Consider the following 72,089-nt stretch of genomic DNA (forward strand, 5'->3'; position numbering starts at 1 on the left):
ATCAAAATTCATATTGTTCTACAGTGATTTTCAACTTCGATTTTGATGTTCATCATTCGAAAATTTCGAATACTAATTGCTTGATTTGGTTAATTAATTCTATTTTCTTCTGCAGCAATATTTCAATTAACTTGAATCTGCAATCATCGAGCTCAAAATTAAAGGTAAATGTTTCTAATTAAGTTCAATTAGATTTCTAGGTTATCAAATTTCTTAAGGTTCATCCAGTAATTTGATTTGATCTTCGTTCTCGAATTTATTGTTTTCTTCTACGGTAATTAGATAAGATTTTGTACCATTTTGCAGATTGAATTTCCCGCGAAATTGCTGAAGACAAGGGCAAGCGTTGCGAGTTCCCAAATTGATTTCTAGGTACTTCAATTTCTTCAAGCAAAAAGGATTTTGTAAACTAAAAATGTGCAAAAGTAAACTAAATTGCTCTAAAAGTAAACTAAATAACTTGAAAAATGTTGAAAGATAGATGTTGCAACGGTATGTTATTGTCGCTCTGCTGCCTGCTTCTTCTCTTTTCTGTTCTGAATTGTGTTGTTGTTTGTTGAGATGATTAACAGTCTGTTTTTCTGGATAGTGGAGTGTTCATGCTGATCTGTGATGTGGATACCATAAAAAATTGAATAAAAGTAGATTTAATATCTCTTAAAGTATGTGCATATTTAAGAGATATTGCAAACAAATTATCAAACTTAAGTATTACTGCAATAAATCCATCATAGATATGCATTTTCATAAAGTAAACTAAATATCTATAAATGTAAATTAAACCTCCCTAAAAGTAAACCTTAATCTTTATAATATTAGACGAGCTCTATTTCTTTGTAAGGTTGTATTGGTATTTAGATGTGATTGCTCTCACTCAACTTTCACTGGTAATAGTGTACTCCAGAGGTAATAGTGTGCTGGTGGTTTTAGGTCTCTAGGTGGTGGTGTGCTGTGATAGGTGCTTGCTTATTCTTAAGGTGTTCGGCATGGTGTATGCAGTGTGAAGAAGATGATACCGTGTTCTTCACACTGCATACACCACAATGATACCGTACATGGTGTATGCATTGTGAAGAGGCCCGAGAGCACAAGCACAACACTGCTAAGAGAAACCAAACTTACCATCTGAATGTGGAGCGCAATTTGAGAAAGTTTCAGAAGAGGAGTCTCAGACCAACTGATTTAGTCCAACAGATTAAGGTTATGGTATATCTTGCTTGTAATCAAAAGCAGAAGCTAATTAACAGCCTGCCTTAGCTTCTGTCCTTCCTTTGTTGTGTTGTATGTTGGCTTGTGTTTGGTCTATTGACCTTGTTTTCTTGCTTTGGGGTTTATGTATCATGTTCTTTATTGTTGGTATGAATAAAATCTCTATTTTACCACAAAAAAAAAATTACCTGAATGAGGATATAGGATAATAGGATGAACAACTGAATTATGCCAGAGTTTCACAGTTTGCCTGGGTAGCAGGATATGATCGGCGAAACATAGACGGATGTGAAATGCATGTGGTTTTTTGGACCGAAGAATGGGCTCTGACTGCTTGGGCGTAGTTGGCTGCTCTATTTTGTTATTATAGAAGTGAATAAATTAGCTAGATTTAATTGTGTTAAAGTAAATAAAAATCGAAAAAAAGTAAACTAAATTTCTCTTTAAGCAAAACTAAATCTCTAAGTAAGCACTTTTCTGAAGTTGGAGAAAAGTATAGATAATGAACCTTACTGTATAATCTTTGAGCCTTGCAAACTTTGTTTATTTCAGGCAATGAAAGATGGAGTTGACATCCTGAACTTGTCAGTAGAACCAGATGAACCAAGAGAAGACACAATAACTTCCCTTGATGTATTTGAAATCTCCACACTACTCGCAAGAAGAGCAGGATTTTGTGGTATAAGCAGCAGGGAACAAAGGGCCTGACCCTAGCTCCGTGGTATCCTTCAGTCCTTGGCCTGTTGGAGTCGGTGCTTGCAGCACGGACAGAAGTTACCCTGCTAATCTCTTTCTCGGAAATGGTCAAAAGATTGCAGGAGTTGGGTTATCAGGCAAGTCTGAATCCTTTATAAACATGTATTTACTGTCATTGGAGACATACATGTAAATTCTCTGTTTACATTTCTCAAATGCAAGGCCTACCTTTGGTAATGGGATACTAAAATATAAGCTGATGCAGTCTATGCAGTTGATCTTCAGGTTTGGCTAGCAGTTACTCCGAAAGTAAACTAAATCTCTGCAATAGTAAATAAAATCTCTCTAAAAGTAAACTAAATAACAATGAAATATCAATAATAATTTTCTCTTAAATGTTATATGAAAACCTATTAGCTCAAATAGTAGAGCACTATGCATATGCATATGGGATGTAGGTTCGATTCCTACATAGGTTGTTTTCTAAAGTGAATTAAAAGAACCTCAAAAATAATACTTCTAAGTAAATAAAAGCAACTTAAAAGTAAATCAAAATAAATAAAAAGTAAATCAAACTAAATAAAAAGTATATAAATAACTTAAAGAGTAATTCATGATAAATAAAAAGTAAATCAAAATATTATTAAAATACATGTACAAGTATACATTAAACTAAAAGAAAGAGTTACAAAATTTATTCAAAAGAAAAACATGGAATACAAAAGTAAAGAAAATGATAGTATATAAGTAAATGGAATTGCTCTAAAATTAGATTGAATTGTTCCAAAAGTAAATTGAAACTGTTTACCGGCCACTTTCATTTTCATCGATTTGATTCAAAGGCAAAGAATGTTTATCTCTTTTTCAGGTTCGACATGATTTTCCTTTTGTTTAATTCGGAAGTAAAAAAAAAATCCAACACTTACATAGATAACCTACGTGGGATTCGAACCCACTTTTTTGCGCATTTGCACAATGCTCTACCCATTGAGCTAGTAGGCTAATGTTTTTAAATAAAATAAATGAAAGTAAAGAAAATACCAAAAAAAGTAAATCAAAACAGTTTAAAAGTAAAGGCTTTGATTGTAAAAGTGTGAACAAGCACCAGATTTCGTCAGCAAGAAGTTGCTGCAAATCTGCAAAACCGAGTTAGAAGTTGGGGTGAATCAATTTTCTGTTGGAGCTCATCAAGCTCAGCAAAGGAGAGAATGTAGTACTAGCTGACTTTCACTAATTAACCCCTCCCACATTGACAAAGACCCACATGGGTCACAAATCAAATGGGTGTGCCTGTATCTGTTGCTGTTGCACCCACCCACCCTTCTCCACCCAACCAGATGATTATACCATATGTTCTAACCCTGGGCGGCGGAGCTAAAAAAACATGCAAAGTAAATTAGTAAGACTCAAAAGTAAATAAACAATTAGTAAAAGTAGATTAATTAAATTTAAAAGTAAATATTCTAAATGATATATCTTGGACTTGCAAGAGATGGTTGCTAATTGGATGGATGCATCAATTATGTTTTCTATGCTTTGATCACTTTGCTGCTTTACTGACTTTATAGTTAACTAAGGCCAGGATGAGATACGTGCCTTTGCTCCTGTTTGAAGATATCTGTGAAATGAAAAGCTTAAAGGCAAAAGTAGAAGAAGAACAGGGCCAAAGCAATAGAAAGTGATTCCAAAGAATTTTGAGACGGAAATTCAATGGATCGATGTCAGATTGTCAGTAGTCTCGGTATGTGTTAGATGTGTGAAATTCTTAGTCAATTTTATACTCAACTTTGCAATCTTTCCCACAATTTCGTATGGAAAGACAGGATAGAGAGTACGGAATACCTATTACTCCTATTAGCCTTTATACGATAATTCTATCCATCCTTTTATTTTGACTGGAAACCTTGGTACTCAGTTCAGTTCTCGTTTATTACAAGGACATACCTCCGTTAAACTCTGATCCTTGCACGTGAGGACATAGTCCTACGTTCTGAATCTATTGTCATATGAAGATCAATCAACCTCAGTTTCCGGCTCCTTGGTTTTCTTCTTGCCCTTCCTATTTCTTCCCTGTTCAGATTCTGATTATTTAAATGTAGAAAAGTAACTTGTGATAAATAAGAAGCATAAAATTTACTCACACTATATCAACAAAGAAACACAGCTAAAAATCTACAAATAGAACAACACTAATCAAGCAAAAAAACAAAACAAAATGAGACTACTAATTTACTACTTTAATTAAATATAAAGCACCCTGCAAACAATCACCTATTAGCACACAATCAGCCAGCCCCTCAACTACAATCCTCATGACCCGCCTGCTTGCAATCTTTAGCTTTCCCAACCAACACCTAACGAACACCTAATAAACAAGCAGCAAGGTCAATGTTGTGTTGATTTACCTCGCCTCAACTTGAGCTACGACAGTTTGATGCAACAATGACTAGTTTTAAGAGTAGCACTATGATCAAATGCAGGCAAAACGTCAAGCTAAGGAGAACAAAACTCTCCCTGGCGTTAACCATAATAGGCTTGAGAAACACCACTCAAGAAAATCTAGGAAGCTCTCATTTTCAGAGCATGAAAAAGGAGACTATTCTCAAAATGTTTCTCCTGTTCCATAGGTGCCACAGGCAACCAAAACTCTATTTTCAGGGGAAAATTATGGCTCAAAGTAAAAGCAAATCAATCATTCCAATACAAACACACAAAGGAGGAAGAATTAAAAAACTTGGGCTACTCATGGAAGGTGAAAATGTAGATATAGCAGTACATAATTTGTCGTTCATTTATTTTAGAAGTAGATAAAAATCTCAGAAAAGTAAACAATACAACCTATGAAAGTAAACAATCATAAAATAGGGGAATGTACAAATATCAAGCCAAACTCCATTCTTCTCATCTCACAACCTTGTAAAACTGAAGTAACAAAAACTACCTATTATTTGATCATTCAAATTTTTTACCATAAATCTCCTGTAAAAAAAACAAAAATATGTAAAAAAGAAATAACAGATTAAAACCCTAAAAACTAGAATGCTAAAAAATCAACAAGTGAAAACCCCCAAATTTAGATATTATAATCGCAATCAATGGTACAAATTCGCAAATTTAAAAGCATAAATTAATTCCAATACTTGTTCAATTAAACATTAATTCAACCAAAAAAAACTGATACCCTAAAAAATTGACAAAATTTCGATACAAATCAGAACTTAAATCCAAAAAATCGAACAAATTAATACCTGAAGTTCAATCAATACCTGCGCGACTTGAGAGAGATGAAATCGCAAGAAGGTTAAGCAATTGCAGGAACAACGAAAATTGAAGACATTGAAGAAGATGAAGTCGGTTGAGAGGATTTGCAGGGAGAGAGAAAATTCGAAAGGAAGAGAGAGAAATAAAGAAAGCTGAAAATCGAGAAAGAGGGGTTGTCATTCAAATCGCCAAAATTACCAATCTACCATTATTTTTTGATTTGGTCGGGCGAGATCATGGCCGTTGGATTGAATTGATCAAGGGCTGAGATTAGTTCTCAGTTCTCATCTTAAGGGGTGGTTCTCACCGGATCCCGATTATATATATATATATATATATATATATATATATATATATATATATATATATATATATATATATATATATATATATATATATACTTACACTAAAGACTAACCGCTTTTACATACCGCACAAAACGATAGGTAAACATCGAAAAATAGTTGGTAATTCAATGGTATCATTTGAAACGTTTTATTAGTCTTTCCATTCCGATATTAGTTTTTATATTTTTATTTAAACTCGTGTGGTTCCCGGTTGATTGTTCAAATTTTAAATCTATGAATTTGCATCACAATTCTCCTACAACTAAAGACGCATTTCAACCAACTTTTGTTTAAAAACTTTTTTACAATAATAATCATATGTGTATATAGTACTCCTTCTGTCCCTTAATACTCGACCTGTTTTGACCGGACACGTTTGTCAATGCACAACTTTGACCACTAATTTCTTTAACAACATATTATAAAAATTTATAAAAATATTAATATTTGCAAATATATATTAAGATGAAGCCAACAAAATATTATAAACTAACATTTGTTTTCATATACTATAAATAAAATAGGGTCAAAGTGAATTATGTGAATAGTGCAAAAAGTCAAAATAGGTCGAGTATTAAGGGACGGAGGGAGTAGTACTCTGTATTGAATAATGACTATAATTTTTAAAAAATTATTTTTGAATAGGTAGACATATTAGGATTAGCCCACCCTCTCTTTCCCTAGAATATATAATTCTTATTATATAGGATTTTTTGGTATTTACTACCTTAAAAATACACCACTTTTGTATTTACTACCTTATGAAATTTTTATTATAAATTACTACCTTAAAGTATGATTTTTTTTGCAATCACTACCACTTTACGGTTTTCTCATTTTAAAATTGAGATATCTCATTCGTTTCTTAATCATTTTAAGTGATTCAAAGCCCATTCTTCTCGTTTATGTGTAACGATTCCATAGGGATCTTGCTTTTAACATTTTGTAAAAGGTTAAACATATTAAATATTATTTTTAAAACTTTAAAATATTTATGAATCACCAAACGAATTATTTTGAAATGTCGTTCTCAATTAAATCCTTATAGAAAAAGGAAAATAATGAACTTTGAATCACTTTAAACGGTTAAGAAATGAAAGAAATATCCCAGTTTTAAAATGAGAAAACTGTAAAGTGGTAGTAAATGAAAAAAAATTGGAACTTTAAGGTAGTAATTTAAAATAAAAATTTCATAAGGTAGTAAATACAAAAGTGGTGTATTTTTAAGATAGTAAATACCAAAATTTCCTATTATATATTAAAAAAAAAAAGTTAATTTAGATAAGGAAAATTTGGTTTTATTAATCCCAACTTTGGACCATTTACTTTAAATAATCCTAACTTTAAATTATTCTGGAATAATCCAAACTTTGAGGCGTGTTCTCTTTTAACAGGTCAAATGACCGGTTACCTGTTGAAAATGTTTTTTGTTTTCTTAAATGCCACGTGTCTCTATTTCATTAGTCAAAAAATATAAAAGAAATTAAAAGAAAAAAAAACAATGAATGCAGCTCCCCTCAAACCACCAGCCCCCCTCCCCTGGAAAACACCTCCCACCCCAGCCGGAAAATTGCCCCCACCCCGGAACCCCCTTCCTAGCCTCCCCCGCCGCCGGAAAACACCGAAAAACCCTCCCCCCACCCCGTAAAATGCCCCCTCCCCTAACCCAACCCCTGAAACCACCCCCTCCTTTCCCCCACCCCTAAAACCGCCCACCTAGATCGATTTCAGGGGGGGCGGTTTCGAGGGTTGGGTTATGGGGAATTTTACGGGGTGGGGGAAGGGTGGGGGGAGGGTTTCGAGGGTTTCGAGGGGGAGGGTTGGCCGGTGTAATCCAGCGGTGGGGGGAGGCTGGGAAGGGGCAAGGGTTTCGGGGTGGGGGGCGATTTTCCGGTAGGAGTAGGGGCCTGGTGGTTTGGGGGAGCTGCGTTGGTTTTCTTTTATTTTTTTATTTTGGACCAATCGGGACTTGACACGTGTCAATTGACCTGTTATAATAGGTCATTGACTTTTGTTGACCGGTCATGATCTGATAGAAGAAAACGCCCCCCAAAGTTCGAATTATTCCAAGATAATCGAAAGTTGGGATTAATAAAACCAAATTTTCCTTTAGATATATAATTTTTATTTTTAAAAAAAGTTTAGATAATTCTGTTAAAAGGATTAATAAAATTCATTAAATTTTAATTAGTTTAATTTATTATGATTACTCTGATTCATTTTTTTTAATGATGTGGCGATTGAATTATTTAATTTTACACTACAAGAATTTGTATCTTTAACGACAACCTAATTACGAATGGTCAAAAATCCCGTCGCAAAAGCCTTTTGCGACGGGGCTAACAACCAAACAATGACGGGAATAACCGTCGTAAATGTCTTTTACGACGGATTTACAACGGATTACGACGGGGTTTTCTATTAACGACGGCCCCTTTTATGACGGGTTCGCGACAGGAAATCCCGTCGTTAATCAACGATTATTGGCCTTTCGCGACGGGATTTCCCGTCGTTAATAGTACAATTTCTTGTAGTGTTAAAATAAATCAGATATCACTTTTTTCATTCATCAAAATAATACTTTGCTCTAAAATCTCAAGAAATATGTATGTTTTAGTTACATATGATAGATTCAACTTTTGTGTAATCTTACCGAAAAGATCGTTTTGATTACTAACTAATTGGTTTCATTGCTTAAGTAATTGGTCATATTGCTTAACTAATTAGTTTCATTGTTGTTCCAACTAGTGCTCAATTAATTAGTTCAGTGCTTAACTAATTGGTTACATTGCTTAACTTGTATGACACCAAAGCAGTCTTTTGTGTAAGACCGTCGTATATAAAAGTTTGTATAAATTGTAATTTAAATTTGCACCCCAAAATAACCTTAGTGTACACACTACAAAAAATTGTATAATTAACGACGGGAAATTCCGTCGTTAAGCCAATAATCGTTGATTATATTAATGACGGGATTTTCTGTCCCGAACCCATCATAAAAGAGGGTCGTCCTAAATGAAAAATCTCGTCGTTAACTCATCGTAAAAGACATTTGCGACGGTTGTTCCCATCTTTATTTGGTTGTTAGCCCTGTCGCAAAAGGCTTTTGCGACGGAATTTTTGACCCGTCGTAATTAGGTTGTCGTTAAAGATACAAATTATTATAGTATGTATAAGTTATTTAATCATTACGTGGGCATCTATACCTAGTCTATACCTAGTATTTAAAAAGGAACACCGTAGATTATTAGAAGCCATGTGTCATCTCATTATTAGAAGCCATGTGGTATCTCTCCTTTCATCCATCATTTTATTTTGTTTTTTTTTTTTCAATTTTTCTTTATTGTTTATATGATTTACAACTTCTAATGCCTCTTCCACTCCATTTTCCTTATTCAACATCAAGTTAGTAATAGTCTAATATACTCATTAGTCTCTTCCACTCCACCCCTTTAACATCCAATATTTATTCAACATATAATTTTTATATTTTTCCAACCTTCAAATTACACCTCTATTTAATTCATATATTACCAAAAATCACAAGTACTCACTAATTAAAACTTCAAAACATATCTGAACAACCACTATACAACTGCCCGTTCTATGAACGGGCTCAAAAGCTAGTTTTAAGTTACATATTCTACCCACAATTAATTAAAGGTGAGATTCTCTTTGACGATAACACTTGGCTCGACTTGGTTCAGTTACAACCTTGCTATTAGTTTTGATACTAACTAGTTTTCAGCTCGTTCAAAAAACGGGCAATTATGTAGAGGTTAATAAGCCCTTTTTTGATAATACACAAAAAATATATAAATTAGATTAAGAGCTTATTATTTTAGTGAAAATATATAATTTATATAAATGTGAAATTTAAGAGTTGAACAAATATATAAAGTAGATGTAGAACACAAATTAACTGTTATGAATATTATGTGGATGCCCATTATACCCCTAGTATATTTCCAGAATATTGTAGATCTTAAGGTTTATTGTTCCTCAAGCAAACCATATTCTGTTGTATGTATATATAGCCTGTTGTTCATGGAATAAAACACACAGTTGTTCTCTCCCAATTTCACCTCCCGTTTCAATGTATTTCACAAAACGTTATCAGCACCAAACCCTAGCCGACTGAGTAAACAAGAAACAAAGGAAGTCATATATGTCATTGAGGTAAGTGATATTATATTTGTTTTTTTGAAATTTATGAACATGCAATATATGATAAATGGGCAACTATTTCTTATATGGCCGATCTGATTATATTTATAAACAAAGTTCACGGGGTTTCTTCGTGTTAATACGATTCTATTGCTATTGGAGTACAAGATCAGAAGCAATCAAGTAACACACTTGATCAAGACCAAACTGCAAGCAAAGCTCAGTTGTTCTCTGCACTGCTTAACTGCTTACTGACACTTGAAGACAAAACACAAATTGCTGATCTGTCACTAGCTAACACAGATTGATGACTTGTTAATAGGTTGTTACAGATTGTAAGAGTTAGTTATAACTAACTTACACTGTTGTGTTTCCTCTCCTAGCAAACTAGCACACTAGTATATAAAGACTTATGTACTGCTGCTATTCTTTGTAATGATGATCACTAGAATTCTGTGATTAATTAAAAAAAAGCTTCTTTTCTCTTTCAAATATAGTTCTAAGTTTTAGAACTTTCACAATTGCGATGCAACTTTTATCCTTTTATTGGTGAATATTAGTTTTAATTAATATAGCTTTGACCTATATCATATGTTTCGATTAATACCCATACTTGTCCTATAGAATCTGTAATGTCCTATAGATTTCAACTTTCAAGGGAAAGGTTGATTACGGCATCATTCTATTTGATCTTATGAAAGCCTAATTTTTAATTTTTCGGTTGGCTTTATATTAAATTACTCTTTGATAGTTTTATGTTGGACATGATTCGAGTATATGTATAGTGATTTTAAGAATACTACTTTTCTGACTTAAATTCTTCTAATCGCTACTTTATGATTTCGTTAAACTACGATATTTAATTACTATTTGATCAATATATATATATATATCATAACTAGTGTAAAGGTGTACATTATTCAATGTTTTTTTTAGTGATAAATGCATCTATGTTTTTAAAACATGGTCGAGTACAAAATTACTAATGATATTTTTGCATAATAGATTATTGAATAATTTATTTTTATACATGATCAAAGACGGTAAATTCTAATGTGGTTATTTACTTTGCTAACATGTGTCTTGAATTTTAAATAATGACATTGTTTTGATCAATATATAAGTTTAGCATTGTGACTTGCTACACAATGTATAAGGATTGATCGAGTTGATTGATTCCATATTTTGTACACATGTCATGGTTTGTGATATAAATATATTTGATTACAGTTTTGTTATGAAATTTGTTGTTTGGGTTTTATTATTAAAAGTTAGGTCAAACTTGATTTGGTATTTATAAGTGAGATATATACTTAATAATTTTTGAACATAAATATATATAGATGTTGTAGCGCATTGTTATTTTAGTCCACCTTGGTTAATTGTTAACACGGTATATATTTATACATGAGCATGACTATGCTTATTATATTCCTTGGATCATACGGTTGGTTCATGCATATAGAGTATTTGATCGATTAGATCGTTGTGATATGTGAAATAAGTTGTGAATTGGTATTTGAGACATTCGATTATTCAAGTAACTACTAATTATTCTGGTAGAAGGTCTATATAATACTGCGTGAATTATTTATTAATCCATTTATTATCATCATCCCCGCTAGAAATGATCAATATCTTTTCTTGCATCTTGTATAGTATTATGAGATGGTGAACCAAATCTATTATTAAGTTAATTTATTTGAAAGGGTGAAAGTTCCATGTGGAATTTATATTTACTACATTATAAATATTTGTCAATTGATATTTTTGTGATCCACTTGATTTTGTACTATAAAATCTAGAAAAACACGAATTTGTGGGTGTTATTTTTTTGAAAAATGTCGTATTTATCAATGGTCTTAGATGCTAAAATACACATATCAACATATGTGCTTCGAGTTTTTGTGAAGTCATTAAAATAGAAAATAAGACAACAAGTCAAAGAGGTGCATGACTTAAGTCTGAATATTGACTATTATAGACCCGCAAATCCTCTTATATAGTCCAAGGGAAATATGACACATAAATTGTAGTAGTTTCGAAAGTGTGTTGCCAATATGCTCTATTCTTCATGGAACTAGTATTGTCTTGTAGACACGATAATTATGAGAAAGTTTTAAGAAATTTTTTAAATAGTTCATATATTTTCTTTTGGTGGATGAACAAAATAACGAACTCTTGAAAAAAAAATATGATGACATTCAACTATGTCAACCATTCCCATAAGTGAATGAGAATTGTATGAATAAAATGGTAAATATCATGCCAGTAGTCATGAGACTCATGACCGACAATGTAAAAGTAAATACGACATAGTCATGGCGGAATAAATAAGTATGAGTGTAATGTTAAAATACACACATATACACCAGAAGTGGGATTGTAAGTGATGAAAAATATGTAAAAGTTAATGATGAGAAAACTCAAATTTTATATTTTTTGGGTTGGTTGCGGAGAAAAAAAAATATTGGGCCCATTACACCAAAATATCTCGTTGAGCTTTATTAACACTCATCAAAAGGGAATAAATTATAGATAAACATGGTGTATGGAGATAATGAAAACATATGTCTAATAGACATTGTAGCACGCCCTCCAAATCAAATTTATATACATGCAAGGATAAGGGGGTGATATATCTCAACATAATAAAATTAGTAGTATATGATCAGGATTATAATACAATATGTTAAACTTGGTACAAATATTTGATCATGTCTTGTTGAGTTGTATGTCAATCGAATAGTTATAATGAATCGATTGAGAAAATAAATACAAGAGATATTAATGATTATGAAAAATTGTATAATGATAGGTGATTTAAAGTTCACCATGATAGTAAGTGACCCGAAGTTCACCAGAATGGTAGTAGGTGACTTGAAGATCACCAATAACTTTACAAGTGTTTTTGTGATTGATTTAAGAATCATAAATAAGCATCATAAATCTCTTGATTGGGGCAATCATACGTCAGCATGAAAAGAGAAAATATGAAGAAAACAACTGCATATTATATCTACTCCCCATAATCAATGTTGATCTTCAGAAGAGAACAAAAGTATGTAATATTTATCAAAATATACGTTGAAAAGTGTATTATTTAGTTGGTGAAATTTTTTATGCCCCATAACATATTGAAAATATTTTCCCAACTTAGGGGGAGACGAGCAAAAATAAGTTGGCAAAATTGAAAGATAATAAATGAAGGAAATAATGCCCTTGGTCCAAGTATGCATTCTATGTTAAGTCTAATAAATGCGGTTCAGTATTAATTAACAAGTTAATAATTCAGTGAGATCAAGTGAGCTGAATGCCTAGCTAGAGGCCGCTTCAGTTCAAGTGGAATTAATGATATTAATCCACAGCTTACTCTTGACTGAACCCGTAGGGTCACACAAATAGTACGTAAACGGATCAAGTATTTAATGGCATTAAATACTCCATCTATGAATATTCGGAACCGACGGATCTTGGTTTCAGTGGGAGCTAAGATCGTCACAGGCAAGAAATGAATACTCCGGAAACGATGATATTGCCGGAAACGGAAATATGGATCGTATCGGAAATATGAATATTATCCAAGTCGTAGATGTTGCCGGAAACGGAAACATGGTACGTATCGGAAAATATTGTTGGAAATGGAAATATTACCAGAATCGGAAATATTGCCGGAAACGGAAATATTGTCAGAATCGGAAATATTACCGGAATCGGAAAATAATTCCGGAAACGGAAATATTAAATATTTGTTCGAAACGGAAATTAATTCCGGAATCGGAAATATTAAATATTATTCGTATCGGAAATAGATTCCGGAAATGGAAATTTAATCGGAAGCGTATCGTACGAATTAGCATCGGACGAGGCCTGCCGGACGAAGGCCCAGCACGAAGCCAGGCCATCGCCCAGCAAGCACGCACGCCACAGCCCAGCGCGCACAAGGCCGCGCATGCGTGGGCCGCGCTGCGTGGGCTGCTGCTCGCATGCATGGGCAGCCCTTGTGGCTGCCGTGTGTGTGTGAGTTTCAGCTCATGCGAGATTCCTGAATCTGCAAGAGTCAGTGTATGATTAAATGTCTATTCCTATTGGATAAATTGATTAAGTAGAATTCATGTAGAATTCTAATTCCAATTAATTCGCATCCTACTAGGATTACGATTCCTTTTCCATAACTCTATAAATAAAGGCCTAGGGGTCATAATTTATACACAAGTTTCAAAGTATTCAAAAGTGAGTTTTTTGAGAGAAAATCAAACACACATCTTGCCCAAAAGTGCCGAATTTTCTGAGTACCTTAAGGGCGATTCTAGTTGGTCAATCTTAAGGCGGATCCGGACGTGCTGTGGACTTTCTACGGAGGGACGACACTTGGAGTCCTAAAAGACTTGTTCTTGTTCGGTTCGGGCGCAGCTAGGGAAGGCACGCAACAAAGAGTATGCATCTAATTATGCTATATGATTATGTGTAAATAATATGTTTCCTGGGTTAATGGTTGTTTCCGCATGATTTATGTAAATGTCATATGTATCATAACCTAACAGTGGTATCAGAGCCCCTTATTATTTTCATAATCTAAATTGCATGAACATGGTTAAATATTACAAATTTGCAAGAATTAAAAGGGGTGATTAATTTTCGTAATTGTTAATTAATTGCAAATTGCGTTTATTTAATTATATGTACGCAGTTTTTCGGCAGTTTCTTCATTACTCATCCGAATTGAGTGATTTTTGTGTCAATTCCGCATGTAAAAGGCATTCTAAAATTTTGACAAAAATAGTATTTTTCTGCCGAACCCAGAATTCTCAAATTCGAAGCCTAACTATGACTTTTCGAAGGTTTTAGTTTTTCGGATGCAAAATTTCGTAAATTTAAGATGTTAAATTAAATATTTGCGATTCCTGTTGATAAATCTTGAATTTTTGATTGACCTACTGCATATGTTTAACAAGTTTGAATGCCTAGTCTTGTTAATTATGCAATCTAATTTGTAATTATGATTAATTTGTTGAAAATTAGAATAATTTAGAATTAATTTGATTTTCATAATTAATTGTAATTTAATTAGAAACCTATGATTAAAAACCACCATAAAAATTGTAAATTTACGATAAATTTTAAATTTTTATGACCTAGACTTGAATCCATATCAATCGGAAATCAATTGGATAATAAATTTTCGATTTTTTCGCCCTAAAATTATGAAATTAATATTATTTATTAATTTGTCATTAATTTTGAATATAAATTTTAAATTTTTATGCGATTCGTTCAAATAACTTGCACGCACGAAGCAATGGACGCTTCGTGTTACCCTTAAGGGGTGTTGTATAATGCGGGCATGCGACGACGAGCAAGGGAGCTCGTCGCCCGTGCGGCACGAATGCAATGAGCAAGGGCGTAGTGCACGAGCACAAGGCAGCAGCCCTGCCTTGTGTCGTGTGCCACGAGCAATGAACGGATGGGCATGGGCGAGAGGCGAGCCAAGGCAGTCGCGTGTGGGCAGCAAGCGAGCTGCGCCACAGCGCGCGCTGCCTCGCACAACAGCGCGCAACCTCGTGCGCAGCGAGCGCAAGCTCGCGTGCCACGAGCGCTGCGCACAGCATCACTCGCGCGCACAGCGCGCGACGTCGCCCGCCCAGCGAGCGATGTCGCGCACCAGCGAGCGATGGCTCGCGCGCGCGCAGCGAGCGATCTCGCGCGCCAGCGAGCGATGGCTCGCGCGCACCAGCGAGCGATGCAGCGCCCCAGCGAGCGATAGCTCGCGCGCACCAGCGAGCGATCTCGCGCACCAGCGAGCGCGGTAACGCGCGCGCGCTGCGAGCGATAGCTCGCGTGCGGTGGGCGCTGTGCGGAGGCTTGCGTATGGGACAGCAGCAGCTATGCAACGAGCGCATGGGCTGCGCGCACATGGCCAGCAATGGCTGTGTGCGTACAGCCCATGGGCGTGCAACGCGTAGGGTGTTTGCGTTTCGATTAGATCGTTTTGAATGTTTAATTTGAAAATTTCAGATCACGTAATTTTTAATTGATTTTAAAATTAATAATTTGAATTAATTTCTTGGATTTTAATTTTGAATATTATAATTATAATAAATGGCATTTATTCTAATTATTTTACTAAAATTAAAATCATAAATTAATTTAAATGTGACTGAAATTAAAATTAAATTTTTGGATTCAATTATAAATTTATATGAGCTTTAAATTTTAATTAAATTTGTATGTTTCCGGTTAGACTAGAAATACAATTTTATGTTTAAAATTAGTAAAGCATATGAATTTATTGGTTTGAGTGGGAGTGCTTTTAGTCATAAACTCTTGATTAGGTCTACAAATCCTTAAGGTTAAAACAACTCGATTAGAATTAATAAGGACTGAATAATTGGTAGATTATTGGTGCCCTTGATTAATTGCTGCAAATGTTTACGTGATGCATAATGTGTTTAACTAACCAGCTATGTGGGCCATTCATGATAATGAATGGGTGAATGGTATATATTGTATATGTACTGTTTTGCAGGTTATGAAGTGACTAGTATGGCCCAAATAGGATAGAAAATATGGTCTGCGTACCATTAATTTGAATGTAATTGGTCTAAAGTACCAAAGTTGTTTTTTAATTCAAATATGGTCTGCGTACCATCAAATAGTTGTAATTAGTTATAACTTATCCTATTTGAAGAAAATGGTGCCTCCCACGGAGATTTTCAAGACGGACTTTGAAGTCAAAGCTTCAAGATGAAGTCGGGCCATACTAGATCACAAATATCTTATGCATGTTTTAAGTTATTTATTGCTTTAAATATGTCTTAAAATGCATGAGATCAAAAGCTTGATTATGTTGCATGATTAAGGATTTTAGTTCACTTAAAATCTAACCAACATAGTAAGAGCCTTAAGTTCCAAACTTAAAAATTGAGTTAAAAGGTGCCATGCCAAAATATACACTTGCTTGGATATCCTTTACATCAATCTAGTAATAGTTTTCGCTCAGCGAGGTGTTACTTATTGGTCCTAAAGGGGCAAGGTACACAAATAATTGTGAGTACATGTTAGTTTTGGTGAAACTCAACGATATAAGTAAGGAGTCCTTTTATGTCGTGGCAAATTCGATAGGTTTACCTAATAAGTTCTTAGACGTACCTATCAACCAAGAATAGTTTCTAGACTATTAGCAAAAGACTTTTGCTTACCTAAGATGTTCTAGGATTAAGTCGACAAACTGTGCTTAGTTCTTCAATGATTTTAGGATCTTGGAATCATTTTATTCACACCTGCCGGAACACATAACTTGAATAAAATGCTTAATAAACATTGAATTATGCATGTATGCTAGAATTTAAGTTTATTAAGAGAAACTGTGAATGGTTATTTATTTGTTTATTCTTTTCAATTGTAGTTTTTAATATGGCAAACAACAATTCATTCAACATTCGATCAATTCTCGAAAAAGAGAAGTTGAACGGGAAAAACTTCCTTGACTGGCAAAGGAACTTGCAAATAGTTCTTATGCAGGAAGAAAAGGAGTATGTCCTAGATGAGGCGATGCCCGAAGCTCCAGGCGACGGGATCACTCAGGCAGCCCTCAATCGTTGGATTGATGCCAACAAGGATGTGAAATGTCTAATGCTCGCCACTATGAGTGCGGATCTGCAGAAAACGTTCATCAACTCAGATGCTTACACAATCATCAGTGAGTTGAAGAACATGTTCCAAGATCTGGCTCGAGTCGAAAGATTCGAGACTCATAGGCAAATTCTTGAGACCAAGCTTAAGAAAGGCGAGCCCGTAAGTCCACATGTTCTCAAAATGATTGGACTCATTGAGAATATGAGTCGGCTGGATCAGCAATTTTCTCAGGAAATGGGTATAGACACCATCCTCCATTCTCTTCATAGCGGGTATGATCAGTTTAAACTGAACTACAGTATGAATAGTCTGGACAAAACGCTCACTGAGCTTCACGGTATGCTGAAGACCGCTGAAAAGACGCTCAAAAGTGATAAGCAGGATGTGCTTATGGTGCGTGGGGGCAAGTTCAAGAAATCTGGAAAGAAGAGGAATGCTAAGAAAGGTGGCAACAAGGCCAGCCCAACTAAGCAAACTGGCGCCAAATCTGCAAAGAGGAAGGTCAGTCAACCCACTTCTGAATCCGAATGCTTCTACTGCAAGAAGAAGGGGCATTGGAAGAGAGATTGCTTGAAGCTAAAGGAAGATCAGAAGAACGGAACAGTCGTTCCATCTTCAGGTATTTTCGTTATAGACTGTATACTTGCTAATTCAACTTCTTGGGTATTAGATACTGGTTGTGGCTCACACTTATGTTCCAATCCACAGGGACTAAGAAGAAGTAGAAAGTTAAGCAAGGGTGAAGTCGACCTACGAGTGGGAAATGGAGCACGGATTGCTGCATTAGCTGTAGGAACTTACTATTTGTCGTTGCCCTCCGGGCTAGTTTTGGAACTGGAAGAATGTTTCCATGTTCCAAGTCTTACTAAAAACATCATTTCAGTTTCTTGCTTAGATGCTAAGGGATTTTCCTTTATAATAAAAGACAACAGTTGTTCGTTTTATTTTAAAGAGATGTTTTATGGATCTGCTAGATTAGTCAATGGACTTTATTTATTAGATCACGACAAACAAGTATATAACATAAATACCAAAAAGGCCAAAAAGGATGATTCAGATCTCACCTATCTGTGGCATTGTCGATTAGGCCATATAAACTTGAAACGCTTAGAAAGACTTCAAAGGGAAGGAATTCTAGAACCATTTGACTTAGAGGATTATGGTAAATGCGAATCATGTTTACTTGGCAAAATGACAAAGCAACCTTTCTCTAAAGTTGGAGAAAGAGCAAATGAACTATTGGGTTTAATCCATACAGATGTATGTGGACCAATGAGTACAAATGCTAGAGGTGGTTTCAGCTACTTTATCACTTTCACTGATGACTTCAGTAGGTATGGTTATGTCTACCTAATGAAGCATAAGTCTGAATCCTTTGACAAATTCAAGGAATTTCAGAGTGAAGTAGAGAATCAATTAGGCAAGAAGATCAAGGCACTGCGGTCTGATAGAGGCGGTGAATATCTGAGCTATGAATTTGATGACCATCTGAAAGAATGTGGAATTCTATCAGAATTGACTCCTCCTGGAACACCACAATGGAACGGTGTGTCAGAACGGAGGAACAGAACCTTGCTAGACATGGTCAGGTCAATGATGGGTCAGGCCGAACTTCCATTAGAATTTTGGGGACATGCACTAAATACAGCTGCACTCACTATAAATAGAGCTCCGTCTAAAGCTGTCGAAAAGACTCCATACGAATTATGGTTTGGAAAGCCTCCAAATGTGTCTTTTCTTAAGATTTGGGGATGTGAAGTATACGTCAAACGATTAATTTCAGACAAACTTCATCCAAAATCTGACAAATGTATCCTTGTGGGCTATCCAAAGGAAACAAAGGGGTATTACTTCTACAATACATCTGAGAACAAAGTGTTTGTTGCTCGAGATGGTGTCTTTTTGGAGAAAGATCACATTTCCAAAATGACAAGTGGGAGAAAAGTAGACCTCGAAGAAATTCGAGTCGAACAACAAACTCTAGAGAATGCTCAAGATGACATTCAGGATGAAACTCAGAGATCTTTAGAAGAATCTGGTGAGAATCATGGTCAATCTAGAAATGTTACCCCGCGTAGATCGCAAAGATATAGATCTCAACCGGAAAGGTACTTAGGTATTTTGACGAACGAGAGCTATGACGTTCTATTACTTGAAAGTGATGAACCTGCGACTTACAAGCAAGCTATGACGAGCCCTAGCTCCAAGCAGTGGCAAGAAGCCATGCAATCTGAATTAGACTCCATGTCTGAAAACCAAGTATGGGATTTGGTCGATTTGCCAGATGGCTACCAAGCCATTGGAAGCAAATGGGTTTTCAAACTGAAAAAGGACAAGGATGGGAAACTTGAAGTTTTCAAAGCTAGATTGGTTGCAAAAGGTTACAGGCAAGTCCACGGTGTGGATTACGATGAAACCTTTTCACCAGTTGCAATGCTAAAGTCTATTCGAATAATGTTAGCAATCGCTGCATATTACGATTACGAAATATGGCAGATGGATGTCAAAACTGCTTTCTTAAACGGCGTTTTAACAGAAACTGTGTTTATGACACAGCCTGAAGGTTTTGAGGATCCAAAGAATGCTAAAAAGGTATGCAAGCTAAAGAAATCAATCTACGGATTGAAGCAGGCATCCAGGAGCTGGAATATACGTTTTGATGAAGCGGTCAGTGACTTTGGTTTCATCAAGAACGCAGACGAATCTTGTGTATACAAGAAGGTCAGTGGGAGCAAAATTGCTTTCCTAGTATTATATGTCGACGACATATTGCTTATCGGAAATGACATTCCTATGTTGAACTCTGTCAAGATTTGGCTTGGGAAATGTTTTTCGATGAAGGATCTAGGAGAAGCACAGTACATATTGGGCATCAAGATTTACAGAGATAGATCTAAAAGGATGATTGGACTTAGTCAAAGCACTTATATCAATAAGGTGCTTGATAGGTTCAAGATGGCGGACTCCAAGCGAGGCTACCTACCCATGTCTCATGGAATGACTCTAAGCAAGACTCAGTGCCCAAAAACACTTGATGAGCGTAGACGAATGAATGGGATTCCATATGCATCATTGATTGGTTCAATAATGTATGCTATGATATGTACACGCCCGGATGTTGCGTACGCACTCAGTGCTACGAGCAGATACCAGTCAGACCCAGGAGAGGCGCATTGGACTGCTGCCAAGAACATTCTGAAGTACCTGAAAAGGCACAAAGATGACTTCCTGGTCTATGGTGGAGATGATGAATTAATTGTTAAAGGCTATACGGACGCAAGTTTCCAAACCGACAAAGATGATTTCAGATCACAGTCTGGGTTTGTCTTCTGCCTCAACGGAGGAGCAGTAAGCTGGAAAAGTGCTAAGCAAAGCACCATTGCGGATTCTACAACTGAAGCGGAGTACATTGCTGCACATGAAGCAGCAAAGGAAGCTATATGGCTAAGGAAGTTCATAGGTGAACTTGGTGTAGTCCCCTCCATTAAAGGACCAATAGCCCTGTATTGTGATAATAACGGAGCTATTGCACAGGCAAAAGAGCCTAGACACCACCAGAGAGTCAAGCATGTACTTCGTAGATTTCACCTTCTACGAGAGTTCGTTGAAAGAAAAGAAGTCGAGATAAGCAAAATTGGAACTGATGACAACATATCAGATCCATTAACTAAACCTCTGCCGCAAGCGAAGCACAACTCGCACACTGCAGCTATGGGAATCAAGCATATTGGAGAATGGCTTTGATGTCTCTGTTTAATGTTTTAAAGTTTTAGAGTTTAAATCTTTGTAAAACATTATTGGTTAATCATTCACAATAAATGAAAGGAATTCATTTTTCCATTTAATTCGTGGTTTATTAAATGATGAGTCCCTTCAACTTGACGATATATTCAAGATAGACTGTCAGGACCAGTCCTGTGACTAAGAAATGTCTATCAAGTGAACTTGAATGTCAAAGGTTGAAAATGGTCCCTAATCGGAGTTTTCTATAAAATTGGACGCATAGAAAACGTTAGACGATTAGAATGCAAGATGACTAGTAGTTCTGTTTCTTGAACTATGTGGACATGGCAATGTCATAATCATTTGCATAGATGCTTACTTTGGGAAGACTAGTATCGGACAAGACCTATGAAACTTTACTGTAAGAGATGAAAGTCTGTCATAAGTAAATTTCATTAAATTATTAGACACTAAATCCTCAATACCTGAGTGATTTGAGATTACTTGTTTGAGAACTGGTTGCTTTGACGTTGACCAACCGTCGCACCGTAAAAGGAGGCTATAAAGGCAACGCTCAGGTAATCACCTATCAAACGAAGTCTAATCTCAAGATCGCAAGATTGGGATTGTCCTCCCATAAATCGGGATGAGATGCTTAAAAGTTGTACAAGGCCACTCGGAGAGCTAGAAACTGTGAAATGCATGGCCGTGCTCGGATGAATCATAGGCTATGATTATCTGTTTATTTGATCAGTTGAACTCTGAAACCGAGGAACACCTCTGGACATAATAAGGATGACAACTCTTACCTTATGTTCAAGAGCAAGCATCGAGCGACAAAGGAATTAGGAAATGCACACTTGTCCCTAAGGACAAGTGGGAGACTGAAGGAAATAATGCCCTTGGTCCAAGTATGCATTCTATGTTAAGTCTAATAAATGCGGTTCAGTATTAATTAACAAGTTAATAATTCAGTGAGATCAAGTGAGCTGAATGCCTAGCTAGAGGCCGCTTCAGTTCAAGTGGAATTAATGATATTAATCCACAGCTTACTCTTGACTGAACCCGTAGGGTCACACAAATAGTACGTAAACGGATCAAGTATTTAATGGCATTAAATACTCCATCTATGAATATTCGGAACCGACGGATCTTGGTTTCAGTGGGAGCTAAGATCGTCACAGGCAAGAAATGAATACTCCGGAAACGATGATATTGCCGGAAACGGAAATATGGATCGTATCGGAAATATGAATATTATCCAAGTCGTAGATGTTGCCGGAAACGGAAACATGGTACGTATCGGAAAATATTGTTGGAAATGGAAATATTACCAGAATCGGAAATATTGCCGGAAACGGAAATATTGTCAGAATCGGAAATATTACCGGAATCGGAAAATAATTCCGGAAACGGAAATATTAAATATTTGTTCGAAACGGAAATTAATTCCGGAATCGGAAATATTAAATATTATTCGTATCGGAAATAGATTCCGGAAATGGAAATTTAATCGGAAGCGTATCGTACGAATTAGCATCGGACGAGGCCTGCCGGACGAAGGCCCAGCACGAAGCCAGGCCATCGCCCAGCAAGCACGCACGCCACAGCCCAGCGCGCACAAGGCCGCGCATGCGTGGGCCGCGCTGCGTGGGCTGCTGCTCGCATGCATGGGCAGCCCTTGTGGCTGCCGTGTGTGTGTGAGTTTCAGCTCATGCGAGATTCCTGAATCTGCAAGAGTCAGTGTATGATTAAATGTCTATTCCTATTGGATAAATTGATTAAGTAGAATTCATGTAGAATTCTAATTCCAATTAATTCGCATCCTACTAGGATTACGATTCCTTTTCCATAACTCTATAAATAAAGGCCTAGGGGTCATAATTTATACACAAGTTTCAAAGTATTCAAAAGTGAGTTTTTTGAGAGAAAATCAAACACACATCTTGCCCAAAAGTGCCGAATTTTCTGAGTACCTTAAGGGCGATTCTAGTTGGTCAATCTTAAGGCGGATCCGGACGTGCTGTGGACTTTCTACGGAGGGACGACACTTGGAGTCCTAAAAGACTTGTTCTTGTTCGGTTCGGGCGCAGCTAGGGAAGGCACGCAACAAAGAGTATGCATCTAATTATGCTATATGATTATGTGTAAATAATATGTTTCCTGGGTTAATGGTTGTTTCCGCATGATTTATGTAAATGTCATATGTATCATAACCTAACAATAAATTGATCCCTATATGAGAAAGTGTACATGCCAACTTTATGTCCTCGAAGTATGTTTGGACATAAATGTCTATGACTTAATTATGTTAAGTTTTACAATGTCTAGAGACATAAAGGTATATTATAGTCATAGTGCTCGATGTTACATATATTAAGTGTTGAGAATTATATATCTTGTCAATATTTATTTAAATATATACACCTGAAGTGTAGATTATATATACGGTTTCAACATAGTGATTATATGAAAAGGATGGCAAGATAATGCAGTTGATGATATTTTTGAAAATAAAGAAAACACTATTAATTATATAGTGTATGAAATACCCTTGAAGTGGTATAGATATCTGAACAATAATAGATGACCCGTGAAGGAAAATGAATGGTACCTATAAGTATTCAGATATAATTGATGAATAGCATGCAAAATATATGTTGAAGAATTTTGATGATACTGGTAGATGATGAAACCGAAATATAATGCATATGCGAGAAATAATGGATTTTGAATAGGGGATCGTAAATCTATGTCTGTTTCGATGTAGACATAACTATAATGATCAAATGAGCTCATGGACCTGAAGTCCAACAAGTTATGGATTTGAAATATCCACACTGTACAGTGTTTTGCATTTGAGTCTTACATTCTACATGTGTAGTTAATAGGTAAATGCATAATTCATCATACATTTAGATTGTTTTATGTTTTATCATGGTATGATGTAGAATTATCTAGTTATAATCTCATATAACATGTTTCAAAACTATTATGATGTCGTATAAGAAATATGAATCCAAAGAATGGTAAGACGGATTTGCAACTTTGTGGAAATTTATAAGATGAGATTCTTGCTTCATTGGAGATTCTTGCTTCATTGGGCTATTAGTTGCAAAAGAAATATAATATTTCGTATTGATTTCATACTATGTTATGAATCCTGCAAATAAGAAAAGTTTCTGAAGAACTTATACATGATGTTCTTAAACATCTAACCCTGTGAGTTTTGCATATGAATATCACAACATTGATAAGATATTATCAAAACTTTAAAAGAGTGTTTTTGAAATGACAATTCAACCTGGAGTTTGAGTACGTAAGAGTTATGAAATACACATACTCAATTATTCAAAGAAGAATTCTTGTACAAATATGAATCATCTTAAAATATAAGATAAAAGTATGTAATGTCCTTATGATAAATTTTATTTTATGGTCCAGAAGAGCCATAGTATAAATAACATTATTAGTTATATTATACCTCCAAGTTGAGACGATGATATTGTTATTTATCATGTATTTTCATGACCAAAGAAAGTTTGATCTTTATTGATTGAAAACTACCATTTATGACCTCCGGAAGAAGGTTTATATATCCAATATGTATGGATAAGTTTCGTCCAAGAAAATATATCTATTTAAGGTGAAGGTAAAGTATTGTGCATCGAGAAACTCGAAAACAAACGTATCGAATGAGATAGAGAAAAGCAAATGATCTTACAGGTATTATTTTCAAGGCATTGGTAATAAAGATATTCACTTCATTTGTTCAAGTGGATAATTGGAGATTCAAGTTAAACTTTGGAGAATAAATTTTCAAGGAACTCCATGCTGCTACATTTGAGAAACTACTCAACAAAATTGGATCGATTGCACCAGAAAATTTCAAATGATGTATTCATCAGGGGGAGAAATACGCGTCGCACTCTTTTTCCCTTAACCAAGGTTTTGTCCCACTGGGTTTTCCTGGTAAGGTTTTTAATGAGGCAACATCTCAAGCGTATTATGAAGAATGATGTACTCTTTTTCCCTTCACTAGGTTTTTATCCCACGGGATTTTCCTAGTAAGGTTTTAACGAGGCATAACCTTCAATATAGGACATCCAAGGGGGAGTGTTATGAATATTATGTGGATGCCCATTATACCCCTAGTATATTTCCAGAATATTCTAGATAGATCTTAGGGTTTATTGTTCCTCAAGCAAACCCTATTCTGTTGTATGTATATATAACCTGTTGTTCATGAAATAAAACACACATTTGTTCTCTCTAGGGATGGAAATGGGTGGGATTTGGATCGGGTGGAGCATCACCCGCATCCATCACCCGCTTTCATCCGCTCCACCCGGTCCATCCGTCACCCGCTTTACTCATCACCCGCATTCCGTCCATCCATCACCCGCGGGTGAACTGGGTGGATCGGGTGATATTCGGGTGAAAACTATTAACCACTAAAAATTCACCACCTTAGAATATGTGTAATATTAACCAAAAAAATCTTATATACAACATTTACTACCGAAACATATAATTGTTTCTCATCTTTCATAACTTAGTAACCCAAAAAAATTAAACAAACACTAACTTTAATAAATAATGGATTTACTAACACATTTTTATGTTTAAAACAAAAATAAAAATAATATATATAAAATAAATGGGTGATGGATCGGGTGATATACGGGTGGTGGTTCGGGTGATGGATGAAAAAACATCACCCGCATCCATCACCCGCTTCACCCATCACCCGCTTTTCATCCATTTATTTCGGGTTTTCATCCGTTTAATTAGAGCGGGTGACCGGGTTATTGGATCATCCATTGGATATTTCCATCCCTAGTTCTCTCCCAATTTCACCTCCCATTTCAATGTATTTCACAAAATTAACAATATACTCCGTATGCCATCATCAATAATTAAATAAAAACCGCTGCTGTTGGAATAATTTTGTTTTAAAATTCTTTTTGCCGCCCCAGGTTGGTTGTGGCATATATATAGGCAAGGATGCAGGGTGGTCGTGAGATAGGCTTATCCACTCTAAAGCTTATGCAGGGTGGTTCTTTGTGTCTCTTGATTAGTTGATTCCCCTTAAATATATAAGTCTTTTGCTTGAATTGTTAAAACAACTCCTTGATTATGGTTGTTACAACCTTTCAATCAAATAGTTATGTTCAATTTATTATTCTATGCAATCAAATAGTTATACCTTCTAATCAATTAGTTATTTGTGACCCGACACACCCAACCGAATCATGACTCGAGACCCGGGATGACCCAACCCGGACCCTACCCGAGTAGCCGTTTTGATAGCCCTTGTTTCGCTGTGGACTGAGGAAACGTCCTGGGTGGGTTTGGTCATGTCAAGCAGAACAAACGTGAGCTAACCTCGGGGGTGTAACCGAGGATACCCTTCCGATGCTTAAGTCAGCAGGTGAAGTAATAACTATAGAGAGAAAGTAGAGCGAGTTAAGAATTGCACTTGTATTGAACGTGTCCCCAAATGAATGTGGAGGGAGGTATTTATAGGCGTATTATTCAGTACTTTGGCCTATTAAGATGCCGCCGCGTGTACGCTGGCGATGTACTTTGCTAAAGGACTCGTCTTGATGTCGACTCGCTCTGCTACGACCAGATGGTCTGGTAGGTTGTGTATACCCCCGTACAGCCCTAGTTACAAGGGTAGTAATTTTGGTACTCATTACAATCTCAAGGAGTCAAGGATGCTAAAGGCCATGAGATCGGCAATGGGTTTGTGGCGTGGGACTTCCACTCAGTTACCCATTGGTTTAACAGACGAACATGATTTTGCTACCGAGCACTATACGATGTTCAAGAATGCAGTACAAGCTAAATTGAAGGTTATTTTTACCTTCAATGATGATTCTGCTGTTGGTCGAGATCGTGGAAGGAATCCGTGCAAAAATTACAGAATCTGAAGAACATTGGGTAAATAACAGAAGGGCAGTGTCAAAGACTAATTTTGCTCGTATAACACACATTAAATTATACAACAGGTACAATTACATAAATACAACACCATAAAACACACACACAAATACAACACATTCCAAGTCCTTGCCAATCGCCAATCGCCAATCGCATACTTATTTCAATATATTAGGGTATTGTATTCTCTATACCACCGGGCGGGTAGGTGTACCAAAAGAGCTCACCAGAAGTGGCATGATTTTCTCCTTCCCTGGTTCATGCCACTCCATATTTACACCTAAAGGGAGACACCATGATAAATGACTGAGACAAGGTGCAGTTGGGCTAAACATTGATGGCCTGTTGTTGAACAGAATTTACAGGAGGTCCATCTGACTTAGGTTTATCCTTGATTGGCTTTCGTGTTCCAGGATTTCTTTTAATAGCAGTTTTAGCAAGCGTCTTGGCTGTTTGTGCCCCTTGATTTCCTGTTAGCAACACACATTTCATGTCAGTGTGTAACTAAAGAATAAAGACCAATCTGTATCTACGACAATTATAGGCAAAGACAAACGCTTTTGAGAAAACGTACCGTTATTAGGCAAAGACAAACGCTTTAGAGACTTTGGGTCCTGTCCTATCAGACAAACTCTTTCTTTTGGGTTACTGCGGGACCGGGAGCCAGCGGCAGGTCTTGAGTTGGCTTCTTCAATGGGAACTTGTTTGGACTTAAGCTTGACTGACACTGAATTGGATGCATCTTGGGTGCTTGCAGACTTGTTGGTTGAAGATTCGTCAGAGTTAGATTTTTGTGCTGACAGGGGCTTCCTCCCAGAAGATTTTGGCTGTGTTTTAGTCTCACTGGTAACTTCAGCATCTTCACTACCAAGTATCTTCACACCATCCTTGAGATTGATGTCAAGGAATCTGTTTTCCCATGGACGTACAGCCATCCATCGCTCCAGCCAATTCCAACCCCAGCTATTTTTGTCTGGCTCAAACCCAGAACAAGTAGCAGCTACCTGCCTTGATCCTGCTTGCCACTATATCAGACACCAATGTCAGATCCAAACCCAAAGGTTAAGCACCTAGGAACATGTATCACTAGAGTTATACCTGATGAGCCAGGGCATACGCCATAGCTCTCTCACGCTTAGCAGCAGCTTCCTGCCTTTTCAGCAACTTAGATTGTATTTGTTCTACAGAACCAACACTGTCACACCATCCTTCCTGAACAGATAAACATACAGTAAGCAAAACACTTGATGCTTTACCAAAATCCAAGCACTGATTTAAGATGTCATATTATCTACTAGCCAAATTCAGAACCAGGGTAATGAAGGAATATACAAAAAATTGTCATGAATTTGTGAGCTACTGCTTCTTCACTTCTAATGCAGCATTTATTGAAAGATGGAGATGAACTAACCATGCTAAGGATAAGCTGTACATGGCCAGAACTTTCTGAAACTTCACTTAGCAACTGAGCTCTAAGAAGGGCTCTCAAAACAGAGATTTCTTAAATTGTTTTTAAATTTCAAATGTCGGATAATTTATATACGGAGTACTATAATATCATGTTTGAAAACCTTATACTATCAAATCACAAAATGAAATCCAAGGTTACAACGGTCTCTGAATAGGAAGAAAAACTAACAAAGGTCTGAATAAGAAGAATTTCAGATTAACAGAGCCAGTGTCCCAACCAAAGCAACAAAAGAGATAATAATCATCGACAATTGAACAAGTAATCACCTCTATTTCTCGAACACGTGCCTCCTGTAGAAGTTGTTGGTGAGCTTTCTGCTGTTCTGTTTCACCTTCTAATGCCAAACGCACACGCCTAGCTCGTACCCGAGCTTGAACTCTCACTAAAGCTTGCATACACCGAAGTGTTATTGCAGCTTGCTTTCTCACAGCATGCCCTCTGACAAGTGCTTGCAGTCTAACCAATCCTTTCAATGCTCTTAAAGCTCTCTTAGCCTGACATAAGAACAAAAGCTTACAGTTAACCACTAAAACTAAGTTGAGGCATTAAAACACTGGGAAGCTGAATCCGGAAACATAAAGCACTGCTTCTTTTAGTAAGGATTCTCTTAAACAGCGATAATCCTTTTCATTATTGAATAGCATCTGCAATTTGAAGATTCTTTTTTATTTAATCCACAGTGAGCATGAATTCAAATCTCTTGCAATGAATACTCATTGTACATTTCTGGTATTAGTTTGATTACTCACATCTTATCTGAAATCCAACCGTGGTTAGACAAGAAGCTTTAAGTTCTAAAATTCCATGAAGATCCTTGTACAAGCCACTTGTTCCAACAAAACTACTCCTAAATCTGTACCTTGACATTGACCAAGCAACAACATTTGTGAATACTCATTCTTAACCTAACCTACTTGTCCATAAGACCATAATACTGCTAAGTGATAACCACATAACACATCTAGATGATACATTTTCTGGAATAGCATCCTATCAAGGATAAGTTAGTTCAACAACCTGCTACATGAAAATTTAAAGTTCCCAAACTAGGATCCTTGAGCAATCTCGCTAGAGCAATAACTTCTAACTGAGAGGAAAGCTAATTTCCCTCATACCTCTATGCACAAACACCAGCCTTCTTAATGCAATTTTTCAGAGATCAACATCATCATCTATTTGTATATCAGCTACTTCGTATTTGAACTACATTACCAGCAATCTAGGACTACTACAACATCCGTGGTAGAGAAATAAGGGAGGAAGGGTGCATCAGAAAGTCATAGCCCTTTCAAAAATTTGAACTCGAGACTATGTTGGCCCTAAAAAGAACAAGTATTCAGAAATATGCAAGCGCAGATGGTGCCACGATCAGCATGTATCCTGCTGCAAAGTACCAAGACAATGACCACCACACTACATCATCTTAATTCTTAAGAAATAAGAATACTGACTCTTTACTTTGTAATGGAAAGGGGAGGGGGGGGGGGGTGTCAATTTTAGTTCTGGTACATGCGTACATCGGAATGCAAGCATATAGATCATAAAGGAAGCATAGCTATAGTGTACCAGAAATCCACGAAAAGCAGTTTGAATGTATGTGGCCGCCCATTCTTCTCTCCTTCTCTGCTGTTCTTCAGCTTCATACGGTATTTGGGTAGAAGTAGAGGGGGAGGCAGCAGTGTCAGAAACTAGCGTGACATTCGCATTCCCAGAAGGGTCATTATTTTGACATTGTTCTTCTTGAAGTGCGTTATTATCTATCTGGATGGAATGATTTCTGCGATGGCGAGATTTACCAACTGCTCTTGCTCTCTGCAATACCAGTGTCTCATTAGATAAAAATAAGAGATGTCATACTCCAAAGCTTATCAATTAGACCATACTCTAAGTACTAACTACAGTACTCTCAGAAGTCATAACTCGCAATTGAGTTTCACACACCCACTTTGCTATATTGCCAGATTTATTAATTGAACAGAAAGTAAATATCAACTTAAAAAATTTGCAACCAAAAAACCACGATGTTCCTGCTTTTCCAAGTTAAATTTATTTCACTATTTTGCAAATAAGGCAGGTCACAGCTGCACAGACTAGCTATATGATTTGTTATCGAATAGGTTGATCACAGAAATCAAAATCAAATGCAGACTGCAGAGAATAACTAGCAGCTGAGCGCCTCCAGAATCAGCTAAAAGGCCTTTGTTGCCAAATGCAGAGATTATACTTCTTTTACTCACTCTCATTCCTATATTCTGCACATTTAAGTTTCTGGTACAAATACTACAGAAAACAAATATACGTTGTTAAAGGCTTAAAGAATAAGCCTGCGTTATTCGCCTGAATTACACTTATGTAAAGAATTTTGAGCTCTTCCAAACTGTCCAGACTTACCTGAACTTCTGCAAGCTTTTACATTGATATTTTCTGACCTAATTTGAAACAAGTTAGAGTTAAGAGAATTGGTCATTAACGAGAGAAAAATCTTATGCTCTTCATCTTTTTCTTTGAAGCTAGGAAAGAAAGTAAACACTCACACTCATACAAGAACAGTCTTCTCTCACATATAATTCCAATTTTCATTTAAAGATACCTAAATACATGCAGGTTTACCCCGACAAAATAGAGAGGCTATGGCCAGAAATGAGAACAAGAGTTGAAGTAAAAGAAAACCCACATTTTCAACATTCTCCGAGGACGGAGACTTTTCAGATTTCTTAAGACCAACCAGCGCTTTAATCCATTTCCCAGGTACACCCATGCCACGAGCTAGAAATTTAGTCTTTCCTCACCTGCAAAATCAAAACTACAAACATTAAGCTTCTTCGCACATAATGGATTCATGTGTTACGCAACAAAGATGAATCGCCTTTTGGGGGTTAAATTCATCTACAGATAATCTAGGAAAATTGTTCAGGAACCTCCATGAATTTATATTAGTGTAAGCTTGAGAAACCACCACAATGTCTTACACTGCATCACTACATCGAGTGATTCTCACCTTCGCTGATTCAAAGAATAAAGAGAGCTAATTCTTACAATTACAAATGGCATATGCAGCAACACTTATTATTCCAAATACTCTCGGGAAAAATAAGTTAGAAGAAACATCGTCAGTGGGAAAACCCATAAATGGTAAACTGCTAATTATAAAAATAAATTATCACGAGCGGCGCCAAGAATGCAGAACGCTCCAGTGAAAAGGCATCGGTTGAGGTCGAGTAATGGAAAGAATCAGACCTCCAAATGCAACTCTTATTCACATTAACAATTACTACAAAGTGGCAATCTCAACTCAAAACAAGTTTCAACTCAACATCAAATTCTTACACAAGTCAAATGCTAACTATCTGCTGCTCCATGAATCTACTCTCTAGCGAGGCACACAATTCGACATTTCACACAAACAAAAAACTCATTTTCAAACATAATCAAGTAATCATAAAATACCCATTTCCAAACGGCAATCAAATTAACAAATAAGTAAGTAATCCCAAATCAACAAAACAAACCAAAAACAATACATAAGTTCATGATTTAACACATAGATCGATAGATCACAGAGCAAAAATTAAATTAAATTAAAAAGAAAAACTCACCAAAATAAAAGGGGTGGACTTTCCTGCAAAATAAAACAGTAGGACAAAGTAGACAAGAGAGTACAGAGTACGGAAATTCTCTATCTTTCATTCATTCTCTTTGATGGTTTTCTCTCTCCTCGCCTGGGATTTTTGAGTAGAGGGTTTCTGACACTTTAATTAACATTCAATTCAACATTAAATTAATTAATAAAACAAAAGAAAGCGGAACAAAAAAGGGGTGGCAACTGGCAGCAGAAGAAGCGGCTAACAGAGAAGAGAGAGAAGAAGAAGAAGGATGAAATGCGACGTCGTTTGGTGGTGGGGATGGTGGGGTTTGGTTAAAGAAGATGACAAGTCGTTTTCAAATGCAAGGAAGGCAATGAGTTAATCACGGGATTCCATTAAACAATTTCTCCACCATTTTCAATTTACAGGAGTGATGAATATGATGGTACATAAGTGGGAATTGGGAAATTAGTTACCTTGCCAACATAGAACACCAACGAATTTACCAAATTTAACTGGCTACGTTCTCAACCTTCTGTAATCATTTATGACATCATTAATGTTATCTCTTATTCAACGGAGTTATCGAGATATGAAGTACGGAGTACGGAGTAGAACGTGATTTTTACGAAATACGGTGAGGATGTACTTCGTATTTGAACTTGTTTTCACTATAAAAAACAAATTTTTGAAATGTGAATTGATTAGCATAATAAATCCTTGGTCCCTAAAAGATTGTCCCAATTTTTATGTTCACTTTAATAAGAAGTGGGTGTATTCAAAAGAAAATGATAGGTAATTTATCTTTTAGTTTGGTTAAATAATGTTGTACTAGGAGAAATATGTGGGGACCACAAACCAAATAGCAATTTTTTAAGGTACGAAGGGAGTAGTAGCTTAGGTTTAAAAGTAAAGGTCAACAAGTAAAATAAATTTAGTTAAAGAAAAAATTTGAAATAATATGGTCTGACCTATTTTTTTTATAAATGTAAAATCGATTCATAAATAAAAAGTCATACGACATCGACAATAGAAACTGAATTTAACCACTATGACAAAGTAGAATAAAAAAGAAGTACTCCTTCATCAAAGTACGATAGTTGGAAAGAAGTGACTTAAATGTTTATGTGGTTTGATTTATAAAAATCTTGACCTTTTTAAGTTGCATAAAGTATTGAACCATCTAATTATTATATTTTAATGAAGAACTTAGTTCCATTGTAATTACATATATATATCAGGTGTGATTGTCTGGTCGAGAATTTCATTTTGATAGATGTATCTAAAGACCTAACTAAATATGCAATACTTGCTACGGAGTATTAGTTTATAACCTGTCTCAATTCAATTACTCTTCAGGTGCAGCTTGAATTCAGATACTCTCCAGGTTCGGCTTTTGGAATTTCTTACTGCGGACTAGGCTCCAGATTTGTGTTTTTTTAAAGTTGTTGCTCTTGTGTGCCTTCTGCTCGTGTGTCTTCTGGTTTGCGTCAGGTCAGAACTCTTTGCCTTTTACTATCTCAAGATTAATTTAATTTCCTCATTTGTGTTTTTCTTTGATTTATCTTGTGTGATATTTTATGTTGCTGCTTTTTACTACAATGATTTTTTTTCTTTTATTCCTTCTTAATAATTTCTCTTGAATTGTCATTTATATTTCAATGAAGAAATCACTTTATAATTTCTATAGCGTGTATTATTGTCTCACTTCCCTTTTTTATGGCACTTCATATATATAGATACTTATAGTTTATCCCCACTTAAGGTTTACTTAATGAGTATTTAGGTTGTTACGTTTTTTTTCCTTTACAGCTCATTTAGGTCCTCTATCCGTTTTTGTTTTTTTCACTTTTTGAAAATGACTTCTAGTCAGGATTGGATGGCGATTGAATACTACGTTAATAAACCATCATTTGAAGTAGAGTTAATAGTTTTTTAAACTATGCATTTCAAAAGTTGGGAATTAATAATATTCGGTGTCCTTGTTACGAATGTGTGAATGTTGAGTTTAGGGATCGAGAAAAAGTGAGACAAAATCTTTTAGTTTATGGAAATTTCAAAAGGAACACCTTTTGGTTTCATCACGGGGAAAGGTTGGAGCAAGAGCCTCAACATGTGTCTGATAGGGATGACGACGGGGATGATAATATTTGCGGAATAAAATGAAAACGAGTCTGATGAAATGCTTGGAATTATTCAGGTTTTATATCCTGGATGCATTAACGTCGGTTCTTCCTCGAATGATGGTAATGTTGAGGAACCAAATACAGACATCAAAAGGTTTTAGAACTTGTTGAGGGATTCTCAAGATCCTGTTTATGAAAGTTGCAAGAGTTCTAGAATGTCTTCCCTTTTAAAACTTCTTCATATTAAGACTCTTGGTCGTTGGACTAACGAGTCATTTAGCATGCTCCTAGATTTCTTAAAGGGTGATCTTCTTCCAAAGGAATCAAAATTTTCCTATTCTTATAACGAGTCTAAGAAGGTAATGAAAGACCTTGGTTTGTCGTATCAGAAAATTGATGCACGTGTCAATGTCTGCATGCTTTATTAGAAGGATGATGAGAACTTGGATGCTTGCAACATATGTGGTGCATCAAGATGGGAAGAGTAACAAATTAATTGGGGAAGAAAAGTCTAAAATGAATGGTAAGAGAATACCCCATAAGATACTACGATACTTCCCATTAAAACTGAGGTTGTAAAGACTATTTATGTGCTCCAAGGCTACTTCTTTAATGACATGGCATCATGGGAAAAAGAACAAAGATGGTACAATGAGACATGCAGTTGATGGAACGGCTTGTGAGTCATTTGACAAAGAGCATCCTAATTTTGCATTTGACCCTCGAAATGTCAGGCTCGGGCTTGCTAATAATGGTTGTAAATTCGAAAACACCATATAGCATATGGCCAATGATCCTTATTCCGTCTAGGTTTACTACGTAGTATGTGTAAACGTTTTAATTATTAAACACATTGTAGTGTTGTTTAACATCAAGGCTTAACTTATATGAGTAGCCTTTTAAATTTTACGGGTTTCAACCTTGAGAACTCAACTCAACTCAACAAAAATATTCTATTTTTTTTTAATGGAATCGTATAAAATTATTAAATGTTACTTATTTACAACAATTTTCTAAGTTTGATTAATTTTATATTTAACTTTTGGCATAGTACCATCCAACTTATTATACTTCCTTCGTCTTTTAATACTCGCAACGTTTGGACTTTTGCCACTATTCATATAATCTACTTTGACTATTCTTAGTGTTTTTTATACAAGATAAAACATAGTCACGTGAGATCTTGTTAGATTCGTCTCAATGTGTATTTTCAAAATATCAACTTTTTATAATTTTTGCATAAAGAGAATTTAAGATATAAATGATCAAAGTTGTGAATTGGCATGCGTGAAACTAACAAACATTGCGAGTATTAAAAGACGGAGGAAGTATGAATTGTACACCCTCAGAACCTAAATGTTATTCCCGTTTGTCATTTTACGCGGTTATTAAGGAAAAAGAAACATTATAAGATTAACTATTATTAATGTAGTTTTATGGGGAATTATTGATTTTTGATTCCATTTTCACAAGAAAACAAAATAGTTGAACCAATAGAATTTAAGGAATAAAAATGTCAACTCATTAATCCATCCAAACTTAAACCAACCAATGAGACTACAAAGTTTTTTATTGATAAACCAATAGAATTACAAAGTTAAAATTACAAGGAAGAGATTAATAAGGAAATAAAAGAAATGAGAATATTATTTTGGGACACTAAAAAAGAAAACGGGAATAACATTTAGATTCAGAGGGAGTAGATAATACTTGGTTTGATAAAAATCGGGAGTAATAACTTTTTAACAAAAATCCGTGCATCGCACAGATTTCAAAACCAATATTGTTTTTAAAAGGGGAGAAATAGCTTAGTGGACGAAAGAGTCAAATTGCTAATCCGTTATAAGAGTTATTTGTATGATAAATTAATAAAACATGCACTTTTTTTATTTTTTATTTGAGGTTGGAAGGGGGAGCAGCTGAAGGTGAGGTGGAAAAGGGAAAGAAAACCCGAAGAAGCAAATAAAATTGGAATTTTGTAAGAGTAGACCTAGACTTGTATAGAACAATCTAGAATCCAATTCCTAACAAAAATACAAAATAAATAATAAAAAAGAAAAGAAAAGGAGCAATTCTAGACCCTTCCTTTTTTTCTCTGAAATCACCAAGATCATGGCAGCATCAACGACCCCAAAACCTTCCTTCCCTCCCTCCTTTTCAATCATCACCGTCCAAAAACACTGGAATATAAAAAAAATCCCTAAAAAATCTCCTATATATAAAATTCTAAATTTACAGGTTCTCTGCAAAATTGTGCACTCGTTCGTTCTCCCCCGAAAGTCGTAATCTTTCTTAACAAAGGAATCAAAATCGAAGATGTTTGGAAGAGCGCCAAAAAAGAGTGATAACAGCAGATACTACGAGATCTTGGGTGTTCCTAAAGATGCTGCACCCGAAGATTTGAAGAAGGCTTACAAAAAAGCCGCCATCAAAAACCATCCTGATAAAGGTGGTGATCCTGAGAAGGTATGTTGATTTTTATCGATTGATTAATTCGTTTGATTTTAAATTGTGAGTTTTGTTTGAATTTCGGGAATTTGGATAACTTTGATCGGTTGGATGAAATGGATTCCAGTTTTGCTTGTTTTGGATTATGATTTGAGATTGTAACCCTAAACCGTATTGAGATGCATAATGCGAAGCTGACTTCTGCTTAATTTACGTAATTTCTGAATAGTTTCTGTTTTTGAGTAGTAATTGAATTGTAGGACTTGTTGATCGAAATATCAATGTTTCCCTTTAATTCGTTGTTGGTAATGAAGGGATTTTAAGTATGGCTTTTCAATAAAATTTCTGATATATATCCTAAGTCTGTAGCGTAGCGTATATTGTTGTTTAAATTCTGGAAGTAGTCTAATTTGGAGGATAGAAGAAGGTTGTTATAAGCTATGAAAATTGGTCTGTATTGGTGAGAAAAAGGGTTGCATAAGTCGATGAAAAGCTTTGAAGACCGATTTCTGGTTGGATTAATAGTTCGACAGTAAGGTTTTAGATGGAAGCTGTTGAAATGCAATTTGATTATCAACTATACATTAGAATTTTCTGAATCAGCTGTAAGGTTCATATAAGTTGGAATATTGTGAGGAAATCCCAGAATAGAGTAATAGCAGGCTTGTTATGAAGGTGTGATAGGAAAAGGGTGTAGTGGTGATCTTTTTAGTAGGATTATGTGTTGAATTGGTGAAGTTTTATATTAATTTTGGGCATGATTTGTGTGGTGTGCAGTTTAAAGAGCTAGCTCATGCATACGAGGTTTTGAGTGATCCTGAAAAGCGTGAGATTTATGACCAATATGGTGAGGATGCACTTAAGGAAGGAATGGGTGGAGGTGGCGGTATGCATGATCCGTTCGACATCTTCCAGTCATTCTTTGGAGGAAGTCCTTTTGGTAAGTCTTTTGAATGGGTTTGGTGTTAAGCTGTGCCTGGTTCTAAAGTTTGGGTTGCTAACCCTATACAAGTAAGTATACATGTAGCAACTGTTGATTAAGGAGTTTTGTGATTGTTGATTAGGTGGTGGTGGTGGCGGCAGTGGCAGAGGAAGAAGGCAAAGGAGAGGAGAAGATGTAGTTCATCCTCTTAAAGTGTCACTTGAAGATCTCTATACTGGTATTACTAAGAAGCTCTCCCTCTCTCGCAATGTGATATGTTCCAAGTGTACTGGGTGAGTAGTTGCATTGGTTTGTTTTCAGTGTATGAGTTCTGATCTTTATTCATTTACTTACTTGATGGTTTCTACTTGCTTGTGACAGCAAAGGATCAAAATCTGGAGCTTCAATGACGTGTTCTGGATGTCAAGGTACTGGTATGAAGGTGTCAATCAGACATCTTGGTCCCTCAATGATCCAACAGATGCAGCACCCTTGTAATGAATGTAAGGGTACTGGAGAGACGATCAATGACAAAGATCGGTGCCCTCAATGCAAAGGTGAGAAGGTTGTGCAAGAGAAGAAGGTGTTAGAGGTTGTTGTGGAGAAGGGCATGCAACATGGACAGAAAATTACTTTTCCTGGAGAGGCTGATGAAGCAGTATGTTATCAACTTGTTTATTCCGGTGATTGTAATGCAATGGATTGTTGATTGTTTACTTACACTTCAAACATGTTTATTTCTCTGCAGCCTGATACTGTGACCGGAGATATCGTCTTTGTCCTGCAGCAGAAAGAGCATCCTAAATTCAAGCGAAAGGGTGAAGATCTCTTCCATGAGCATACTTTGAGCCTCACTGAAGCTCTTTGTGGCTTCAGATTTGTGCTGACCCACCTTGATGGGAGGCAACTTCTTATCAAATCACACCCAGGAGAAGTTATAAAGCCTGGTTAGTATTTATGACATACTTGGCTTTTTAATTCAGCATTTTCAATATCAGTATACTCGTTGAGTTTGTAATATAAACGTGCATCCTATTGGAATTCATGAGCAGATCAATTCAAGGCAATTGATGATGAGGGTATGCCGATCTACCAGAGGCCGTTCATGAAGGGGAAGATGTACATCCATTTCACAGTGGAGTTTCCTGATACTTTGAACCTTGATCAGGTCAAGGCATTGGAAGATATCCTCCCACCAAAGCCATCAATGACACTCACAGATATGGAATTGGATGAGTGTGAAGAGACAACTTTACATAATGTTAACATTGAAGAAGAGATGAAGAGAAAGCAAACCCAGGCACAACAAGAGGCATACGATGAAGATGAAGAACCTGGGGCTCAGAGGGTGCAATGTGCTCAACAGTGATTTTCTTAATCTGATGACTATTGTATCACTTTGAAATGTAGCTCATTTTAGTGTTGTGCACGGATAATTTTGTTTTTATCTTGTTGTTACCTATGTATTATCTTGTGGGTTTATGAGTAGATGTTGACAACATGTGTACTTTAGAGTATTAGATAAACAGTTCAAATCAGAAATTAAAGCTATATTTATATTACTCCAATCACGATTACATATTTATGTTATTCTATGGGAGACTAGTAACTAGCATTACCAAACTTGTTTTGAAGATACCAACAGATGTGTGAAATAGTGAAGGCCTGTGTGTTGTCGACTTTTATGCACAACCTTGCTACACTTAGAAGGTCCCTTAACTCTTTGAAACTGTAACTATTTCCGAGGTCTGGATCAATTATATTATGCATGGATAAGTTTGACTGCAGTTCACATATCCACTGAAGTACATCAGCGCTCTCTTTTGGTGAAGATTCACCAGTTATCAGCTCAAGTAGTAATGCACCAAATTGAGGTATTACATCTGCCTTCTCTGCACCAGAACCGAACAAGACAATAAAATTGACATAATGTTATCAAGAGGATAATTCACCATAGAACATTTCCTTTCGGGTACAGCAGGAATTCTCACCTTCTGAGCAGAGACAGCCAATATTTGAAAGCTGTTACAAGAAAATGAATCATGTTTGAGATAGTCTAAGTACGCACTCTGATCAAAGCAATAATTTTCAGCATTTTCACCTTAGGAATCAACTTCTCATCCAAGATAATGTTGCTCGAATTGATAGAGATGTGATTTACTGGTGGCTCACAGAAGAATTGTAGATACTCCTGTAATGTGCAAGATTGATATAACCTTTAGGTACTGACAATCCTAATAGTGTAAGTATTGGGAAATTGTTATAGGCTAAAAAAGCTCAACAAGTTTGTGTACTGAAAGCATAATTCTGAGTTCACCTAACTCACCAGCGCAGCAGCTACACCGATGGCTAGCTGTACTCTGGTCTTCCAGCTTAGAGGAGTCCTTAGGGGATCTGTTATGTTTGAATTTCAGAAATCTTAACAGAGAGATATCATATATGACTCCAACATGCAAAAAGTCGTACAGGTATTACCATTCAGGTGGTCCTTCAAACTTCCCTTTGCAGTGCACTCGAAAACCAGGAAACTAAAAAGAGAGGTTGAGGAAAATTACAGAAAGAACAAATTTATCCGAGTCTCAAATGATATTCAGAACATTTTGTCATCTGAAAAGTGTAAAACTGCTCAACAATCAACATCATCTATTGTCAGTAACACTTGTGGATTTAGTTTTGAAATGCTTCAAATTTACTACAATTTATAAATTCATATATTCTTGTTCTAATACTTGCAATGTGAAAAGTAAACAAGAATTGGGATCAGACCTTCTACGACCAACAGCATAACCTCTAAGTGCTACAACATGTCGGTGATGCAAACGTCCTAGAAGATGCAATTCCTTGTGGAATACCTCATTTCCTTGACCAACACTTTTTACTTCTTTCACAACAGAAACAGAACCATCTTGAAATTTAGCTTCATAGGTTATGCTTTGAGAGTCACAAGTAATGATTCTTCGGAAACCATCTGTCGCCTTATCTAACTCCTTGTATGAGACGCGCTTCAGTAAATTTACTTGACCTGTAATGTAACCAAAAGTGAGCAACATGTATGTATTCTCAACTTTCAAGGTCTGAGAACTAATATGTGGAACTTTAGTATTGACTCATTGTGTTCTACATTTCTCAGAATTATCAAGTAGTCTACATGATCACTGAGTCATCAACTTAAGTTTCACTTTGCAACATTAATTACTGAAAAATAATGTAGCTCAATGTCTGCTAAAGATCATTGGCTTAACAACTGTAATTTCAAAAAAATATAAATGGAAAAACAGAATTGAAAATTCGCAAAATTGTTTAGAACGTACCAGAATGACCGTGGTGAATCAAGGCAAGGAATTTGCAAAAATTGCTGCTTCTTCTTCTTCTTCTTCTTCTTCTAGAACTGAAAGAAGCTTGAGTTTTCGGCATTATTGTCATTGGTAGTGACCTCAGGTATGTAGTCCTGTTGTTCTTGATTCATTTGTAGCTATCATTTTCTGGCTTTTATTTTTTTTTACTTTTTCTAGGACAAGGCTTAAAGAAATTAGAGCTTTAACTTTTTTTTCTTTTTTTCTTTTTTTTGGCATTGAAATGCAATGATTTTGGTTCAACGTGATAAAAGAGAATTCTCCTTGTCTGTAGGTGTGAAAAAGGCGGTATTTGTGGTCCTTTTTGTATTGCCTTTGATCAACTAATTTCATTCCCTAAAAAATTGCCGTAAATTTAGATCATAGATACATCATACATGTCCATCATTTTCATTTTTCCCACGGCCTTTAAGTCAAGACACACATTTGATTATAAGACCCGTACGTAATATTTGATTATAAACATTTATTAACCTAGCATTAAAATATAATATTGTAAATTAGGTATCTTACTGAGTGTTAATTATAGGTAATTAGGTGTAGCAATCTTTGAAAGGTTGGTTAGCAGAAGCATGTTATGCGCTATAATGTTCCCAGCTGGAGATCGAATTATTGATTGCATGGCTGCCAAAGTGCCAATTAAGACATCCCCCTTCTCTTCTCCCTTTTTAATCCACACCTTAATTTCAATATTGATGACTATGTGACTATTGTTTACAAAGACGGAACCGGAAACCTTATTTTTGCATCTTTAGTAATTAAGAAAATTTGTCTATTTTTAAAATTTTCAATTTGACAAATTAACCTTTACATTCATAACACTCGTATATGTTTCCGTCATTTATTATTACCTCTACGTATATGTTTCCGTTATTTATTAATTATTACCTCTACGTATATGTTTCCGTTATTTATTAATTATTACCTCTATGTATATGTTTCCGTCATTTATTATTACCTCTATCAAACAGGGTTTAGTAAAAAAAAATGGCCGGAGAATGCATGAATTGAGTGTATTTAAGAAAAAGTTGTTTCTATTTTAATTAGCATTATAAATATTTCCTCTGTTCTTTTTTAAATGACACGATTATTTAGGCACGATTTCAAACATTAATATGTTCAGTTATGGATAAGAAAAAATTATAAAAAGTTGATATTAAAAAAAATATTTATTGAGATGAATCTAATAAGACCTCACAAGACTATGTTTTATCTTAAGTATAAATCACAAATGGAAGTCAAAGGAGATTGTGTGAATAGTACGTGTTGAAAATCTTATTGTGTCATATAATTAAGAACGGTGGAAGTATAAGTTAATCCCTATTCCCTACAGTTGGATGGTGTGCAGGATACAAACAAGAGTAAAAACACAGTGATTACAAATATATGATGACAAATCATTTCATGAGTCTGCTTTTATTTTTATAAAGAAAGTACTAGTTAGTAGTTACTAGAATCATAATAATAAGTCTGAATTAATTTCCTTTCCTTATATTTTTCAATCCATATCTTCACTTACAATCTAAGCCTCACTTGAGTTGCCATATATTTATAAATTATAATTGTATAAAAAACATATATAGTTATTATATATGATGCCCTAAGATCGATTGATGATATCAAAGACAGCGTGCTAGAGAGAAAAAGAGAAAGAGAAAGAGAAAGAATGAGCTCAGTTTGCATATCAAGTTGCATAGAGGATGCAAGGGTACCAACAGCAAGAGTAAGAGCAAGCTATGTGAATCTTTACAAGTGGCCAGAATCTGATGCTGAGTTTGTAAGATCAGTAAGCTTTCGAGGTCCCGGTCACCCGAGGCCGAAAGTGGTGGAGAGTATATCATGTAGGCAGATATACTTAAGAAGCTACACTTTTACAAGGAAACAGAGTGTGAATGAAAAGACAAAAAAGTGTATTGGGAGAGTCAAACAAAGAGTTGTTAATGGTGGTGGTAAGAAGAGACAACAACAACAGCAACATCATAAGCGCGACAAATCAGTCAGAAATGTTAAGGAAGTTTCTTGTTCTGCTCTTAAATCTGTTTTTAGAAAGTTGCTTTTTTGTTCTGCTAGTGTAGATGTTGTTGATTGTTGATGGCCTTGAATCATACATGCACTTCTATTGTAACATCAACTTAATTCCCTTCCCTTCCCTTCCCCTTAATTATTTACCTATATTCTATTTATCTATTTATCTAGAAGAATATGAATGTTTTATTTGTTTTTCTTGTCGTTGTCTTTTATGTAGATACATACGGAGTACATAGTAAATTAGTAGTACCTAGTATATGTATAATTATTCTACATATGATGCAAATCTACCTTCGATTTTTTTTGTACCCAGGAAATTGCATTATTATTTGTGTCTTTGTAAAACGAATTTGTCATAATTTGATGTATTGCAATCCCTTCGTTTTAAAATGTGTTTCGCACTTCAACATTCGTAGATGGAAGTTCATCGACTTTAAAGTCTTGTTAAATTCATTTCAATTAGCGTTTTTGTATATATAAACTAGTTTTGATAGCCCACTGCATATATTTGATCAATGACAACATTCCAATTCACGGAATTTCACAATATTTATTATGGTATCACAACTTAAGGTTTAGATCTAGCTTCCACAAATTTTTTTCCGATCCTCGTGGATTTGGCACGCACCACCCTTACTTCGCTTCCGTCTTATTTTTGTTGCGCAAAATATAATTATTAGCGTACAATAAATCTTCCAGAGTTCCGGTAGTTACATAGTAGTCTTATATGCACGCGATACAGACGAGAGTATATATATACATACATCTCTATTATATAAGTGAAGAGCTGAGATTAATTTAGCTAGTAAAACTACTTTTGGTGTCCCCTTGGAATAGACGACATTACCCTCACCCCTAATTATATTTAAACCCCAACCTCCATTCCAAACCCTGGACATTTCCTCTCTTTGAGCGGGCACTCTCTTTCTCAACTCCACCGCCCTTTATCTCACCTCGTAGAACCTCAGCAGCAACCATGGTAATTCTTCATCCTCTCCCTTTCTCTCTCCTCTCACATTTGAATCTTCTGTAAATTTAATAATTTTTTAACAGGCAGATGTTAATGGAGATGTTGCAGCAGCCACTGCGCCGAAAAAGAGGACGTGCAGGAAGTTTAGCTACCGTGTAATCGACCTTGATGCACTGCTTAACCTCTCTACTAGTGAGCTTGACTATTTTATTAACAAGCAGGGAGATATGGAGAAACAAGAGGAAATCAACTCGAATCTGTTTCTTTCCCAACTCAAAACCCTAGATTCTTTAATCAAATAAAAAATGTTCTTATTTACAACTAATTTAGGTCATCAATTTTCAAAATTTTGAATACAAGGGAAACTGAATCATCATTGTATGTCAAATGTTAATTAGGGCATCAATCATTCTAATCTTGAATGAATGATCATTGTTTATTGAAATGCTAATTGAAAGTGTATCATCATTGTATGTTCAACTTAATTTATCTGTTTGATGTTGATTAATTCATCTTCTGTATTTTCGTTAGCTCAGTCTACTGTTGTTTGAATCCATTTGCAGGAACATCTCTCTGCTTTAGCTGCAGAATATCAATCTGGGAGTTCTATCTTACTTGAAAAGATTAAGGTCTTTATAATCACTTTTTTTTTATATAGTAATAATGTGTTTCATCTTCAACGCGTTATAACTCTCTTATATGTGGAGCAGCTTCTAGATGAAAAATATTGTGCAATTCGACGAACTCGAGGAGATGGACATTTCTTTTTAGAAGTTTCATGTTCTCATACCTTTTTTATAAGCAAATATTAGTATATATTATATATATGCATCATACATTTATAAGTTTAGTATTCAAGTGGACAAGCCCCACTGAAACCACAAAACAGGCATAACAGCCTTAGACTACCCTTCGAAAAGGGCTATGCACTAGCTATGATCTCTAGAGCTTAGCGCTTTAGCCAAAATTGAACTTAGTCTAGTATGAACATTCTATTTTATAAGACTGCACACTCTATCAACACTTCTAATTTGACTGTTCCACAAAGCATTATTCCTCTCACTCCAAATATGGTAGATTGTACACCAAACAAAGGTGAAAACCACGTCTTTTCTGAACTTTGTGAGCTTCCTTCTATGTACCCATCTAACTAGATCAGGTAAGCTACGAAGGGAGATACCATTGCCTAACCAAGAAGCAACCTGATGCCGGCATCTAGAGCTGTACTAACAACCAAAAAACAGATGCTTGTGATCCTCCAACTCAAGCCCACACATCATGCACAAGTTGTCTGCAGTGACACCAAACTTCATCAATATGTCTTTAGTATTTAGCCTACCTAGCATAGCCAGCCAAGTGATAAATCTATGCTTAGGCTGAGCTAAACGACCCCATACTGCATTAGTCCAGTGTACCCTAGCAGTAGCAGGCACTAGCTCACAATAATCCTTCTTAATATAGTATTTTGGGAGAGCCATCAGTTGACGCTCTGATAAGTAAGTTTTAATCATCTCCTTAACCTGGAATATTTCTCTCCAATACCAGCTATCACCTGTTTTAGAGGAATATCCCCACCAGTTATGGTTTTTAAGATATACAGAGTGAATCCACCTCACCCACACATTATCTTTTTTGGTAGCAATCATCCAGACATGTTTCCCCATCGCTGTTATGTTACACATTTTTAAGTTAATGAGCTCTAAGCCCCCCTCATTCTTTGGTTTACAGACCTAATTCCAAGCCACTTTTCAAGGGCCACAAGATTCAGCAACACCATTCCACAAAAAGCTCATGCAGATGCTATTGACAGTTTTAAAAACACTTTTTGGCAACACCATGATCTGAGCTTAGTAAGTCTGTAGAGACATTAATACATAATTGACAAGAGTTAATCTTCCAGCAAAGACATATTCCTAGAACTCTAGACCTTGATTCTAGCACACATTTTCTCCAATTTTCTCACAATCAGCCACACTGATCCTTTTGGAACAAATTGTAATGCCAAGGTATCTGAAAGGAACGCATCCCTTAGCAAAGCCTGTCTTATCAAGTATCCTTTGCAATGCACCTTCATTCATACCAGAACAGTAAATAGAGGTTTTGGAAGGTCTGGCTTTCATGCACTGACTTAAAATCTCCTTTACAGCACAGAATAATGTCATCTGCAAACATAGGTGATTCAATTTTGAATCAGAACCCCTTGGGTGAAACTTGAAACCTTCATTTTCACCTACCAACATCGGAATCCTAGATAAGTATTCAACACATAACACAAACAACAAAGGTGACAGGGGATCACCCTATTTAATGTTAGGTTATGATACATATGACAAAACATAAATCATGCGGAAAACCTTAATGCCAGGAAACATATTATTTACACATAATCATTTAGCATAATTTAGGTGCATACACTTTGTAGCGTGCCCTCCCTAGTCGCGCCCGAACCGAACGAGAACAAGTCTTTAGGACTCCAAGTGTCGTCCCTCCGTAGATAGTCCACAGCACGTCCGGATCCGCCTTAAGCTTGACCAACTAGAATCGCCCTTAAGGTACTACGAAATTTCGGCTAATAGGCTACAAGTGTTTGGCTGATTTTGTTCCAAAATCTTACCTTTGAATACTTCAATCCTCGATGTAAATATGTGACCCTAGGCACCTATTTATAGAGTTTATGGAAAGGAATTATAATCCTATTAGGATACTAATTAGTTTAATTAGAATTTCATTAAAACTCTTTTAAACTAATTCTATCTTTATTAGGATTAGGATTTAATCAATGAACGAATTCCATCAGCTTTAGGATTCGTATCGAACACAAACGTTGCACGACCACGAGCGTACCGCACAGCCCGCGCAGGCCTTGCGGCCCACACGAGCAGGCGCTGCTCGCAGCCCACGAGCGTCAGCCCGCGCGCGCGCCTTATCCTTGCTGGGCCTGGCCTTGTGCTGGGCCTAGCGTGGCCTTGGCTGCGTTGTGTTGGGCGCTTGGCTTGCTGGACGCGGGCCTGGCTTCGTGCTGGGCCTTCGTCTAGCAAGTCTCGTCCGATGCTAATTCGTACGATGCGCTTCCGATTAAATTCTCGATTCCGGAATTCATTTCCGATACGAACAATATTTAATATTTCCGATTCCGGAATTAATTTCCGTTTCGAACAAATATTTAATATTTCCGTTTCCGGAATTATTTTCCGATTCCGATGATATTTCCGATTCTGACAATATTTCCGTTTCTGGCAATATTTCCGATTCCGGCAATATTTCCATTTCCAATAATACTTTCCGATACGTACCATATTTCCGTTTCCGGCAATATCATCGTTCCCGGAGTATTCACTTGCTTGCCTTTGACGATCTCAGCTCCCACTGAAACCAAGATCCGTCGATTCCGAATATCCATAGATGGAGTATTTAATGCCATTAAATACTTGATCCGTTTACGTACTATTTGTGTGACCCTACGGGTTCAGTCAAGAGTAAGCTGTGGATTAATATCATTAATTCCACTTGAACTGAAGCGGCCTCTAGCTAGGCATTCAGCTCACTTGATCTCACTGAATTTATTAACTTGTTAATTAATACTGAACCGCATTTATTAGACTTAACATTATATGCATACTTGGACTAAGGGCATCATTTCCTTCAGTCTCCCACTTGTCCTTAGGGACAAGTGTGCATTTCCTAATTCCTTTGTCGCTCGATGCTTGCTCTTGAACATAAGGTAAGAGTTGTCATCCTTATTATGTCCAGAGGTGTTTCTCGGTTTCAGAGTTCAACTGATCAAATAAACAGATAATCATAGCCTATGATTCATCCGAGCACGACCATGCATTTTACAGTTTCTAGCTCTCCGAGTGGCCTTGTACAACTTTCAGCATCTCATCCCGATTTATGGGAGGACAATCCCAATCTTGCGATCTTGAGATTAGACTTTGTTTGATAGGTGATTACCTGAGCGTTGCCTTTATAGCCTCCTTTTACGGTGCGACGGTTGGTCAACGTCAAAGTAAGCAGTTCTCAAACAAGTAATCTCAAATCACTCAGGTATTGAGGATTAGTGTCTAATAATTTTAATGAAATTTACTTATGACAGATTTTCATGTCCGATAATAGTCTTGCCAAAGTAAGTATCTATGCAAATGATTATGACATTGCCATGTCCACATAGTTCAAGAAACAGAACTACTAGTCATCTTGCATTTTAGTCGTCTAACATTTTCTATGTGTCCATCTTTATAGAAAACTCCGACCAGGGACCATCTTCAACTTTTGACATTCAAGTTCACTTGATAGACATTTCTTAGTCACAGGACTGGTCCTGACATTCTATCTTGAATATATCATCAAATTGAAGGGACTCATCATTTAATACTAAACCAAGATTAAATGGAATATGAAAATACATTTCATATATGATAAATGTTCAACCACAATGTTTTACAACTTGGGTATAGAACATCAAACAATAGAATATCAATAGCCACTTGAAAGTCCTTTGAATATTCCGTTCTCCTTGAAGCACTTGCAAAGTCTTCTAAGAGATGTCTATTCTTTAAAGCCACTTCTAAAATCCTTAAAGAATACGTGTTTGGATTTTCTAAAGAACTTCGAAAAGCCTCCGGAATGTCCGTTTATGTTTGTTGGTCGCCTCGAAGACTTTCGAGGTCTATTTTCTCCCACTTGTCATTTTGGAAACGAATTTCCAAAAGGACATTATTTCGAGCAAACAAACATTATGTTCTAAAAAATTCGTGGTAGGAACAATACCCTTGTGTCTCATTTGAATAAATCACAATGAAACGTATATCTATACTTGGGCCTTAGTTTGTTGAATAACAAACACTAAGCTCCCACTGAGTTTAAGAACTCTTTAGATATATTATGAAAAGATATTCTGAAATTACTTTTCAATAGCTTTGACGAATTTTGGTTTAGTTTGGTGGTAGTTGAGCATTTTGTTTTAGAAATTATAGGAAAAGTCTTTATGATCCATCATTGATCGAATCAAGTAGTAATTGACTTCGATCATTCCAACTTAGATATGCCATATCTTATGGAGCTAGATCGTGAATACACAATCATTGATGATGATTTTTGGTCTCAAGTAATCATCAACATGATCTATCCTAGATCTTTATGATTTCTTACCAAGTGGGATTTATACTTCTGAATCTTTGAACTAGCCAAACAGATTCAAACTTATATCACATTGAGTAAATAAACCTATATTAACTCAAATATGTGTGAAATAATTAAGTCATAAAACCTTTCTTTAGCTTTGAACTCTATCGTCTAGGCGTTCTAACAATAGTTCATATCTTTTGTTACTTTCAACAAGTAAGACTAGTTGTCTTGAATTGATCTAGAAATCAATAAACTTTCAAAAGTCCATCAAAATAGAGCTTATGAATGTTAACTTGTTGATATGGTCTAAGCAACAATGCCAAAGATTAGTGGAACTCAAATCAAGAGATTGATTTGAACCTAGTAAAGTTCTTATTGTTAAAGATTTGTTTGTTTTAATTAAGCATATTGACTCAACCCGTAAATGACCATTTCATTCAAATAAACAAATAAACAAGCATTGTTTTTGTTCTTCTGAATGTGAGTCTTTTTGTGTTTGAAGCAGAAATTTAGGTATGCTGATTATGGAACAAAATAGCCATTAAGTTCCAGCCTTTGAAAGGACTTAAAACAAACTAGATGACCCTACAACTAATGTAGCATTTCCATGCTTCATTTCCCACTTGTAGGCCATTAGTGTAGCCTAGCTTCCATTGTTTGAGTTATTACCGAAGTAAGAACTTCAAGCGGTATATGATACCAAGGAAGTTTGATTGCTAGGTCACTTCTCTTTAAACATTAAATTTTAGGTAGAAACGGAATCGTAAATTCCTTTCCTTTGTTCCTTGTTTTCCTATTTCTTGTACCCTTTCTTATAGTCTTAAGAATTGAATTCTTTAGTGTTGACTTTTATACTTCGTTAGACATGTCCGATGTCATTCCAACATAGTTCTCACCATTTTATTTATGTTAAATATTCTGTTTCAACTAGATGATCTTACCAGAAGCTTCTAAAGTTCTCTAAGCATCGATCTATTCGAATGTCTAGGGACTAGACTCATTCGAGAAATAAATGGACGAAGATATTAGGTTGTTAACCATTGGTAAAGCTGAGCGTTTAAACTCAATGCTTTATGATCTCAATACTACATTGTATTTTGAATTCACAAGCACCAATCGGTTTGCCATTCGACTTTGATATTCGAAAACAACCATAAAAGTCGCTAAAAGAAACATACATTTTAAATTGCTCATTTTCTCTCATTTCTGTGAATCGTTCTTGGATTCACTACCAATCGAAGAAATTTACTGTTACCTTTCTAAAAGGGTTTACTGCAGTGCAAGATATTTAATTATAAACAATAATTAAAATCTACATTGAAGCATGCAAAGTCTAAAAATTTATCATGAGTAATGACTTGAAAATTAAAGCAATCATGCAATTTAAACAAGTCATTAGCATTTTATTCAATTTTATTGTTCCGGCAGGTGTGAATAAAATGATTCCAAGATCCTAAAACCCATTGAAGAATTAAGCACATTATGTATTTAGACTCAATTCTAAAATCTTTTAGGTAGGCAAAAGCCTTTTGCTAATAGTCTAGAAACTACTCTTGGTTGATAGGTACGTCTAAGAACTTATTAGGTAAACCTATCGATTTTGCCACGACATAAAATGACTCCTTGCTTATATCGTTGAGTTTCACCAAAACTAACATGTACTCATAATTATTTGTGTACCTTACCCCTTTAGTATCGATAAGTAACACCTCGCTATGGCGGAAACCTATTACTAAGATCGATGTAAAGGATATCCAAGTAAGTGTTATTTTGGCATGGCACCTTTTAACTCAATTTTTAAGTTTGGAACTTAAGGCTCTTACTATGTTGGTTAGATTTTAAGTGAACTAAAATCCTTAATCATGCAACATAATCAAGCTTCAATCTCATGCATATTTAAGACATATTTAAAAGCAATAAATAACTTAAAGCATGCATAAGATAAATGTGATCTAGTATGGTCCGACTTCATCTTGAAGCTTCAACTTCAAAGTCCGTCTTGAAAATGGTTGGAAACTTCGTCTTGAATTTCACCGTGGGAGGCGCCATTTTCTTCAAACAGGATCAACTATAATTAAACTAATTACAACTATTTGATGGTACGCAGACCATATTTGAATTGAAAAAACAAACTTTGGTGCATTTGACCAATTACATTCAAATTAATGGTACGCAGACCATATTTTCTATCCTATTTGGGCCATACTAGTCACTTCATAACCTGCAAAACAGTACATATACAATATATACCATACACCCATTCATTATCATGAATGGCCCATTCTATAGGGATCTTGCTTTTAACATTTTGTTTATGTGTAACGATTCCATAGGGATCTTGCTTTTAACATTTTGTAAAAGGTTAAACATATTAAATATTATCTTTAAAACTTTAAAATATTTATGAATCACCAAACGAATTATTTTGAAATGTCGTTCTCAATTAAATCCTTATAGAAAAAGGAAAATAATGAACTTTGAATCACTTTAAACGGTTAAGAAACGAAAGAAATATCCCAGTTTTAAAATGAGAAAACTGTAAAGTGGTAGTAAATGAAAAAAATTTGGAACTTTAAGGTAGTAATTTAAAATAAAAATTTCATAAGGTAGTAAATACAAAAGTGGTGTATTTTTAAGGTAGTAAATACCAAAATTTTCTAATTTTAAACATAAAAATGTATTTCTAGTCTAACCGGAAACATGCAAGTTTAATTAAAATTTAAAGCTCATATAAAATTATAACCGAATCCATTTATTTAATTTATTTTTCTGTTGAATTAAATGAATTTAAATTAATTCAAGGTTTAATTTTAGTAAAATAATTAGTATAAATTAAAATTTATAATAATTATAATATTCAAAATTAAAATCCGAGAAAACAATTTAAATTATTAATTTTAAAATTAAATATAATTATTTCCGAACTGAAAATTTCAAATTAAAATTCAAAGCGACTCAATCGTAACACGACGAGCACTTGGGCTTGCGCCCAAGCCCCATCGTGTGCATGACCGATCGCACGCCCATGGCACATCGCAGCAGCTGCCACGCGCAAACGCAGCAAGCCAACCCACGCTTGCGCGCAGCCTGCTCGCCCGCATGCACGCAGCAGCTACCGAAGGAGTGCTCGCTCGCTAGGCGCAAGCAAGCCCTCGTGGCGAGGCAGCGCTCGTTGGTACGCAGAGCAGCGATCGCTGGGCGACCCAGCTCTCGCCCTCGCGCGCGCGCCTTGTCATGTGCCACGCCCATCGCCCATAGCACACAGCACACACGCCTAGGCTCCCTTGCCTCGTGCGCGCGCCATGCCTTGGTTGCTCGCTGCATTCGTACCGCACGGGCGACGAGCTCCCTTGCTCGTCGTTGCGTGCCCGCACTATGCAACACCCCTTAAGGGTAACACGTAGCATCCTTTGCTTTGTGCGTGCAACGTTTATGAGCGAATTTTATAAAAAAAATTAAAATTTTTAATTTAAAATCTATGACAAATTAATAAATCATATTAATTTCATAATTTTAGGGCGAAAAATCGAAAATTTATTAATCAATTAATTTCCGATTAACATGTATTCAAATCTAGGTCATAAAAATTTAAAATTTATCATAAATTAACAATTTTTATGGTGGATTTTAATCCTGGATACCTAATTAAATTATTAATTAATTATGAAAAACAAATCAATTCTAAATTATTCGAATTTCAACAAATTAATCATATTTACAAATTAGGTTGTATAATTAACAAGTCTAGGCATTCAAATTTGTTAAACATATACTGTAGGTCAATCAAAAACTCAAGATTTATCAACAAGAATCGAAAATATTCAATTTAACATCTTAAATTTACAAACTTTTGCGTTCGAAAAACTAAAACCTGCGAAAAGTCATAGTTAGGCTTCGAATTTGGGAATTCTGGGTTCGACCGAAAAAAAATCTTTTTGTCAAAATTTTAAAATGCCTTTTACATGCGGAATTCACACAAAAATCACTCGATTTGGATGAGTAACGAATAAACTGCCGAAAAACTGCGTACATATAATTAAATAAACGCAATTTGCAATTAATTCACAATTACGAAAATTAATCACCCCTTTTAATTCTTTGCAAATTTGTAAAATTTAACCATGTCATGCAATTTTAGATTATGTAAATAATAAGAGGCTCGTGATACCACTGTTAGGTTATGATACATATGACAAAACATAAATCATGCGGAAAACCTTAATGCCAGGAAACATATTATTTACACATAATCATTTAGCATAATTTAGGTGCATACACTTTGTAGCGTGCCCTCCCTAGCTGCGCCCGAACCGAACAAGAACAAGTCTTTAGGACTCCAAGTGTCGTCCCTCCGTAGATAGTCCACAGCACGTCCGGATCCGCCTTAAGCTTGACCAACTAGAATCGCCCTTAAGGTACTAGGAAATTTCGGATAATAGGCTACAAGTGTTTGGCTGATTTTGTTCCAAAATCTTACCTTTGAATACTTCAATCCTCGATGTAAATATGTGACCCTATGTACCTATTTATAGAGTTTATGGAAAGGAATTATAATCCTATTAGGATACTAATTAGTTTAATTAGAATTTCATTAAAACTCTTTTAAACTAATTCTATCTTTATTAGGATTAGGATTTAATCAATGAACGAATTCCATCAGCTTTAGGATTCGTATCGAACACAAACATTGCACGACCACGAGCGTACCGCACAGCCCACGCAGGCCTTGCGGCCCACACGAGCAGGCGCTGCTCGCAGCCCACGAGCGTCAGCCCGCGCGCACGCCTTGGCCTTGCTGGGCCTGGCCTTGCGCTGGGCGTGGCGTGGCCTTGGCTGCGTTATGTTGGGCGCTTGGCTTGCTGGACGCGGGCCTGGCTTCGTGCTGGGCCTTCATCTAGCAAGTCTCGTCCGATGCTAATTGGTACGATGCGCTTCCGATTAAATTCTCGATTCCGGAATTCATTTCCGATACGAACAATATTTAATATTTCCGATTCCGGAATTAATTTCCGTTTCGAACAAATATTTAATATTTCCGTTTCCGGAATTATTTTCCGATTCCGATGATATTTCCGATTCTGACAATATTTCCGTTTCCGGCAATATTTCCGATTCCGGCAATATTTCCATTTCCAATAATACTTTCCGATACGTACCATGTTTCCGTTTCCGGCAACATCTACGACTTGGATAATATTTATATTTCCGATACGATCCATATTTCCGTTTCCGGCAATATCATCGTTTCCGGGGTATTCACTTGCTTGCCTTTGACGATCTCAGCTCCCACTGAAACCAAGATCCGTCGATTCCGAATATCCATAGATGGAGTATTTAATGCCATTAAATACTTGATCCGTTTACGTACTATTTTTGTGACCCTACGGGTTCATTCAAGAGTAAGTTGTGGATTAATATCATTAATTCCACTTGAACTGAAGCGGCCTCTAGCTAGGCATTCAGCTCACTTGATCTCATTGAATTTATTAACTTGTTAATTAATACTGAACCGCATTTATTAGACTTAACATTATATGCATACTTGGACCAAGGGCATCATTTCCTTCATTTAAGACCTCTTTTGCCTTAAAAAAAACCCATGAAGAGACCCATTTATGGATAGTGAGAATCTTGGAGACCTCACACATTGCATAATGAGATGAGTGAAGTGATTAGGGAACTTGAGGGACACCAACATTTCTTCTACAAAATTTCATTCCACAATGTCACATGCTTTCTGTAAATCCAGTTTAATAAGGCATCCTGCAGCATTGTTCTTCCTCTCATACCCTTTGGCAAGGTCTTGGAAGACCATGATGTTGTGAGAAATGTTCTCATACTTGGTACCCTCTAGCTATTGACTTATAAGTTGGATATTTGGATGCGTATCCGCAGGACGAAATGATGTTGCACAAGATGGATTTGATCGATGTTTCAAGGAGACCGTGATGGTTGGATATAACTGGGAATTGTTAGGGATGTTACTAGGTAATGGACCCAAGGATAGAGTGTGACAAAGCAATGAAACTTCTTGGTGACTTTTGAGTTGGCAATGACTAGCTTATTGACTTTATGCTTGAATTGGTTTATGATAAGCTTCCAAGTGACTATGGAGTACGAAATACTTTTCCACTTATAGGCATGTTGTAAATTTTATTGGTGGATGTTGGAGTGAATTATCGCTTCTTTTCTCTTCACTCTCAATTAATATGTTCTTAATCTTTTTTGAAAGCCATTTTTGTTTTATTTCAGCAAAATATCCGCAAATTGTGTCATAAAATTGTTATTTCTTTAATGATTAGGTCATAAGGAAGTTCACAGACGGTTCTTCACATATTACTCAGAGTATGTATTTTTACCTTTTAAAATTCCTTTAAGATAAAACAAAATAATTATAAAACTTTGTGTTATTTGTTAATATTGATTATTTGATCTTGATTTTACAGTATGTTTTCTTAAGGGGATCAAAATTTTTTTATATATTCGCATGCATCGCGTGCATATAAGACTAGTAGCCATGTAAACCAACGATCAATATTAAATGTGAATTTCTTTATTTCTTTTATCTTTTCTTCTTCGGTCTTCTTCCCAATTTCCAGCTTCTATTAGCTCAATTTTCTCTGTCCTCTTGGAGCATTCAACCACGGAATTCAACATCCTCAACCTAGAAGGGTCAAACGAGAGAAACGGTCATGTACGAACGTAGAAATGTCGTCCAACAAGTAGACCTTGAGGTACTCGTCTGGCAATATGGCCTCGTCGACAACGATTATGACATCATGGTCGATCTCGCTGGGAATGTGAGCAACATCCTTGTCACAAGAGATTTGGTAGCTCTTGATGCGAACCGGAGAGAGACCAACGACGGTCCTGAACTCCTACACTCTGTCATCTCCGAGAAATCGACGGAGAAAATCACCGAGACAAGGCTCTCTTGAACATTTTGAGGCTTTGTGCTATGTATGGAATTCATTTAATTGATATTATTCCTTATTTTTTTGAGTCAATAAAAACCACTACATATTAATCAAATATATATTTCGTAATATCTATGAAAATATGCATGCATCACAAGTATATTGTCTACTAACTTAGCAACGCACAAATATTTTTTTGACGGAATATTATTAATTACTCGTAAACAATAATTTATATTTGAGAAATATTTTTATTGAAATAAAAAAATTATTTGTATTTGTTATTGTGGTTGACAAAATATGAGATACAAATTAAAAATTTTAATTTGTGTAAAACATAATTATATTAAATTGGTCAATATTAATTAAACCCATATGAGTCTCTACAAGGGTAAGGATTGTTGGTTTGTTAACTCGGATAATCTCCCGTAGTGCAGTTAGAAATTATTTGCTGCCTGCTCCTAACACATTCCATACCATACACGTGATGGGTGGGAGGTTAATATTTAGATTATGTGTGCTATTCATAAGACCAGATGAAGAGGGGAAGGCTGGCATGTTGGAGTTTGACATGAATCTCAAAGCTTCAATAATATCATATGGTAACTTCAACGTTACCATCATTTCTGGATTGTTAATGTGAAAATAACATGTGTAGGAAGGGGGGAAAAGATGGAGAAATCAAATGTGATGCTAGTTATAATTGGAGGGATGATGTTGATATTTAATTATAATGGGAGGATATGTGTAAATGATTGATTAAAGGATATTTAATTTTGGTTTTGTAAAGGATTGAATTTGGGTGAAAGATGAAGAAGGGAGAAGAAAGAAGTAGGAAGCATCGTGGAAAAATAGAGGAAAAATAAAAGAAAATGTAAAAGTGGGGCGACTAACGAAATACTTAACAACTTCCGTTCAGTGGTGTTAATTTTGAAGGTTTGTAATTTCATAAGTGATAATTTGTAACTAAAATTTTATAAGGTGTTAACTATTAAGTTTGAAAATGTGAACTTTATAATATGGTAATTGTTAGAATAATGCCTTGAATCAGTCAAGCCCCTTATTGCAACGCCCCAGCACGAGGATCTCGCTGCTATTCTGGACTAGGGTTATCTGTTTTGGGACTATTTTCTGGGCTTTTCCGCATCTGTCTAGAGAGTAATATATAAATTTTTTAGGTCATAACCTAGTCGCATTCTGTAATCTGTACTCCTCAAGATAAATAAAACTTTCCTCCCCTCTGCATGTGGACGTAGCTAACACATTGTTAGTGAACCACGTTAAATCTCTGCCTACTTTATTTATGTTATTTAATCTTTCTTTGCATCCATTATAACAAACTAGTATCAGAGACGGATCTGTTCTAGGGTCTGAAAGTTCGTTGAGAAAGATGACCGGTATTAACGTGAAGATCGAGAAATTTATCGGGAGTAATAGTTTCAGTTTATGGCAAATCAAGATGCGAGCCTTGTTGAAATAATCAACAAGGGTTGTGGACTCCGCTTGCTAGGAAGGCGGAACATCCAATCAGCGATGAGATGACCGTTCTGGAGGAGAAGGCACACTCAACGATTATGTTGTGTCTTGCTGACGATAGCGTCACCGAGGTCGCGGAGGAGGAAACCGCGCAAGGTCTCCGTGTTAAGCTCGAGGGTCTGTATATGACAAAGTCCTTAACCAATAAGTTGCTTCTCAAGAAACGGATGTTCAGTCTGCGAATGCGGGAAGGTATGCCTCTACGAGATCACTTAGATCAATTAAACACAATTTTATTAGAATTGCGTAATATTGATGTTAAAATTGAAGATGAAGATGCTGCTTTAATTCTGTTATTTTCTTTACCATTTTCGTATGAAAATTTCGTGCAATTGTTTATTGTTGGTAGAGATACTATTTCACTACAGGAGGTTATATTGTCCCTCCATACTAGAGAGATGTGCCATAAGGCGACTGGCACAGGTACAGATAATCAGGATGTTGGGTTAGCAGCCAGTGGGAGTTATGGACATGGAAATTTGGGGAAGAAGAAATTCAAGAAACCAGTTTCTAAGGGTCCTAAACCTAATGATTTCTGTAATTACTGTAAGGAAAAGGGAACTGGAAATCTGATTGTCCCAAGAACAAGAGGCAACATGATAAATTGTCAGGTACTGCTACAGTAGCTGATACCAATTCTGAAGAGGATATTGCTCTAGTTACTGATGAGCACACGCATCACAGTGATGTGTGGATCCTTGATTCTGGAGCGTCTTACCATATATGTTCGCGCATGGAGTGGTTTACAACCTAGGAGCAAGTAGACAGTGAAGGAAATAATGCCCTTGGTCCAAGTATGCATATAATGTTAAGTCTAATAAATGCGGTTCAGTATTAATTAACAAGTTAATAATTCAGTAAGATCAAGTGAGCTGAATGCCTAGCTAGAGGCCGCTTCAGTTCAAGTGGAATTAATGATATTAATCCACAGCTTACTCTTGACTGAACCCGTAGGGTCACACAAATAGTACGTAAACGGATCAAGTATTTAATGGCATTAAATACTCCATCTATGGATATTCGGAATCGACGGATCTTGGTTTCAGTGGGAGCTGAGATCGTCAAAGGCAAGCAAGTGAATACTCCGGAAACAATGATATTGCCGGAAACGGAAATATGGATCGTATTGGAAATATAAATATTATCCAAGTCGTAGATGTTGCCGGAAACGGAAACATGGTACGTATCGGAAAATATTATTGGAAATGGAAATATTATCGGAATCGGAAATATTGCCGGAATCGGAAATATTATCGAAATCGGAAAATAATTCCGGAAACGGAAATATTAAATATTTGTTCGAAACGGAAATTAATTCCGGAATCGGAAATATTAAATATTGTTCGTATCGGAAATAAATTCCGGAATCGAGAATTTAATCGGGAGCGTATCGTACGAATTAGCATCGGACGAGGCCTGCCAGACGAAGGCCCAGCACGAAGTCGGGCCATCGCCCAGCAAGAAAACACGCAACAAACACACGCCAAGCTCGACCAGGCCCAGCCAAGCCTTGGCGCGCGCGCATAATGGTCTGCGGGGTAGTGCGCCGTGCGTGGGCCGCAAGGCTTGCGCATGGGCGTGCGGCTCGTGCGTGCGTGAGTGTTTGTGAATCCTAAAGCTATCGGGATTCTACATATGATTAAATCCTAATCCTAAAAGATAAATTAATTGATTTAGAGTTCTACTAGGATTTTAAGTTAATTAATTCGTATCCTAGTAAGATTATAATTCCTTTCCATAAACTCTATAAATAGGTGCCTATGGTCACATATTTACATCGAGAATTGAAGTATTCAAAGGTAAGATTTTCAAGAAAAATCAGTCACTCTCTTGCCCCATAATAGCCGAATTTCATACTACCTTAAGGGCGATTCTAGTTGGTCAAGCTTAAGGCAGATCCGGACGTGTTGTGGACTATCTACGGAGGGACGACACTTGGAGTCCTAAAGACTTGTTCTTGTTCGGTTCGGGCGCACCTAGGGAGGGCACGCTACAAAGTGTATGCATCTGAATTATGCTAAATGATTATGTGTTAATAATATGTTTCCTGGCTTTATGGTTTTTCCGCATGATTTATGTTTATTCATATGTATCATAACCTAACAGTGGTATCACGAGCCTCTTATTATTTTCATAATCTAAATTGCATGAACATAGTTAAATTTTACAAATTTGCAAGGAATTAAAGGGGTGATTAGTTTTCGTAATTAATTGCAAATTGCATTTATTTAATTATATGTACGCAGTTTTTCGGCAGAATATTCGTTACTCAACCAAATCGAGTGATTTTTGTGTGAATTCCGCATGTAAAAGGCATTCTAAAATTTTGACAAAAAGAGTTTTTTTCTGCCGAACCCAGAATTCCTAAATTCGAAGCCTAACCATGACTTTTCGGAGGTTTAAGTTTTTCGAACGCAAAAGTTTGTAAATTTAAGATGTTAAATTGAATATTTGCGATTCTTGTTGATAAATCTTGAGTTTTTGATTGACCTACAGTATATGTTTAACAATTATGAATGCCTAGACTTGTTAATTATACAACCTAATTTGTAATTATGATTAATTTGTTGAAATTCGAATAATTTAGAATTGATTTGTTTTTCATAATTAATTAATAATTTAATTAGGTATCCATGATAATAATCCACCATAAAAATTGTTAATTTATGTTAAATTCTAAATTTATGGCCTAGATTTGAATCCATGTTAATCGAAAATTAATTAATTAATAAATTTTCGATTTTTCGCCCTAAAATTATGAAATTAATATGATTTATTAATTTGTCGTTAATTTTAAATTAAAAATTGTAAATTTTTATAAAACGCTCATAAATGTTGCACGCACAAAGCAAAGGAAGCTACGTGTTACCCTTAAGGGGTGTTGTATAGTGCGGGCACGTGACGACGAGCAAGGGAGCTCGTCGCCCGTGCGGTACGAATGCAGCGAGCAGCATAGCATGGTGTGCGCGCGAAGCAGAGGTGCTGGCCGTGTGTGCTATGCGATGGGCGTGGGCGAGGGGCAGGGCAAAGCGAGCAGTCGCGTATGGGCAGCAAGCGAGTTGCGCCACAGCGCGCGCTGCCTCTTGCAGCGAGCGATGGCTTGCGTGCAGCGAGCGATGCCTCGCGAGGGAAAGCAGCAGCAGGCGCGACACAGCACAGAGGCTGCGCGCAGCGTGGCCAGCGATGGCTGCGTGTGCGTGTGGCCTGTGGCTGCGTGTTGCGTGGAGCTATGTGTGCCTTGTGCAGCGACCAGTCGTGCACACGATGGGACTTGGGCGCAAGCTCAAGTGCTCGTCGTGTTATGATTGAATCGTTTTGAATTTTAATTTGAGATTTTCAGTTCGGAAATAATTTTAATTAATTTTAAAATTAATAATTTAAATTGTTTTCTCGGATTTTAATTTTGAATATTATAATTATTATAAATTTTTATTTATACTAATTATTTTACTAAAATTAAACCTTGAATTAATTTAAATTCATTTAATTTAACTGAAAAATAAATTAAATAGATGGATTCAATTATAATTTTATATGAGCTTTAAATTTTAATTAAACTTGTATGTTTCCGGTTAGACTAGAAATACATTTTTATGTTTAAAATTAGTAAAGCATATAAAGTTATTGGTTGAAGTGGGAGCAATTTTAGTCATAAACTCTTGATTAGGTCTACAAATCCTTTAAGGTTAAACAACTTGATTAGAATTAATAAGGACTGAATAATTGGTAGATTATTGGTGCCCTTGATTAATTGCTGTAAATATTTATATGATGCATACAACGTGTTTTACTAACCAGCTATGTGGGCCATTGATGATAATGAATGGATGAATGGTATATATTGTATATGTACTATTTTGCAGGTTATGAAGTGACTAGTATGGTCCAAATAGGATAGAAAATATGGTATGCGTACCATTAATTTGAATGTAATTGGTCTAATGCACCAAATTTGTTTTTCAATTCAAATATGGTTTGCGTACCATCAAATAGTTGTAATTAGTTTAATTATAGCTGATCCTGTTTGAAGAAAATGGAGCCTCCCACGGTGAAATTCAAGACGAAGTTTCCAATCTAATTTCAAGACGGACTTTGAAGTTGAAGCTTCATGATGAAGTCGGGCCATACTAGATCTTATGCATGCTTTAAGTTATTTATTGCTTTTAAATATGTCTTAAATATGCATGAGATTGAAGCTTTATTATGTTGCATGATTAAGGATTTTAGTTCACTTAAAATCTAACCAACATAGTAAGAGCCTTAAGTTCTAAACTTAAAAATTGAGTTAAAAGGTGCCATGCCAAAATAACACTTACTTGGATAACCTTTATATCAATCTAGTAATAGATTACGCTCAGCGAGGTGTTACTTATTGATCCTAAAGGGGTAAGGTACACAAATAATTGTGAGTACATGTTAGTTTTGGTGAAACTCAACGATATAAGTAAGGAGTCCTTTTATGTCGTGGCAAAATCGATAGGTTTACCTAATAAGTTCTTAGACGTACCTATCAACCAAGAGTAGTTTCTAGACTATTAGCAAAAGGTTTTTGCTTACCTAAAAGATTTTAGAATTGAGTCTAATTAAATACATAATGTGCTTAATTCTTCAATGGGTTTTAGGATCTTGGAATCATTTTATTCACACCTGCCGGAACACATAACTTGAATAAAATGCTTAATGAACATTAAATTATGCATGTATGCTAGAATTTAAGTTTATTAAGAGAAACTGTGAATGATTATTTATTTGTTTATTCTTTTCTATTGTAGTTTAACTATGGCAAACAACAATCAAAACATCATCATGGGTTCTGAGCTTATGGTCAAGATGAACCTAACAAATTTTGTTGAATGGGAAGCTAAGCTAGTTGAAATAGTCAGACTCAATGGACTTGAGTATGTACTGTTACATCCCAAGCCAAGCTACTATGCCAGAGAGATGACCCCTGAAAGATTTGCCGCCTGGGATGCGGATCTCAAAAAGGTTACGAGTCTCATGCTGAACAATATCCCTGATGAATGGGCTAGAAGGTTTGTAGCTTACGAACCTTTTACGCTCATCAAGAATCTGAGGGATATCTGTCGTGGAAGCACGGAGGACAGGGACCTGAACGTCCATGAGTTGATTGAATCAATGTCTGGTCTAAAGGTTAGTTCTCCCAACAGGTGTTATAGGATGGAGGTCCAAGAAACACATGTTCAGCTCCTTCGCACTAAACAAAGGGTAGGCGTCCCACTAAGGTTCCATATGGATCTTATGCTTTCATATTTTGATCGCCTAAGTCTGCTAGGAACACCAATAAGCGAAAGGATGGCAGTCTCTATCTTGCTCAATTCACTGCACAATGGGTTTTGTCGCTTCAAGCAGCTATACCTAAGTGAACCAAGAGAAGAAACAGTTGCAGAATTTGTTCACCTTGTCAGAAAGGCTGAGATAATACTGTACTGTGAAGCCAAAGATTTACTCAAGGCTAAAGGGAGACCGTTCAAGAAAGGTGGAAAGTCCAAGGGCAATGCTAAATCAAAGCAGGACAAGTCCACATCAAGCTGTCTTTATTGTGATGGAATAGGCCATTACAAAAGAGAATGTCCAAAGCTAAAGGAAGGTCAGAAGAACGGAACAGTCGTTCCATCTTCAGGTATTTTCGTTATAGACTGTATACTTGCTAATTCAACTTCTTGGGTATTAGATACAGGTTGTGGCTCACACTTATGTTCCAATCCACAGGGACTAAGAAGAAGTAGAAGGTTAAGCAAGGGTGAAGTCGACCTACGAGTGGGAAATGGAGTATGGATTGCTGCATTAGCTGTAGGAACTTATTATTTGTCGTTTCCCTCATGGCTAGTTTTGGAACTGGAAGAGTGTTTCCATGTTCCAAGTCTTACTAAAAACATCATTTCTGTTTCTTGCTTAGATGCTAAGGGATTTTCCTTTTTAATAAAAGACAATAGTTGTTCGTTTTATTTTAAAGAGATGTTTTATGAATCTGCTAGATTAGTCAATGGACTTTATTTATTAGATCACGACAAACAAGTTTATAACATAAATACCAAAAAGGCCAAAAAGGATGATTCAGATCTCACCTATCTGTGGCATTGTCGATTAGGCCATATTAACTTGAAACGCATGGAAAGACTTCAAAAGTAAGGAATTCTAGAACCATTTAACTTAGAGGATTATGGTAAGTGAGAATCATGTTTACTTGGCAAAATGACAAAGCAACCTTTCTCTAAAGTTGGAGAAAGAGCAACTGAACTATTGGGTTTAATCCATACAGATGTATATGGACCAATGAGTACAAATGCTAGGGGTGGTTTCAGCTACTTTTATCACTTTCACTGATGACTTCAGTAGATATGGTTATGTCTACCTAATGAAGCATAAGTCTGAGTCCTTTGACAAATTCAAGGAATTTCAGAGTGAAGTAGAGAATCAATTAGGCAAGAAGGTTAAGGCACTGCGGTCTGATAGAGGCGGTGAATATCTGAGCTATGAATTTGATGACCATCTGAAAGAATGTGGAATTCTATCAGAATTGACTCCTCCTGGAACACCACAATGGAACGGTGTGTCGGAACGGAGGAACAGAACCTTGCTAGACATGGTTAGATCAATGATGGGTCAGGCCGAACTTCCAATAGAATTTTGGGGACATGCACTAAATACAGTTGCACTCACTATAAATAGAGCTCCGTCTAAAGCTGTTGAAAAGACTCCATATGAGTTATGGTTTGGAAAGCCTCCAAATGTGTCTTTTCTTAAGATTTGGGGATGTGAAGTATACGTTAAACGATTAATTTCAGACAAACTTCATCCAAAATCTAACAAATAAAGGGGTATTACTTCTACAATACATCTGAGAACAAGGTGTTTGTTGCTCGAGATGGTATCTTTTTGGAAAAGGATCACATTTCCAAAATGACAAGTGGGAGAAAAGTAGACCTCGAAGAAATTCGAGTCGAACAACAAACTCTAGAGAATGCTCAAGATGACATTCAGGATGAAACTCAGAGATCTTTAGAAGTATCTGGTGAGAATCATGGTCAATCTAGAAATGTAACCCCGCGTAGATCGCAAAGATATAGATCTCAATCGGAAAGGTACTTAGGTATTTTGACGAACGAGAGCTATGACGTTCTATTACTTGAAAGTGATGAACCTGCGACTTATAAACAAGCTATGACGAGCCCTAGCTCCAAGCAATGGCATGAAGCCATGCAATCTGAATTAGACTCCATGTCTGAAAACCAAGTATGGGATTTGGTCGATTTGCCAGATGGCTACCAAGCCATAGGAAGCAAATGGGTTTTCAAACTGAAAAAGGACAAGGATGGGAAACTTGAAGTTTTCAAAGCTAGATTGGTTGCAAAAGGTTACAGGCAAGTCCACGGTGTGGATTACGATGAAACCTTTTCACCAGTTGCAATGCTAAAGTCTATTCGGATGATGTTAGCAATCGCTGCATATTACGATTACGAAATATGGTAGATGGATGTCAAAACCGCTTTCTTAAACGGCGTTTTAACAGAAACTGTGTTTATGACACAGCCTGAGGGTTTTGAGGATCCAAAGAATGCTAAAAAAGTATGCAAGCTAAATAAATCAATCTACGAATTGAAGCAGGCATCCAGGAGCTGGAATATACGTTTTGATGAAGCAGTCAGTGACTTTGGTTTCATCAAGAACGCAGACGAATCTTGTGTATACAAGAAGGTCAGTGGGAGCAAAATTTCTTTTCTAGTATTATATGTCGACGACATATTACTTATCGGAAATGACATTCCTATGAACTCTGTCAAGATTTGGCTTGGGAAATGTTTTTCGATGAAAGATCTAGGAGAAGCACAATACATATTGGGCATCAAGATTTACAGAGATAGATCTAAAAAGATGATTGGACTTAGTCAAAGCACTTATATCAATAAGGTGCTCGAAAGGTTCAAGATGGCAGACTCCAAGCGAGGCTACCTACCCATGTCTCATGGAATGACTCTAAGCAAGACTCAGTGCCCAAAAACACTTGATGAGCGTAGACGAATGAGTGGGATTCCATATGCATCATTGATTGGTTCAATAATGTATTCTATGATATGTACACGCCCGGATGTTGCGTATGCACTCAGTGCTACAAGCAGATACCAGTCAGACCCAGGAGAGGCACATTGGACTGCTGCCAAGAATATTCTAAAGTACCTGAAAAGGCACAAATATGACTTCCTGGTCTATGGTGGAGATGATGAATTAATTGTTAAAGGCTATACGGACGCAAGTTTCCAAACCGACAAAGATGATTTCAGATCACAGTCTGGGTTTGTCTTCTGCCTCAACGGAGGTGCAGTAAGCTGGAAAAGTGCTAAGCAAAGCACCATTGCGGATTCTACAACTGAAGCGAAGTACATTGCCGCACATGAAGCAGCAAAGGAAGCTATATGGATAAGGAAGTTCATAGGTGAACTTGGTGTAGTCCCCTCCATTAAAGGACCAATAGCCCTATATTGTGATAATAACGGAGCTATTGCACAGGCAAAGGAGCCTAGACACCACCAAAGAGTCAAGCATGCACTTCTTAGATTTCACCTTCTACGAGAGTTCGTTGGAAGAAAAGAAGTCGAGATAAGCAAGATTGGAACTGATGACAACATCTCAGATCCATTGACTAAACCTCTGCCGCAGGCGAAGCACAACTCGCACACTGCAGCTATCGGAATCAAGCATATTGGAGAATGGCTTTGATGTCCTTGTTTAATGTTTTAAAGTTTTAGCGTTTAATTCTTTGTAAAACATTATTGGTTAATCATTCACAATAAATGAATAGAATTCATTTTTCCATTTAATTTGTGGTGTATTAAATGATGAGTCCCTTCAATTTGACGAAATATTCAAGATAGACTGTCAGGACCAGTCCTGTGACTAAGAAATGTCTATCAAGTGAACTTGAATGTCAAAAGTTTAAAATGGTCCCTGGTCGGAGTTTTCTATAAAGATGGACGCATAGAAAACGTTAGACGACTAGAATACAAGATGACTAGTAGTTCTGTTTCTTGAACTATGTGGACATGGCAATGTCATAATCATTTGCATAGATACTTACTTTAAGAAGACTAGTATCGGACAGACCTATGAAACTTTACTGTAAGAGATGAAAATCTGTAATAAGTAAATTTCATTAAAATTATTAGACACTAAATCCTCAATACCTGAGTGATTTGAGATTACTTGTTTGAGAACTGCTTACTTTGACGTTGACCAACCGTCGCACCGTAAAAGGAGGCTATAAAGGCAACGCTCAGGTAATCACCTATCAAACGAAGTCTAATCTCAAGATCGCAAGATTGGGATTGTCCTCCCATAAATCGGGATGAGATGCTTAAAAGTTGTACAAGGCCACTCGGAGAGCTAGAAACTGTAAAATGCATGGCCGTGCTCAGATGAATCATAGGCTATGATTATCAATTTATTTGATCAGTTGAACTCTGAAACCGAGAAACACCTCTGGACGTAATAAGGATGACAACTCTTACCTTATGTTCAAGAGCAAGCATCGAGCGACAAAGGAATTAGGAAATGAACACTTGTCCCTAAGGACAAGTGGGAGACTAAAGGAAATAATGCCCTTGGTCCAAGTATGCATATAATGTTAAGTCTAATAAATGCGGTTCAGTATTAATTAACAAGTTAATAATTCAGTGAGATCAAGTGAGCTGAATGCCTAGCTAGAGACCGCTTCAGTTCAAGTGGAATTAATGATATTAATCCACAGCTTACTCTTGACTGAACCCGTAGGGTCACACAAATAGTACGTAAACGGATCAAGTATTTAATGGCATTAAATACTCCATCTATGGATATTCGGAATCGACGGATCTTGGTTTCAGTGGGAGCTGAGATCGTCAAAGGCAAGCAAGTGAATACTCCGGAAACGATGATATTGCCGGAAACGGAAATATGGATCGTATCGGAAATATAAATATTATTCAAGTCGTAGATGTTGCCGGAAACGGAAACATGGTACGTATCGGAAAATATTATTGGAAATGGAAATATTACCGGAATCGGAAATATTGCCGGAAACGGAAATATTGACAGAATCGGAAATATTATCGAAATCGAAAAATAATTCCGGAAACGGAAATATTAAATATTTGTTCGAAACGGAAATTAATTCCGGAATCGGAAATACTAAATATTGTTCGTATCGGAAATAAATTCCGGAATCGAGAATTTAATCGGGAGCGTATCGTACGAATTAGCATCGGACGAGGCCTGCCAGACGAAGGCCAAACACGAAGTCGGGCCATCGCCCAGCAAGCAAACACGCAACAAACACACGCCAAGCTCGACCAGGCCCAGCGCAAGGCCAGGCCCAGCCAAGCCTTGGCGCGCGCGCATAATGGGTTGCGGGGCAGTGCGCCGTGCGTGGGCCGCAAGGCTTGCGCATGGGCGTGCGGCTCATGCGTGCGTGAGTGTTTGTGAATCCTAAAGCTATCGGGATTCTACATATGATTAAATCCTAATCCTAAAAGATAAATTAATTGATTTAGAGTTCTACTAGGATTCTAAGTTAATTAGTTCGTATCCTAGTAAGATTATAATTCTTTTCCATAAACTCTATAAATAGGTGCCTAGGGTCACATATTTACATCGAGAATTGAAGTATTCAAAGGTAAGATTTTCAAGAAAACTCAGTCACTCTCTTGCCCCATAATAGCCGAATTTCATACTACCTTAAGGGCGATTCTAGTTGGTCAAGCTTAAGGCGGATCCGGACGTGCTGTGGACTATCTACGGAGGGACGACACTTGGAGTCCTAAAGACTTGTTCTTGTTCGGTTCGGGCGCAGCTAGGGAGGGCAAGCTACAAAGTGTATGCATCTGAATTGTGCTAAATGATTATGTGTTAATAATATGTTTCCTGGCTTTATGGTTTTTCCGCATGATTTATGTTTATTCATATGTATCATAACCTAACAGACAGTGGCAATATTTCTATGGCTAATAGTTCTGTTTGTAAGGCGGTTGGAGTAGGCTCGATTAAAATTCGGACACATGATGGTAAATTCTGCACATTGAATGATGTTAGGCATGTTCCACTTATGACAAAGAATTTGATATCTTTGAGTATGTTAGACAACAAGGGTTTCAGTTTTCAAGGTGAAGGTGGAGTTCTACATGTCAGTAAGGGTTCGAATGTGGTTCTGAAAGGTGTAAAACGTGGTACCTTGTATTTTCTTCAAGGTTCTACGTTATCAGGTTCTTTTGCTGTTTCCTCCTCGGAGATTGATAAGGAGAACATGAAAAAGTTATGGCATACGAGGCTTGGTCACATGAGTGCAAGAGGGATGCAAATTCTGTCAAAAGCGGATCTTCTTTGTGGTCACAAGGTCATGGATCTTGAATTCTGTGAACATTGTATTTTTGGGAAACTACATCGCAGCAAGTTCCCTAAAGGTATACACAAAACAAAAGGCACACTTGATTACATCCATTCTGATTGTTGGGGTCCTTCCCGGGTGGAGTCTTTAGGGGTCAAAGATATTTTGTGGCAATGATTGATGATTTCTCAAGGATGACTTGGGTGTTCATTATGAAGCATAAAAGTGAAGCCTTTAAGAATTTCAGACAGTGGAAGGCATTAGTGGAGAATCAAACAGGGAAGAAGATCAAAAGGATGCGAACTGATAATGGTCTGGAATTTTGTTGGTCTGAGTTCGATGACTTCTGCAAGAATACAGGGATTTCTAGGCACCATACAATCAGGGATACACCACAGCAAAATGGTGTAGCAGAACGTATGAATCGGACACTTCTGGAGAGAGTTAGGTGCATGCTTTCTAATGCTGGACTAACTAGAAGATTTTGGGCAGAAGCGGTTAGTACAGCTTGTTATCTGATCAATCGTGGACCTCATACAGGTATACATCTCAAAACCCCTATTGAGGTGTGGTCTGGTAAGCCTGCTGATTACTCTAGTTTAAGATCTTTTGGTTGTACTGTTTATTATCATGTAAATGAGGGTAAATTAGAGCCACGAGCTAAAAAGGGAGTATTTGTAGGCTATGGGGATGGGGTTAAAGGGTATAGAATCTGGTCCCCGTTTGAAAAGAGGTTTATACTAAGTAGAAATGTAGTCTTAGATGAAAATTCTATGTTTAACCCTACTGTGAAGTCTATTGTTGTGTCAGGAAGTGGTAGTGTTGAGAAACAGGTGGAGCAGCAAGTCACTCTAGATGAGAGTGAACCACAATATGAAGCTCAACAATCACAGCCAGAATCAGAACCATCAGGTTCTTCATTACCAGTAACAAATCAACACAGTTTGGCTCTTGATCGGTCAAAGAGAGCTAATTATGGGATGCCTCCCAAGAGATATGGTGGCCTATGCACTACAGGTTGCTGAAGAGGTGGATCCTAACTCTGATGAGCCATCCACCTACAAAGAAACATTTACATGTACTGAGTCTACCCAATGGCTTACTTCAATGGGAGATGACATGGAGTCACTTCATAAGAATCAGACTTGGGAATTAACCAAGAGACCTCAAGACAGAAAGATCGTCACTTGTAAATGGGTCTACAAGAAGAAGGAAGGAGAAACATCAGTTGAGGGTATCAAGTATAAAGCTCGAGTAGTAGCTAGAGGGTTCACTCAGAGAGAGGGAGTACACTACAATGAGATTTTTTCACCAGTGGTTAGACACACTTCCATCAGAGTGCTACTAGAAATAGCTGCACATCAGGATCTTGATCTTGAACAACTAGATGTGAAGACGACTTTTCTGCATGGAGAGCTGGAAGAGGAGATATACATGACTCATCCAGATGGTTTTCAGGTTCATGGTAAGGAAGACTATGTTTGTAAGTTGAAGAAGTCCTTGTATGGACTAAAGCAGTCTTCGAGGCAGTGGTATAAGAAATTTAATAGCTATATAATAGAGATTGGCTACACCAGAAGTCCATATGATTATTATGTTTACTATAGCAAGGCAACAAATGGTTCATTGATTTATCTGGTCCTGTATGTAGATGATATGTTGTTAGCTGCAGAGAACAAGTCTGATGTTCAGAAGTTAAAGGATCTCCTTAGTGCTGAGTTTGAGATGAAAGATTTGGGTGCGGCTCGGAAAATTCTGGGGATGGAGATTTATCGGGATATAAGCAAAAAGAAGTTCTTCTTATCACAGAAGGGATACATTCAGAAGATTTTGTCAAAATTTGGCATGGCTACATCAAAACCCATAGATATTCCTAGTGTTGCAAATGCACATCTGTCTGTTGCTTTTTCACCTAAGTCTGCTGAGGAGAAGGAGTACATGTCTCGAGTTCCCTATGCTAGTGCAGTAGGAAGCTTGATGTATGCAATGTTCTGCACTAGACCTGATCTTGCACAGTCTGTTAGTGTTGTTAGTAGGTTTATGAGTGAACCTGGCAAGGAACATTGGCAAGCTGTGAAGAGGATTTTTCGGTACCTAAAAGGTACATCTGATGTTGGTCTCATTTATGGAGGTGATACAAAGTGTTTGGTGACAGGGTTTTCAGACTCGGATTATGCTGGAGATGTTGACAGTAGAAGATCATCTATGAATGGTTATGGTTGCACTCTTGGTGGTTCGGTTGTCAGTTGGAAAGCTACTTTGCAACCTACGGTGACTTTGTCTACTACAGAAGCAGAGTACATGCCATTGACAGAAGCACCAAAAGAGGGAATTTGGTTGAAAGGGCTGATCAGTGATTTGGGTCTACATCATGATCAGGCTATAGTGTTCTGTGACAGTCTCAGTGCAATCTGTTTAGCTAAGGATCAAGTTCATCATGAGAGGACTAAGCACATCGATGTAAGGTATCATTTTCTGAGAAGTGAGAAGAGAATTAAGGTGAACAAAGTGGGTACTGCTGATAACCCAGCCGATATGTTCACCAAGCCAGTTCCGCATAGCAAGTTTCAACTTTGTTTGGACTTGCTAAATGTTAGGAGTTGTTGATTGCCCTTTTGAGGGCAAAATATGAGGCATAGGAGTTTCTGGTTCATCTGGCATTATAATGGTGCATCTGGTACATCGTTTATTTGTAAGAGGATTCAAGTCAAGGTGGAGATTTGTTAGAATAATGCCTTGAATCGGTCAAGCCCCTTACTGCAACACCCCAACACAACTTGACGGTATCTGTTATTTTGGACTAGGGTTATCTGTTTTGGGCCTATTTTCTGGGCTTTTCCGCATCTGTCTAGAGAGTACTATATAAACTCTTTAGGCCATAACCTAGTCATATTTTATAATCTCTACTCCTTAAAATCAATAAAACTTTCCTCCCCTATTCCTGTGGACCGTAGCTAACATATTGTTAGTTAGTGACCGTAACCAATTTAGATACGTAGTACTAGTATGAATTTAATTTTTAATGGTGGAAAATAAAGCTATTGTCAACATCTCATCAAAGTAAGTCGAGTGACCAAAATATTATAGCTAACCGATTCTCAATAAATCCATCGAATTCCAATATTCAGAGTTGACGGATCACCAAAGGTGGTTGTTAAGCTTTTAGACAGTGAAATCATGGCGATTTGCAATCTTAAAGTCATCCTCTTTTTCTGGGTTTGTTTGGCTGTTCCTTCTATTTTAGCCAAA

General features: G+C 36.5%; 5 protein-coding genes and 2 long non-coding RNA genes across 8 annotated transcripts in view; 4 read left to right on the forward strand and 3 right to left on the reverse strand.

Annotated features, from left to right (window-relative positions):
* LOC110776501 (uncharacterized) overlaps window positions 1-2,160 on the forward strand; it is a 2,361-nt gene extending 201 nt beyond the window's left edge. Inside the window, exons 2-4 of the long non-coding RNA XR_008921829.1 lie at window positions 116-164; window positions 307-372; window positions 1,762-2,160. This is a non-coding gene — a long non-coding RNA (uncharacterized lncRNA). The remainder of the gene's footprint in view (window positions 1-115; window positions 165-306; window positions 373-1,761) is intronic.
* A 1,531-nt stretch (window positions 2,161-3,691) lies between these two features.
* Window positions 3,692-5,467, reverse strand: LOC130461876 (uncharacterized). The gene is made up of 3 exons (XR_008921830.1): window positions 5,154-5,467; window positions 4,177-4,270; window positions 3,692-3,975 (listed from the first exon to the last, which is right to left on the reverse strand). It is a non-coding gene; the product is annotated as an uncharacterized lncRNA (long non-coding RNA).
* Window positions 5,468-26,992: 21,525 nt separating this feature from the next.
* LOC110776500 (protein IQ-DOMAIN 5) lies at window positions 26,993-32,524 on the reverse strand. Its single transcript, XM_021981057.2, has 7 exons — window positions 32,055-32,524; window positions 31,133-31,247; window positions 30,025-30,270; window positions 28,725-28,952; window positions 28,086-28,199; window positions 27,562-28,012; window positions 26,993-27,457 (listed from the first exon to the last, which is right to left on the reverse strand). Exons 2-7 carry the CDS (start codon window positions 31,214-31,216, stop codon window positions 27,315-27,317), a joined length of 1,266 nt encoding a protein of 421 aa, XP_021836749.1. The 5' UTR covers window positions 31,217-31,247; window positions 32,055-32,524; the 3' UTR covers window positions 26,993-27,314.
* A 3,808-nt stretch (window positions 32,525-36,332) lies between these two features.
* LOC110776498 (dnaJ protein homolog ANJ1) lies at window positions 36,333-39,106 on the forward strand. Its single transcript, XM_021981055.2, has 6 exons — window positions 36,333-36,634; window positions 37,394-37,556; window positions 37,681-37,831; window positions 37,920-38,196; window positions 38,287-38,485; window positions 38,591-39,106. The coding sequence occupies exons 1-6, from the start codon at window positions 36,485-36,487 to the stop codon at window positions 38,905-38,907; spliced, it is 1,257 nt and encodes a 418-aa protein (XP_021836747.2). The 5' UTR covers window positions 36,333-36,484; the 3' UTR covers window positions 38,908-39,106.
* Window positions 39,074-41,160, reverse strand: LOC110776499 (probable receptor-like protein kinase At1g49730). 2 transcript variants are annotated; one of them, XM_056828275.1, is made up of 7 exons: window positions 40,850-41,154; window positions 40,305-40,560; window positions 40,014-40,066; window positions 39,865-39,932; window positions 39,640-39,729; window positions 39,530-39,560; window positions 39,074-39,430 (listed from the first exon to the last, which is right to left on the reverse strand). In XM_056828275.1, the coding sequence occupies exons 1-7, from the start codon at window positions 40,959-40,961 to the stop codon at window positions 39,141-39,143; spliced, it is 900 nt and encodes a 299-aa protein (XP_056684253.1). In that variant the 5' UTR covers window positions 40,962-41,154; the 3' UTR covers window positions 39,074-39,140. The 2 variants fall into 2 exon arrangements, with proteins under 2 accessions (XP_056684253.1, XP_056684254.1); XM_056828276.1 differs by having other exon boundaries at window positions 39,253-39,425; window positions 40,850-41,160.
* A 1,148-nt stretch (window positions 41,161-42,308) lies between these two features.
* On the forward strand, window positions 42,309-43,113 carry LOC110776502 (uncharacterized). Its single transcript, XM_021981058.2, has one exon. It carries the CDS (start codon window positions 42,558-42,560, stop codon window positions 42,981-42,983), a length of 426 nt encoding a protein of 141 aa, XP_021836750.2. The 5' UTR covers window positions 42,309-42,557; the 3' UTR covers window positions 42,984-43,113.
* A 28,788-nt stretch (window positions 43,114-71,901) lies between these two features.
* The window catches only part of LOC110800812 (uncharacterized), a 3,124-nt gene continuing 2,936 nt past the window's right edge, over window positions 71,902-72,089 (forward strand). Inside the window, exon 1 of the mRNA XM_022006137.2 lies at window positions 71,902-72,089. This exon is cut by the window's right edge and continues 19 nt beyond it. Within this exon, the coding sequence (XP_021861829.1) occupies window positions 72,018-72,089 (72 nt within the window). The 5' untranslated portion in view covers window positions 71,902-72,017.

This window comes from Spinacia oleracea, chromosome 5 (assembly GCF_020520425.1).
Source record: "Spinacia oleracea cultivar Varoflay chromosome 5, BTI_SOV_V1, whole genome shotgun sequence".
In the NCBI taxonomy this organism is placed as follows: Eukaryota; Viridiplantae; Streptophyta; class Magnoliopsida; order Caryophyllales; family Amaranthaceae; genus Spinacia; species Spinacia oleracea.

Coding starts and splice junctions, on each gene's coding strand:
- LOC110776500 (XM_021981057.2), bottom strand. CDS start 31,216: ATGGGTGTACCTGGGAAATGGATTAAAGCGCTGGTTGGTCTTAAGAAA. Junction 28,200..28,724: donor CACGTGTTCGAGAAATAGAG/GTGATTACTTGT, acceptor TTATCTGTTCAG/GAAGGATGGTGTGACAGTGT. Junction 27,458..27,561: donor TTTGTCTTTGCCTAATAACG/GTACGTTTTCTC, acceptor TGTTGCTAACAG/GAAATCAAGGGGCACAAACA.
- LOC110776498 (XM_021981055.2), top strand. CDS start 36,485: ATGTTTGGAAGAGCGCCAAAAAAGAGTGATAACAGCAGATACTACGAG. Junction 37,832..37,919: donor ATATGTTCCAAGTGTACTGG/GTGAGTAGTTGC, acceptor TGCTTGTGACAG/CAAAGGATCAAAATCTGGAG. Junction 38,197..38,286: donor CTGGAGAGGCTGATGAAGCA/GTATGTTATCAA, acceptor ATTTCTCTGCAG/CCTGATACTGTGACCGGAGA.
- LOC110776499 (XM_056828275.1), bottom strand. CDS start 40,961: ATGACAATAATGCCGAAAACTCAAGCTTCTTTCAGTTCTAGAAGAAGA. Junction 39,933..40,013: donor TTTGAAGGACCACCTGAATG/GTAATACCTGTA, acceptor CAAACATAACAG/ATCCCCTAAGGACTCCTCTA. Junction 39,561..39,639: donor ATGAGAAGTTGATTCCTAAG/GTGAAAATGCTG, acceptor TTCTTGTAACAG/CTTTCAAATATTGGCTGTCT.
- LOC110776502 (XM_021981058.2), top strand. CDS start 42,558: ATGAGCTCAGTTTGCATATCAAGTTGCATAGAGGATGCAAGGGTACCA.